Raw genomic sequence first — 70,938 nt, forward strand, 5'->3', positions numbered from 1 at the left:
TTCCCTCTCTCTCTGTGTCTCCCTCTGTCAAATAAATAAATTAAATCTTTTTTTAAAAAAATGATCATTAAGGAAGAACCAATTTGAGAAAGACTGGGAGCAAGGGGACATGGTGATGACAGTGCAGAGCAGACTTCATAGAATGGCACTCAGCCATGTGAGCCAGTGTTCCTCCCCCAGCTCAGGCACTGCTTCTGTCATGCCAGGTGACCAACCACTGAAAATCGTAATAAAATGACTGTCACAGTGAAGATTCCTAGGTTTGTTGAGATGGTGGTCACAGCATGACCAAATAGGTGACACTTTCCATTCCCTCCAAATCATCAAAAGAGCTATTGTATTGTCTGATAAAATTCATCTCAGCAAATATTGAGTACTTGCTATTGTGTGCTGTTCTGTACTAAGCTTGGGGTTAAGGACATGGGGAGCAGGAAGAAGGAGAGAACACGTCCAATTTGTGATATTAGGGAAGACTTCTGGAGGACAGAGCATTTGAGATGGACCTTGAATAATACCTAGGAGAGTGGTTCTCAAAAGTGTGGTTCCTGGACTATTAGTATCTGTCACACCAGGAAACTTGTTAGAAATGCAAATTCTTAAGCTCTACTCCAGCTTTATCAAATCGTAAGTTCTGGGGTCAGGAAGCATGGCATCTGTTTTAATAAGTCATCCAAGGTGATTCTGATGCACAGTCAAGTTTGAGAACCACAGTGCTAGGATCTGACAGCAAGAGATGATAGTTTCAGAAAAAAGGATTCAACCCAGCACATACACCAGACCATCCATTGTCACTTCCTACTAATCTTCCTGGATTTATCTTGACCTACATGCTCTTAAGTCTGCTTTTAATTATTATCCTTCACACATTCCCCTCCTTTGATGGTTCTTATTCACTGCATTCCTCTCAGATCCCTAATCCCACTGTCCTCCACTTTTACTGAATTTTACTAGCACTTAAGCACCTGTGTTTCAGGCCCCTACATGTTTCTCCCAAACTTACCTCCCTTCCCAGCTCTGTTCCTCGATCCCCGTCTGCTCCTCTTAATTCTCCTCAGCACATCTCCAGTCCCCATTTACCACTCACTCTGCCTTTGCACAGGGTTGCCAGGTAATCCACATCATTGGGATCCACATCACTGCCTTTTCCTCTCTTCTTAATCAGCTCCCAAGAACGTATTCCGCTGCTCTCTTCCCTACTGCCTCTTAATCTCTTCCTTACATTGTCATATATGTTTTGACGGTGCCAAATATCTAGTTTGTGCATTGTATGTGACTTTGTTTTTTATAACACATTTATAACATTTATGTGTTCGTTCTTTCATAGGCTTTGCTTCTCAAACCTAGACTAGGACATGTTTGTGTACTCTTTGTTACAGGTGATCAAACCAAAACTAAGAATCAAGCATTGTCCCAGAAGGAAGATATGCCCAAGGACACAGAATTCCTTGGGAAGATAAATGACAGACTTAACAAAGACATTTCTCAACATCCTGAATCCAGAAATGCTACTGAAAGTGAGGGCAGATTAGAGTGGCAGCAGAGGGAAAGAAGACGCTATGCATGTGAGGACTGTGGGAAAAGTTTCAGTCACAGCTCAGACCTTAGTAAGCACAGAAGGACTCACACTGGAGAAAAGCCCTACAAATGCGATGAATGTGGAAAAGCCTTCATTCAACGCTCCCATCTCATTGGACACCACAGAGTGCACACTGGAGTGAAACCCTATAAATGTGAAGAATGTGGGAAAGATTTTAGTGGGCGCACAGGTCTTATTCAGCATCAGAGAATCCACACAGGTGAAAAACCCTATGAATGTGATGAGTGTGGGAGGCCCTTCCGTGTAAGTTCAGCCCTGATCAGACATCAAAGAATTCATACAGCACATAAGCTCTACTAAGATGGTGAAGTAACAGAAATTCTTTAGCTACTCAGGTCTCCTTAGTTACCAGAGAATCTGCCTTAGGGACTGAGTATCCTGAATGCAGGCAAAGCTTCAGTCATCATGGAACATTTCTCTGGCACCAGAGAATCTATCTGAGAAGATTTCCTTTTCTTTCTAAATTAGTTCAGTTTCTTAGGAAGCATTTAAAGTTATTTCAGAAACCCTTGTCTGTTGACAAGACTGCTCACTTGCAGCCCAAAATAACAATGTTTCTTGGTTGAAAGATAGTGAATTCTGCTTCTCAGTTTTCTTTTTTACTTGACTATTCTGTGTATGACATTAGGCAAAGCATTCGCATTTTCCTCTGCCCTCATTTCCCCCTGTCGAAGACACAGTAGAGGTCTGTTGTATTAAGTTAAAGCTGCTTCTCAAACAGTACTATATATTTGTTTCCCATCACTACTGATACAATAGCCTAAAACAGGGCGTGTAATCGTTTTGTGGAATTTGTTTGCCAATGCTAAAAAAGAGGAAACCATCAGAAAAGAAGCAGAGTAAGGAAAACATTCAAGTGGAAAGGAAAGCAGTGAGTGATGCGTAGAAGCTGCTGGGAAGGGAGATGACCGTAATGAGGATAAATCACTCCTCTTCTGAGTCTCAGGTCCCTGTAAACTGAGAGACATGGGGAGGGATTCGTCCAAAACTGCACTGTCCAGTTTGGTAGCCAGTGCCCACACATGGCTGTGGGGCAAATTTAAAATTAAATTCACTCAAAGTAGAGAATTCTGTTCCTTATCACAAGCAGGTAGCAGCTACTAAACTGGACAGCACAGACACAGATCATTTTTATCATTGCAGAGAGTTCTAAAGGACGCTGCTGTCTAACCAATCACCAGTAACATGTCTTCCAGCTTACATATTGTGTGATTCTGAGTTCAGGAAGGTAGTAAAAGAGAAGCCTAAGGAGACTATAGTAGCAACAGGAGATAAAATACACTCTAAAAAAGGACTTAATAATAACTTTATGGCACTTTTCCAGCCTTAAAAAAGGAGTGTATTATAACTGAATGACTGAAGATTATTAAAGTAAATATAATAACCAAATAATCTAAATTGAAAGTTAAGTTACTACCTCATCTCTAAAACAGAGTGTAACTACCTTTACAAAGTAGCATCCCATCAGATACCTATGCTGATAAGAAACTGAGATTCTCAGGAGTTTAATAAACAATCCAATTTTTTTGTTTGGCTTGGAAATGTATTAGCAGTTCATATACTTGCAACAGTTTTACATCCCTAGTTTGAAAATACTATAAAATGACATAAATTGTGAGCAGAGGCCCAGCACATTCAAATGTACACCACCACGGAACCGTGAATCACTGGTTCTAGGAACAGCCATCCCCAGAACAAGCAGGAAGGGATCTAATCTCTTCCTGAGAACAAGAATTACACACACTTGCTTCTGCCCGAGGAGTTAAACCACCACAGTCATTTCTCTGTCTTTACTACTATTGGAAGATGAATCTTAAATAACTTCTTGAGAACCAACACCATAAACTGAACTTTTACGTATTTTGAATGTAATGCTGCTTTAAAAGAAAAATGTAAGTTTATTCTGAATGTCTAGATCAACTGGTAGAAAATTTTAAAACATCAAGTTTCATACTCCTACTTGTTTTTATGACTTATAATTATCTGAGCCATATTTCAAAGCATTTGAAACAAAAGATTTTTTAATGGTGATGAAGACAAAAGTATTAAATCTTTAATATTAGAAACATCCTTATTTTAAAAATAAAGCTCAGTGCTGAGTGATAGCGTTTCCCCCTTTACTTTTTGTCTTGCTGAGAAGCATAGAAGCTGTTCATAGTCTCTGTAAAAGAAAAGCTCCTATTTATGATATGATCCCTTCTTAAATTTAGAGATGCTTCTGCAATGGTAAGAAAGATCATTTTGGCTACCAAAAGATTAGGTTTCCTAAGATTGATAAAGACATGACCTACTGATTTTCCTTTACCCTCTATATGCTAGAACATTCTACTCAGATAGTTTTGAATACTGTTCTAGTCTTCAAGTTGTATACCTTCAAAGGCTAGTGAAGATTAGTTTGGAGCACTGAGACAGACCGTGCTACCCTTTTTTAGGTTTGGTGTTGATTCCAAATTGCCACCACGGTGTCCACCATCTGATAACAGAGGCAGGAACAGAAATATATGGGGCCAGACACAGCCTGGAGTGCTGCAGGCGAGAGAAACCTGGGATAAAAGCAGGTACAGGCAAGGAGGCATGAGGTTAAAGATCTGAGTTGTTGCTGGTACCAAAAGCGGCAGGTGGTGTCCTGTAAGTGTGTAGAAGCCCAAAGGAAAGACTTGGGGAGGGCGCTCAAACAGCCACGATTACCAGAAGAGAAGCTGCAATACGGTAGACACGGCAGCTACAGCCGCGTGGGTCTAGCAGAGAGCCTTCCTCAGCACACAGCACCCGCTCTAGAAGAACCCAGTTTCTCAAACAGTTGTGTCAGAAGCATATGCGTTGCTCCTTCCATCTTTTTGGAAAGATTAGGGTTTGGTTTTGTTTTGTTTTGAAGGAGGCAAGAAGTTGTAGTTTGAAGTTTTGTGAACTAGTGCAGCTGTGATTGTAAGAGGCACCTAAAGGGTGTACGGGGCCCGTCTCTTAGACACAGATGGGGATGCTGGTGAAGTGGTGATTCTGAATGAGGAGCTAACAGCTCTGAAGGGAGAAAACAGTAAGTGCTGGGGGAGGGGGGGCTATAGGAGGTATTTGTGGGCATTGGTGAATAAGATCAGGGAAAGGGAGAAAATAAAATGAACAAGGATACAGGGAAAAGAACAAAGATAAATTGAGATGGTGATAGGGAGAGAGAAGAGAGTAACAATCTAATAATGGCATCAATCATACTTGAGCCTAGATCACAGGATACAAGCCATACAAAGGAGAACAGATGAGCTCCTTATCCCAAGGTACACTGAATCTTATGAGCACAGCGCGTATCTATCTTTATCCAACAGGTCATTCTCATCCTGAGCATGACATTATTTGTTTACAACCAAAAAGTCCATTAACAGTGAAAACACAAGTAGAAATCTTGACATCAACAAAACAAGCTGTTCTCCCCTGACTGACCCCACAAGTGAGTCATGTTGAGGTTATGAAGGATCAGCTTGCTCAGTCTTTCTTCCTCGAATCATATAAAGCAAGGTTTCTCCATCTTGCTTCTGTTAACATTTTTAGCCAGACATTTCTTTGAGTGCCCTGTCCCCTGCAGGGCAGGGCATTTAGGGGTATTCCCAGCTTCCAGCCTCTGGATGCTACCACACCTCCTACTTGTGACAAGCATTTTTTAAATGGGAGAGTAAGTGCCCCCTTGAGGGGCAGAATCACTCCTAGTTGAGAACTAGTCTGTAGGAAAATAATCTGATTTCCGTAACTGTTCCTCACCATATGCAGTAAGAGTCTATATAGAGATGGTGCTTATAACCAGCACTGCTAGACCCTTCTACCGCAAAAAATGATTCCCAGAGTACCTAAGCTCTAAATGATAATCATGCTGAAGAATCCGTCTGCTTTAGGAAGCCACACCTCACTATTGAAGACCAGAGTTGCTCTTGGGGCCCCCCGTCCGTAAGCTCTCAGATGAGCTTACACTGCATTTTTTAAGACTTTCCTCTTCCCCCCGCCCCCCATACTTGTGGTGCTACCCACTCCTTTGCCCCGACCCAACCATGAACAGAGACTTTTTGATCAAGATTTGCACTGTCCAGTACAGTAGTCATCAGGTATATATGGCTTTGCAACTAAGAAACTACTATTTTTTTTTAAGATTTTTATTTATTTGACAGAGAGGGGGAAGCAGGCTCCTCACTGAGCAGAGAGCCAGATGTGGGGCTCGATCCCAGGACCCTGAGATCATGACCTGAACCAAAGGCAGAGGCTTAACCCACTGAGCCACCCAGGTGCCCCATAAGAAACTACATATTTTATTTCATTTAATTTTAATTAAATTTTAAAACATAATTCAGTTATTGGAAAACCTTTATGTTTGGTGTAATTTGGGTATGTGAGCTTACTTTTAACATTTTAAATTTTGTATAATCTCAATAATTAAGTATTTTCAATGAAAACTGAATTGAAATTTACAATAACTAGAAAAAAATCCACTTTTAAAGATTTAGTATAAAATATGAATATAAGATATTTCATTTTTATATTGATTAGATGTTAATATTTTGGATATACTAGTTTAAATAAAATATGCTATTAAAATTAGTTTCACCTGTCTTTTTACTTTTTTAATGTGGCAATTAGAAAACTTTACATAGGTAGATCACATTATATTCCTATTTATTGAACAGCCTAATCAAGGTCTCACCTCAGGGTACATCCAGTTCTCTGTGTTTCAAACCACTTTTTTTTTCTTTTTCTTTTTTTTGGTCAGAGAGAGTGCACACAAGCAGGGGGGGTGTGGGAGGCAGAGGAGAAGCAGGCTCCCTGCCAAACAAGGGGGCCTGAGCAAGGAAACTGATGTTGCAAGACTAGATCCCAAGACCAAGAATCATGACCTGAGCCAAAGGCAGACACTTAACTGAGCCATCCAGGCATCCCTCAAACGACTTTAATTCTGTGAGACTAAGTTCTATAATACTAAGGACTTTTTCCCTATTTCTTCTTATCGATTTGTTCAACAAGTACTTACTGAGCACAATGCTATGTGCTACAGAGACAAGGGCAGGCTGCTCCAAAATGGACCACGATGGTAGACTGATTATTTTAAATAAAAGTTACTTAAGACAGATGGTGCAAGGACACTGAGACCTCCTTTGTGTCCCCCTGAAAGCAGGAAATTAATCTCCCGTGTGAAAGGTACCTTCCCAGTACCAGGAGGTAAGGAGACATCCTTATCACCAGAGATAGGAAATTTAGACCCCATGTTACTGTTTACTAATCTACCACCCCAGCCCAAGTTCTGTTTAGAATTCCTTACTAACTGAAGCTCACAAAGTTGTTTTCTTTGTCCTGTCAAATCCTCAGATTTATCATCTCTTTGTCTGAAAAGTTTAAAAACTGCCTGCTTTGGTCATTTCCTTAGGTCTTGAGTTCATTATTGGGCTTCCATCTGGTCTTTTCTACTGTTAATCTGTTTCCATTAAATTTAATTCTTAGTCCAACTGGGAGACCACAAAGGGTACAGGAAGAATTTTTTCTTCCCCTTTAGTGCCAAGCCCCTATTCTAGGTACTGAGGACACAGTGCAGAATGAGATAAGATCTCTGCCCTTATAAGCCTATGTTACTGTAAAGGGAGATACCCTGATAGCAGTTAGAATAGCTATTATCAAAAAGACAAGAAATAACAAGTGTTGACAAGGACGTGAAGAAAAGGAAGCCCTCATGCACTGCTGGTGGGAAAGTAAAGTGGTGCCACTGTGGAAATCTGTATGAAGTTCCTCAAAAAACTAAAAATAGAAGTATACGATCCTGCAATTTTATTCGGGGTATTTATTCAAGGAAAAAAAAAAACACTGGTAAAGATATATGTGCCCCCATGTTCACTGCAGCATTATTTATGACAGCCAAGACAAGGAAACGACCTAAGTGTCCATGGATGGATGCATGTATAAAGAAATGGAATGTTACTCAGCTCTTTTTTAAAAAATGAAATCTCGCCATTTGTGACAATGAGGCTGAACTTGAGTGCATTATGCTAAGCCAAATCAGTCAGAGAAAGACAAATACTATAACATTTCTCTTGGGGTGCCTGGCTGTCTCAAAGGAGCCTGCAAATCTTCATCTCTGGGTCATGAGTTCCAACCCCTCGTTGGCTGTAAAGATTACTTAAAACACAAGCAAACGAAAAAAACTACATGGTCTCTCTCTTATATGTGGACTCTGAAAAAAAAAAATAATAATAATAACCATGTAGATGTAGAACATGGGCAGGCATGGGTTGGAGGAGGTCAAAAACCTAAAGAAGCCAACCACACAGGTGCTCACAGAGACACATACATATTGAAGAGATCTCATGAGTCAGTATTTAACAGGAACAGTCACCCAGTGGAGTATGTTCTTCTTTAACTCCAACTAGTACACCCGAGACACCTGGGCAGGAAACCAGGGCCAGGCTGACTGTTCCAGCATCATTTCAGGGGCAGAAATCGAGATTCCCAGGCGCTGAGGGTGGTGCCTGGAAACGCGTTCAACAACAAAGACGACGTCTGTTCTTCCAAGCCCGTCCTACAGTCGAGGGCTCGCAGAGCGAACAGGAATGGAAAAGACACCGAGGCACCGGTGAGCAGCACTCCCGGCCGTCGGCGCTCCTGGGGAGGGCCATGCCCGCGGCCAGCCCCGGTCCAGCCCGGGTCAGCCCCGCAGCACGAGACCCCGCCGGGCACCAGGAACCCCGCCGGGTGGTGTCCCCCAAAGAGACTCAGGAGCCTGGAAGAAGCGTGTCGTGCCCCGCCCCGGCTGAGCGCCCTGCGGGTAACCGGCGCCACCGCGGGGTCCCGGCCCGCACTCTGCGCTCAGAGCCGCGTCCATCAGCTCAGGGGCATCCCATCTCCACGGCTTCGCGGCGTCGTGGCCGCTCTGCGTGCTCCACGGCCGCCCTCCACCCTCGCTGCTCCCCGCACACCTCCGCACGTCCCCACCTGGCCGCAGCGGCCGCCCAGCCACGGAGACCGCCCCCGCCCCGCCCCTCCACTCACCGCCAGCCCCTCTCTCCCTCTCTCCCACCCGGCGCCCGCCCTCCCAGCCAGCTGCTCCGGAACCGGTAACGACCGGCAACAGGAAGTGCCTCCAGTCGCGAGAGCGCCTGGCAAGGGGTCCGGTCTTCCGCGAAGCCCAAAACATGGGGTTCCCGCCTGAAAGAGGCCGGGAGCCCCAAGAGCAAGCGGGGGAGGCGGGTTTGGGGGCCCCCGGAGGTTCTCTCAGGGGGCAGGGCTCCCGTCAAGCCCCTCCACCGCGGGGCTGGGCAAACCTCCAGGAGTCCGCAGGACGCCCGAGAGTGACTGTAAGGACAGGCCTCTGGGCCCCGCAACCTCTCATCCGGAACAAACGTGAAGGGGAGCAAAATATACCGCCCCAAGTGCGCCTCTTTGATGTAAGGATAGTTTGGGCTGGTGGTTTTGTTTCGTTTTGTTTTTTAACAAACGGGACAGGAGCTCTGAAAACCATGTAAAAGTTACCCCCCCCCTTTTTTTTTAAATTTATTTGACAGAGAGAGATCACAAGTAGGCAGAGAGGCAGGCAGAGAGAGAGAGAGGGAAACAGGCTCCCCGCTGAGCAGAGAGCCGGATGCGGGACTCGATCCCAGGACCCTGAGATCATGACCTGAGCCGAAGGCAGCGGCTTAACCCACTGAGCCATCCAGGCGCCCCCAGTTACCCCTTTTAAGAAACATTTAGGTTTGCAAGGAAAATCTCCATTTGTAGCGGTGCCGCCCGGGAAGAGGACGAAGGACTGCACACTCCCGAAGCTCCTGGTCGGTGAGACGGTAACAACAAATGTGCACAGCAACGTCCTCGTTCGTTACCGTGCTTCACCTGACAACCCCCACGCCCGCCGGCGGGGCTCCCCAAACTCAAAGATCTTCATTTGCTGATAGGCTGACATTGTATTTCAGGTGGTGGCTTGGGCCATTCAAGGATCTCCCCATGTGTACAGGAGGTACACCTGTCATTAAACTGTTTTTCTCGTTAACCTTTTTATTGGGTGTTGGGGGGGAGGGGTCGCAGCCAAAAACCTAGAAGGGTAGAGGGGAAGTTATTTTGTCTCCCTCATAAGAGTAAAGTGGAGGACTGGGAGACAAAGCATGAAGAAAGGAAACGGTTGTGGTCATTGTGAGCTTCGTACAGGTGCGCATCTCAGCGCTCTCCCTGAACTCGGCACCTGGCGCAGGTAGGCTCTTGAACAGTAGTTACTTGGATGAATAAGGACAGATCTCAGTGGAAAGTGTTAATAGAAAAGGAAGGGGAAAGTGAATCAGATCGACTAAATTTCGCTAATTGACAAAACAAACCATTTTTTTCCTGTCTGAAATATATGACACGTCTGCATATTTTAAAGGCCACTACATAATGGAAGTGGAAGAGAGATCGCAGAATAAATATTAGATGAAGAAGTTTACACTCTATTTAAAGAGCAAATGCAATAATAGTAAATAATAAAACAATGCAGTAGGTAGATTGATAAAATCCTGAGAAGAGAGACACGTTATTCAAATAACAGACCAGTATCTAAAATGATTAGGAAAGAGTGAGACAAATCCTTGACTTCAGAGTACTGGGGAAATGTTACAGTGATTATGGGGTAGGGACAGGGACATTCTACAGGGCAGTAAACACAGACAGGATTGCTAATGTTAGAAAGGAAAAAATCTGCATATCTATAAATAGGGGAATAATTACATATGTTGTATCATATTATACCATTCAGAGGTTGCCTGAGTGGCTCAGTCAGTTAATTGTTTGCCTTGGGCGCAAGTCATGAACCAGGGGTCCTGGAGGTCCTGGGGGTCCTGGGATTGAGCCCTGTGTCAGGATCCTTTCCCTGACTCTCCCTCTCCATCTCTTCCTCCCCCTGCTCAAGCTCTCTCGCACTCTCACTGTCTCTCAAATAGGTAAAATCTTTTTTTTAATAAAATAAAACATTACTCAGCATTTAAAATGACAAATTATCATTGGAAAAAAGTGTCAGAACAAAACGTATTCCATATTTCCTGGAAGAAAACTATGTGTGTATATATATGTAATTATGTGCTGTGCTTGTGAACCTAAAAGAAAAGGATGGACTCCAACCTGAACAGTAATTCCCTCATGTTAAGAATTGTAGAAACTCTGCAGTATTTGCAAGCTAACAATTTCATGTGCCAGATTCATGGATCCTGGTAGAAATCACTAGACTCCTGTGACAGAAACAAAGGATTTTATTTAATGACACAAACTCAGGCCCTTTGTGTTTCCCTTGTGTTCAGCCCACAGGGGGGACGTGGAGGGCCCAGGTGCTGCTCACACATTGGGTTTGCATCCTGCAGAGGAACCCCAAGCTTGAGAAAACCCAGTCATTGCCCAATCTTGTCCTAGAATGAGGCATTCTCTTTATTATCCTGGTCGGGAAGTAGGTCTGATCCAAAAGGAGTTACAACTTTGAAAAGATAATCTAAACGAAAATTGGTCAGAAGAATTCCTTGAAGAATTGTCTCCCAACATTCTCAGTAATGACATTTGGGGGTACAGATGTCAGCATTTTTTTTTTATTTCATATACATGTAGATTCTAATTTTTATCATATTTTGTTACTTAAATATTTCAAAATATAATTTAAAAAAACAAAAGACAAAGAAGTTTAAAGTTGTTTTAGTGAGAGATAAGGAGCCACTCATGGTCAGGGATTGGGGGAATGATAATGATACTGAAGGAACATGAATCTATGACCATATCTGAGATGGACTAGAGGTATGAAGACTATCTCAGGGTTGCAGTCATTTAGGTCTGAGAGAACTAGAACTGAGAATGATGATTATGGTCATGGAAAAGAGCAAACTTTCAAAGGAGAAATCTGCTGGCTCTGAAGATTTTTACTTTATACTCTGTATTTCGTCTGGGTAAATCAAGGAAGCCTCTCAAGATGGCATATATTGGGAGCATCTGGGTGGCTCAGTGGGTTAAAGCCTCTGCCTTCAGTTCAGGTCAAGATCCCAGGACTCTATTTAAAAAAAAATTCTCTTTAAGAAAATTCTCTTTGGGCACCTGGGTGGCTCAGTGGGTTAAGCCGCTGCCTTTGGCTCAGGTCATGATCTCAGAGTCCTGGGATCGATTCCCGCATCGGGCTCTCTGCTCAGCGGGGAGCCTGCTTCCCTCTCTCTCTCTCTGCCTGCCTCTCTGTCTACTTGTGATCTCTCTCTGTCAAATAAATAAATAAAATCTTTAAAAAGAAAATTCTCTTTAAAAAAAAAATTCCCAGTTGTTCAAACTAGCATACCATTTTACATTCACACTAGCCGTGAATAAGAGTTCTTGTTGCTTCATATACTCACCAGCACTTGGTGCTGTCCGTCATTTTAACTTAATTTAATTTATTTTTTAAAAAGATTTTATTTACCTATTTGACAGAGATCACAAGTAGGCAGAGAGGCAGGCAGAGAGAGAGGAGGAAGCAGGCTCCCTGCTGAGCAGAATGCCAGATGTGGGGCTCCATTCCAGGACCCTGGGATCATGACCCAAGCTGAAGGCAGAGGCTTTAATGGAGCCACCATTAAAGTGGTGATGGAGCCACCCAGGGGCACCATCAGTCATTTTAATTTTAGTCATTCTAATGGATATGTAGTGGTTTTATTGTCTTATTGTGATTTTAATGTTATATTTCCTTATATGATATTGAATACTTTTTCATGTGTTTTTTATGGCCATCAATGGCCATTCAAATATCTTCTTTTGGAAAGTATGTGCTCACATCTTCTGCCTACTTATGTTAGTTTACCTTCTTATGATTGAATTGTGAGTGTTCTTTACATATTCTATATACCTGTAATCAGAAATATGTATTCCATATATTTTCCAGTCTGTAGCTTCTCTTTTCACTTTCTTAAAGGTGTTTTTTATTGAGCAGATTTAAATCTTGATGAAGTCAAATTTAGCAATTTTATATGTTATCACTAGTGCCTTTTGAGAAATCTTTCCTTGGTCATGCTATTTTACTTTTAAACTACCTATGTGTATAACTTTGTTTTTTTTTTTTCAAAGATTTTATTTATTTATTTGACAGATAGAGATCACAAGTAGGCAGAGAGGCAGGCAGGCAGAGAGAGAGGAGGAAGCAGGCTCCCCGAGGACCCTGGGATCATGACCTGAGCCAAAGGCAGAGGCAGCCACCCAGGCGCCCCTATAACTTTGTTGTTGTTGTTGTTGTTGTTTTAATTATTCTTTTTAATTAAAAAAAAAAAAAACTGAGGGCAGATTTCTAATCTGTTACCAGCTACATCCAGTTACCATCCCATCTGGGAAACAAGAATTATAAAATAAGGAGCAAAAATAAGTGTTTTGAGAGAGTCTAGAAACACTGTAACTTCTCAGTGTTTAGTGTTATTTGTTTCATTGTAATGACTGGATTTAAAAATCTAAAAGCAGATCAAAACTACTGAGATTTGGTCCTGATGGGTGAACAAAATATTTTTGAGTTTGGGTTGGGAACTAGATAGAAGCACTATTGATGTGAAAATGTTGGGGTTTGGGAATGAAGAGTCAATAAAGAATTCTTGAAATGTCTCTGGTCATGAGGTCATAAGGTCCCGAGGAGTGACCCATTATATACTTTCAAGTTGGAAGGGAACCGGTTAGGGATAGCGTAAGTCTCTAAGGAATTTTGTTTTGTTTTGTTTTTTAAGATTTTATTTATTTATTAGAGGGACGGCTAGGTGGCTCAGTCATTAAGCATCTGCCGTCTGCTCAGGTCATGATCCCAGGGTCCTGGGATAGAGCCCCACTTCGGGCTCTCTCCTCAGTGGAAAACCTGCTTCTACCTCTCTCATTCCCCATGCTTGTGTTCCCTCTCTCACTGTCTCTGTCAAATAAATAAAATATTTTTTTTAAAAGATTTTATTTAAAAATCTTTTAAAAAATTTTAAAAAATCTTTTTTTAAAAAGATAGATTTATTTATTTATTTATTTAAAAGAGAGAGAGAGAGAGAGAGAGAGTGAGTGAGAGAGAGAGAGAGAGCGTTAGCTGGGGGAAGGGGAAAAGCAGACTCCCCTGCTGGGCAGGGATCCAGAAGTGGAACTTGATCCCAGGACCCCGGATCACGACCTGAGCCAAAGGCAGACCCTTTACCAATGAGCCACCCAGGTGCCCCTCTGAGGAATTTTGGAATAAGGTTTCCAGGACCTGGAGGTGTTTGCTATTGTTAGGGAAGGTCATTCATTACTGTCTATCTAAATCCTTAGTCATGAGACCCTTCAGATGTATATCAGTGGCCCCTATGCTTGGGGTATGATTGCTGACATATATTTTAGGGGATAGAGAGGAAAGAAGTTTCCAAAAGATTTTTTATAGGCTCCTAGAAGTCAGGCTAATGTCAAGCTAAAGCTGTCTTTTGCTGCTAGCCAAGTATTAACATTGTGGCAGCTAAGCTCCTAGAGGAGGGTCACTCTACCCATCTCAGGCACTTGTCAATGGGCTATAAGTTGTAAGGAAGTTTAATTTTTTTTCTTTTGCTTTTGTTCCCCACATCAGCTATCAGCAGGAACAGATAAAGAGGGGAAATTAAGGTGAAGATTGGAAGGGCATCTGAGAAAATAAGTGGGTGGCTAGGAAAGGTGGTGAAGGAATAAACATGGAGGAGGGGGCGCAAAACAGCACAAATAAGACATCTTCTTCAATCCCCACCACCAAATCCTATTTAGTCTGAAAAGTTAAAACTTTAAACGGATATACGAAGCCTGCACTAACACTGCAGCAGGACTGTCAGCCTTGTGATCATCTCCAGTGACCTCAAGGAGATCCCCAAACAGGAAGAACGGGAAAACCAGTAACGCACAGGCCTGCGGGCGCTAGTTTTGAACAATCAAATATGCTAGAAGCATCATGCATCGTTAAGGTCGGCGTAGGCTCGGGTCCTGCAAACCCTTAGAGACCTGCCAGTTGCTTGAGGAATTCCTGACGTGTACATTAAGATTTATGTCTCTGTGGAAATCAGTCAATCTTAACTTTTACAACCGAACAGATTATACATTGTGAGTCAAGAATTTAGAGTCAAGAATTTCCGGTGTTTGCACAAAATCCCCTGCCAGGGAACCAGCTGGGGAGCAGTCCTCGGAGCGGCCTGCACCACTGTCTCCCTGGCCGTAGTCCCCAGTAAGCTGCTGAGACGCGCTTCCTTCAGGCAACAAAAGAATGAACGCAGGTGTGAACGTAGATGTTTCCCTCTTTGTGGTGTGAAAACTAGTCCACTAGCGAAGCGTCCCTCCCAAACTGAGCATTTCACATGCTCAACTGCGAAGCAGGTTTTGGGAGATTTCGGTTCAGCCAGCCAGGAAAGGGCTGAACGCCTGTAAACATTCGTGGGGCATTTACACTCAATCACCATGATTTTTTTAACATGACACTGTAAGTTGTACTCGGTGCCAAAGGGGAACCCAAAGGCTATGGACTGTGGCGGGCAGGAATTCCTCAAGCAACTGGCAGGTCTCTAAGGGTTCGCAGGTCGCGAGCCTACGCCGACCCTCACCCCCGCACCCGCGGATCCAGCGCCGCGCAGGCGCAGGCGAGCCGAAGCCCTCCGCGCCGGCCGACCATAGAGCTTCCAGACCTCCCGGGTTCCTAGAGAGCTTCCGGAAGTGCCTCGAGACAAGATGCGCGTTGGTCGATGTCGTGCCTCAGCGGGTTTGGAAGTTACGGGCCCGAGGGCCCTGGTCCGGTTGCAGCTTTCTCTCGGGTTCCTCCCCGCCGCTCCTCCGGGTCCGTGGTCCTCTGCAGCCCGCCTTCCCCACCCCGGGCCGCCCCTGTTGCTCGCGGTGAGTAACGGTTCGGGCTCCGGGTGGAGGAGGGGAGCGCTCTGTGGCCAGGCTAGGCCGCCGCTGGGGACGCACCTGAGGGTCTGGAGAGCGGCCTGGACGCGGGGGGCGCCCGGGGCTGCAGGGGCTCGGGGGCTGATGCCCAGCGGGCGCAAGCCTCGGCCGCGGCCCCAGACTCTCTGACAGGGGCCCTGTCCTGGGGGGTCGCTTCCTTCATCCCGCCCCTCTTTTTGTGATGTTGTCTGTCTTGAAACGGGGAGCCGCCCGCACCTTATCTTTTACCCGGGCGCGTCCACCGTCTGAACTGGTTTTACTTCGCAGTTTTTTGCATTTCCTCACAGTACGACCCCCACCCCACCCCCTTTTTTTTGCCTCAATATTTTGCTTTTTGGAAACCGTAATTATCCTTGGACACCTATTTTTGCTGTTCCTCTGCTCTTTGTGGTGTATTCAGGAAATGGTGGTGTGTTGCCTGGGTCACTGTACAGAAGACACGTTTTTCACACCTGGAATTCAGCCTTACTGGAAACACGTAGCTCGTTTGTCGAGGGTCGCTGAAGTAGACGCCCGGGAGCTCGTTTGTCGAGGGTCGCTGAAGTAGACGCCCGGGAGCTCTTCTGGAGGAGCCCCGTCGGCTCACGGGTCATTCTGTCAGGCAGCGTGAAGACTGCCGCTTCCGTTCTGAGAACAATCCCGATTTCGGTCTTTGGGTTCAGTTAAGAGTATTTATGCAGTAACCATTGACTTAACAGATGCCTAGTTGTTTTGAATAACCGGCTTCTGCGGTTGGAGATCACTCTTTTTTTTTTTTTATAATTTTTTTTTTTTTTAGATTTTATTTATTTGACAGAGATCACAAGTAGGCAGAGAGAGCGGAGGAAGCAGGCTCCCCGCCTAGCAGAGAGCCGGATGTGGGGCTCGATCCCACATCCCTGGGATCATGACCTGAGCGGAAGGCAGAGGCTTTAACCCACTGAGCCACCCAGGGGCCCCTGGAGATAACTCTTAAGAACAGTTTTTGCCCCACTTATTTTTTCTTGACCTTTAAAGCCTGAAAAATCTCTTTCTTGTTTTGTTTTATTTTATTTTCAGTTCCCAAACTTCCCAAAGTAGACTGAGTCTGAAGGAAGGAAATATTCCTTCTCACCTCTTAAAAGAATAATGCTTTAAAATCTGAGTTCTGGGGCACCTGGGTGGCTCAGTAGGGTAAGCTCCAGACTTCTTTTTTTTTTTTTTTAAGATTTAATTAGTTTGTCAGAGAGAGAGAGCCCACAAGTAGGGGGAGCAGCAGGCTCCCCACTGAGCAGGGAGCTGAAGGCAGGTCTGGATCCCAGCACCCTGGGATCATGACCTGAGCTGAAGGCAGACGTTTAACTGACTGAGCCACCCAGGTGTCCCAAGCTTCTGACTCTTGATTTGGGCTCAGGTCATCTCAGGGTCCTGAGATGGAGCCCCACGATTGAGTTCAGCAGGGAGACTGCTTGAGATTCTCTCCCTCTGCCCCTGCTTTCTCTCTCTCTGAAGTAACTAAATCTTCTCCACCCCCCCCCCCCAAATGCTGACAAAATGTTTAAAAAAATAATAAATAAAATCTGAGTTGTACCTTTCACAGTTGACAGGAGTATAGCATTTGAGATTAGAAGAGTCTTTATAGATTGACTAGTTTAACTTCCTAAATAAACAAACTTGACTAGGTATTTTTAAAAAGAGATTTGTTTATTTATACAGATTTTATTTATTTATTTATTTATTTGAGAGAGAGTGTGCATGTGCTCGCATACAAGCAGGGGGGAGGGACAGAGGGAGAGAGAGAAGGGGACTCCTGCGATCACAGGATCCTGGGACCATGACCTGAGCTGAAGGCAAATGTTTAACTGACTGGGCCACCCAGGTGCCCTGTTTATTTATTTGAGAGAGAGAGAGCGAGCTCAGGGAGGAGGGACAGAGGGAGAGAATCTCAGGCAGACTCCATTTTGGGTGCAGAGCCCTCCCCAGGCTCCATCTCACCAACCAGAGTTTAAGACCTGAGCCAAAACCAAGAGTCCCATGCTTAACTGACTGAGCCACCCAGCCGCCCCTTGACCCGGTATTCTTAAAAGAGGATGTAAGAGGGGCACCTGGGTGTCTCAGTGAGTTAAGCCTCTGCCTTCAGCTTGGGTCATGATCCCAGGGTCTCGGGATCAAGCCCCGCATTGGGCTCTCTGCTCAGCAGGAAGCCTGCTTCCCCACCCCCCACCCCCGCCTGCCTCTCTGGCTACTTGTGATCTCTCTCTCTCTGTCAAATAAATAAATAAAATCTTAAGAAAAAAAGAAAGCCACATTTGGAAAAAGCTATGTGAAGGTAAGCTTATAGCAGGTAAAGGTAGGCAGGTATACATACCATAAAGGGCCTTGGGTATTGGGCTGAAGAGTTGGGTTCTTTGTTGAAAGATTTTTTTTTTTAAAGATTTTATTTATTTATTTGACAGAGAGAAATCACAAGTAGTCGGAGAGGCAGGCAGAGAGAGAGAGAGAGAGAGGGAAGCAGGCTCCCTGCTGAGCAGAGAGCCCGATGCGGGACTCGATCCCAGGACCCTGAGATCATGACCTGAGCCGAAGGCAGCGGCTTAACCCACTGAGCCACCCAGGCGCCCCTCTTTGTTGAAAGATTTTAAAGTCATGACATGTATTACATATTTGTTAAAACAGTCTCTCTAGCACATTATTAATTTCATAGGGTGACATAACTATAACAAAGTATCACAAGTTGGGTGGCTTAACACAGCAGAAATCTATTCTCTCACAGTTATGGATGCCAAAAGTCCAAAGTCAAGGGGTTGGTAGGGCTATGCTCTTCTAGCTTCTGGTTGTTACTGGCATTCCTTGGCTTGTGGCTGCCTAACTCCTGATCTCTGCCTCTGTAGTCACATAGTTTTCTTCTGTGTCTGTGTTCACATGGCCCTGTCTTCATATGTCTCAATCTCTGTGTCTCTTCTCTTAAAAGTATACCAGTCAGACTGTCTAAAGCCCTTCTCTACTCTAGTATAACCTCACAGTTCAACTTGCAGCAGGCAGCAGTGTGGAGCACAAATGGGATAAAAGAATAACCAAAAGGCAGGAAGACCACTTACCCACTTTAAGTGCCAGTGAGAGGTGATGTCTGTTACCAAAGATAAAGGCCATAGGACATATCCCACAAAGAAATAGGACCCTATTAGTGAACTCTTTGGACCTCCAGGTTCGTATCCAAACCTTGCTTTTCAGCAAATATAGATATATTCTGTGTTAGGTATTATAAATAATGGCTTTTGCATATTCTTCAATTCGATCAATAAAATAAAAGATATAGATCTGTACTCATTGGGAATATACAATTTCTTGCAACTAATATATAACTACAAGAAAAGTAAAAAAAAAGTTAAAAAAAAAAACAGGTTATGGGACACCTGGGTGGCTCAGGGTTAAAGCCTCTACCTTTGGCTCAGGTCATGATCCCAGGGTCCTGGGATTGAGCCCTGCATTGGGCTCTCTTCTCAGCAGGGAGCCTGCTTCCTCTTCTCTCTCTGCCTGCCTCTCTGCCTACTTGTGATCTCTCTCTGTCAAATAAATAAATAAAACCTTAAAAACAACAAGTTATGCATCTTTTCTATGAATATGATGAGTGAAAGAATACATTTTCCAATTTTGTATTAGCATATTCCTAAAATAAAAATCACTTGACCATCACAAATAAAGTAAAATAATAAACATTTATGCAACAAGTATAAGGAAGAGGGCAATCACTTCCAAGTGGAGTCATCAAGAAAGGATTTTACTTGATTTTTTTTTTTTTTTTTAAAGTAAGCTCTACGCCCAATGTGGTGCATGAACTCACGGACCTGACATCAAGAGTCACATGCTCTTCCAACTGAGCCAGCCAGGCACTCCAGGAAAGGATTTTAAAGGAGAAAACATTTTATTTTGTCCTTTAAGAATATGTAGTTTGGACACTAACAAAAGCAATCAGGGAAGACTTAAATAAATGGAGAGACAGACTGTGTTTACAGAATGGAGATTAAAATGTCAGTGAGCTATAGATTCAGCGCAAATCCTAGTCCAGGATTTCTTTTTGTAGGAATTTATATCAGAAGTCAATGGAATTAGAAAAATTAAAACAGGGCGCCTGGGTGGCTCAGTCGTTGTGTGGCTGCCTTTAGCTCGGGTCATCACCCCAGGATCCTGGGATCTAACCCAGAGTTGGGCTCTCTTCTCAGTGAGAGGCCTGCTTCTCTCTCTCCTACTCCCCCTCCTTGTGTTCCGTCTCTAGCCATGTCTCTCTCTGTGTCAAATAAACAAAATCTTAAAAAAAATTTTTTTAAACAATTTTTAAAATTCACAATAAAGTTGCAGAACTTTAGTACTTGATTTCAAGATTTTGAAAGCCACAGTAATCAAGACAGCTTGGTTTGGTGAAAGGATAAAGGTGTAGGTCAGTGGAACAGAACAGAGATTCCAGAAATAGATCCACGCATACATGGCCAATTGATTTTAGACAAAGACGAGCAAAGATAATTCAGTGGGTAAGAGTAATCTTTTCTGCAAATGGCGCTGGAACAATTTGGTATCTGTGTGCTGTTCACCCTTCAAACTCTGTCTATGTAAGAATTAACTCAGAATTTGGGGCGCCTGCCTGGCTCATACTCTTCAGGTGGAGTGTACAACTCTTGATCTTGGGATCGTGAGTTTGAGCCTCAGGCTGGGTGTAGATTTTACTTAAAAAAGCAAACCTCCCCCAGAACCCCTCAAAATGGATCATAGACCTAAGGTAAAACTTAAACTATAAAACTTTTAGAAGGAAACAGGAGGAAATCTTTGTGACCGTGGATTAAGCAAAGGTTTCTTAGATATGACCCCAAAAGCACAATCCCTAAAAGAAAAAAAAGTTGACCAGTTTGACTTCAAAAAGTTACGATTTCTGTTCTTCGAAAGGCACTGTTGAAGGTATGAAAAGGAGGAAATACTTGCAAGTCATATATCTTATAAAGGCCTTGTATCCAGAATATATAAGGAATCCTCAAACTCAAAAGAGAACTAATTTTGAAAACAGATAAGTTTTTGAGCAGACACTTCACCAAAGATCTACGGATGGCAAATAAGTATGTGAAAGGATGCTTGACATTATTGGTCAGAAGGAAAATGCAAATCATAGTGAGATACCATTACACACTCAGATATCTAAAATTAAAAATAAAACAATATCAATTGTTTGTCAGGATATGAAGCAATAGCTGTTCTCACATACTGATGGTGAATTGCAAAGTGTTACAGTCACTTTAGAAAACAGTTTTGCAGTTTCTTATAAAGTTATACATATGCCTACTATATAACCCAGCGGTTTTACTTTTAGATATTAACCCAGGTGAAATGAAAACATGTTCACACAAAAACCCATAGTAGATACTCATAGTGGCTTTGCTTGTAATCATCAAAAATTGAAAATGCCTTGAGATTATCTCTCAATTCAGAATGGATAAACATACATCCATATAAGGAATAAACTGCTGGTACATTCTATAGCATTGATGACCTCATATGTATTATGCTAAGTGAAAGATGTCAGACTCAAAAGACTACCTACTGTGTGCTTTTATTTATAAAAGGTCATTAGTGTGTGGGACTAGACTTGGGTCACAGGTGTGTTAGGGCATTTAGGTTCCTTGGAGAGGCAGGACCAGTGCTCCAAAGAGAGTTGTAGAGGGAGATAAGGTCCCCAGCGGAAGTGGTTAGCCTTGAGACGGGGGGAGGATGGAGAGCACAGTAGGATAATGACTCCGGTGGAGAAGAGCCTATGGTGTTAGGACGGTTCTAGACAATACCCTGAGCTAGATTATACAGAGATTCATCTATTGAGTGTGAGGGCTAAGTTGAGAGCTGAAATGGGTAGAAATGGTATTGCTGGGGTAGCAAATGCTGAAAGTTCATCAGCATCACTTGAGGACCAGCTGAGGTTAAGTGCAGATCTTCAGTTAGACCCAGTCTGCATGGTTTCCTGACTTTGCTGTATACCACATCCCCAGAGAGAGGAAGCAGAAGGAAGGGAATATTGCCCTGATGGGTGTTCAGTGTGGCAGGAAGCTAAGGAGGTAGGGAGTTACTTCCGGAACGGTGGAGAGGATCACTTAAATGACTGAGCCACGAGGGACATGCTGTGGTAAGAAGCTGGTTAAGGTGTCTTAGTAAACTTGTCTTGCTTTAATATTGTTTGGCAGTTTCTCTACCCCAAGTATTGCCCTGACTGAAGAGCTCCTTGAAAGGTTCTTGAGAAGATAAAGAAGGTAGTGGGGAAGAGCCTCCGGAGCTGCTCCAGCCCTAAATGGCAGCAGAATCAAGAAAGTTGTTAGCCCCGTCCCCATCTGACCAAGCTCCTGAGGGAGACCTTGTCATCGTCAAGGTAGAGGAAGATCATGGCTGGGACCAGGAATCCAGTCTGCATGAAAATAACCCTCCCGGCCAAGAGCTGTTCCGCCTGCGCTTCAGGAAGTTATGCTACCAGGAGACGTTAGGGCCCCGAGAAGCTCTGATCCAACTCCGCGCACTTTGCCATCAGTGGCTAAGGCCGGATTTGAACACCAAGGAGCAGATCTTGGAGCTGCTGGTGCTGGAGCAGTTCCTGACCATCCTGCCCGAGGAGCTGCAGACGCTGGTGAAGGAACATCAGCTGGAGAATGGAGAGGAGGTGGTGACCCTGCTGGAGGACTTGGAAAGGCAGATTGACATACTAGGGCGGCCGGTAAGCAGAAGGAGGTGTGCGCGCTGGGACTGGGAGGTCTGGAAGCGGCCTGGAGGGACATGAGCTCTGCAGCAGGAGAATAAATGCCAGTCGTCCCGTTTCTGTTGTAGGAGGATGGACACAGCTCTAGCTCAGCGTGGCTTGTATCTGTAGAGTTTTTTTTATTTTTGCGAAGGCTGTGTGTACATTTTTTATCCTCATAACACCCTTGCGACTATGATTGTTCCTGTTTGCCAGGTGGGAAACTGCTACACAGAGGGCCTCAGTTACTTGAATTTCTCTGGGCGCTCAGAAAGGCAGATCTTAGACCAGAACTCAGGTTTCGTTGGTGTTACCAAAAGTTTTTTCTGTCTAATAGCCCTGCTTTAAGTGTCCGTTTATCACTCTTCCCATGCCTTGCAAGTGCAAAAAGCAGGAAGGACGTCAGCAGAAATGATGCCTTTCGGTGCTAATTGATATGTTTGTTTGTGTTCTCACTGCCCTTAGGAAGTAGATGAAATTCTTCTCCTTTTAACAAGCACATAGCCCTATTGTTGTGCTCTTGGTCCTCGTAATGTTGTTCGCTTCCTTGCATGAAGGAATTTCTTGTAATGCAGCTGTCCCATTGTCCTCAGGTCCCAGCCCGTGCACATGGACATGGACTCTGGGAGGAGGTGGTGCATTCAGAATCTGCACCAGAACTTCCAGATGCTCCGCTCCGATCTGTGACAACCCAGCACAAATCTCCAGTGCCCCAAGGGCCGCAAGAGAGAGGTGAGGGGCCAGATTTCATTGACAAGGAGAGAGTAGAAAAGAAAGTGCCTGTTGAGTTCCTAGAAAACCAGGAAGTGGAATTTTTGTTTACAGACCAGTCCTAGGATCTGGGTTTGAATGTTTATCTAGGCTTCAAAGACAGACTGTCGGTCCCGTTGGTAAATTCATGAACAAATGAAAGAACTCGGGGATTTTTATATCTTCACACATTTCTTTATCCCAGTGTAGTAACAACAGAGGTGTTTTGGGGGTTTTGCTGGAATCATGCCACTTTCCTTGTAACTGTTTCAGTCTATAACTCCTCACACTAAAACATTGTCTTGGATAGCCACAATAAACGCATCACAGTTAGGAGATGTCATGCTGATCCAGTACTAACAGCTCATATTTCTGTTGCCAGTTGTCCCAGTAATGTTCTCTGGAGTCCAGGCCAAGAGTACCCTTTGCAGGCAGTTACCGTGTCTCTTTAGACTCCTTTAATTTGGAATAGTTCCTCAGCCTTTCTTTGCCTTTCATGACTTTGACATTCTTGATGAATACAGGTCGGTTATTTCACAGAGTGGCTGCAGTTTGGGTTTGTGTGACGTTTCCTTAACACATAAATTCCAGTTGTATGTGTGTGGCTGGAGCACCCCGGCAGGGCCGTTGCCTCCTTTGCCTCCTTTGCCGCCGCACCACAGGAATTTGTCCTGTTACTCGTGTTGGCATCTTTGATGACTTGGTTAAAATTATTCTTGCTAGGTTAATCACTGTAAAGTTACTATTTTTCCCTTTGTAATTAGTAAGTAATTTGTGGAGAGATACTCTTGAGTGTGTTTAAGTATCTGGTCCTCATCAAACTTTTATTACTAAAACATGAGTTTAATTTTCATTGATGCTGCTTGAATGAATCAGTGATGACTAAGACTTACCAGATGATGATTTTCTGTGTCATGCCTTCTACATTTATGTGTTGTGATAGAGAGTGTTCCCTCCTCCCTATTTTATTTTATTTGTTAGTATGGACTCATAAGGTCTTATTTTATTCCAGAAATAAAATACCTATATGTGTCTTTATTTAGTCACAGTCTTTATTTTGATGCATAAATTGTCTCAGATTTGGTCAGAGGAGGCCCCTTCAGTCTGGCTCCTCCAACCTTTTGGATTTCCCCATCATTTTTTGAGAACTTCTTACCTTCTTGCAGAACAAGATGTTCTAGTCTCCTCTCATACTTGCTCCACATTCCTTTTTTTTTTCATTTATGTGATTTATAGTAGTTTGTTCCATGTAAACTGATTTTTAATATTTGAGTTAGTAATATGGCTGTTGTCTAAAGTTCTAAAGCCTATTGCCCAAGATGCAGTAGTCTGTTAATTTTGGTATTGCAATGTCTGACATTTGGTATTGCAATGTCTGACATTTGGTATTGCAATGTCTGATATCTGGAAGCAGATAGTGGCAGTCATGGTAGACATTTCAGAGAGGTAATAGAGTTAACAGAGATAAATTGGTTCTCATATTCCATTTGCCAATGAGATGAGGACTTAAAAGAAACACCATACAGAGGCACAAGGATAGAAAGTAGCTTTGGTGAGAAAGAAGAACTGTAAAGCAGTTCCTATTAGGAAACCAGTAGTCAGGGTCACCTGGGCAGCTCAGTCATTTAAGCATCTGCCTTCAGCTCAGGTCAGGTCATGATCTCAGGGTCCTGGGATTGGCTCTCTGTTCAGCAGGGAGTCTGCTTCTCCCTCTTCCCCCTGCTCTTGCTCTCTGCCTCTCACAAAATAAATTTTAAAAATAATAAAAATCTTAAAAAGTAAATCAGTACTCTATTTTTGACATGTAACTTCAGGCTGAGTAGGACATCAAAGTGCTGTCTTCTATGCAGCCATAAGTATAGACCCAGAGCCCAAGATATAAGCATTCTATTTTATACTTTTTATTTTTTAAAGATTTTTTTTTTTTTTAAAGTTTATTTAAGGAACCTCTGTACCTAGCGTGGGATTTCAACTTACGACCCTGAGATGCAGACCTGCATGTTCCTACTGAGCCAGCCCGGGGTCCATCAGCATTTTATGTGCAAAATCTGTGGCAAGCACATGTTCTGAAATACAAGCATCTTTAGAATGGGTTAGCGCTGGCTGCTGCAGCTGTGGGACAGCACTGGTCTCACTCAGCTCCTTTCTCCTCTCTTAGCCATCTCTACTTCTCAGAGTCCTATCCCTTCCCAGAAGGGAAGTCCTGGAGACCAGGAGATGACAGCAACACTTCTCACAGCAGGGTTCCAGGTGAGTTGTACCCCTCCTCCCTGAAACCCGGTAGCTCCGCTTGACAGCGTGGGTGGCATCTACCTTCTGTCTGCACTCTGTACCCGTACTGACCAGGAATTGTCCCAGATTCTTTTTGCTTGTTTCTTGATTTTCCCTAACCCCAGTAAATCTGGTGCATTTCTCTCCTCTTCCAAGCTTCTTGAGATCGCTTTACACAGTACGTCCCACCTCTTGATCCTCTCCAAGCCTGGCGGACCTCCGATGCTCTGGGCTGGGGCTATGGAACATTGCCAGTCCCTCATGGGGATTTTGTTTTCTTTCAGACTTTAGAGAAGATTGAAGACATGGCTGTGTCCCTAATTCGAGAGGAGTGGCTTCTTGATCCATCGCAGAAGGATCCCAGTAGAGATAATAGGCCAGAGAATTACCGAAACATGTTCTCCCTGGGTAAGGAGAGCTCTGGTTATTGTTATCAGTTAAGGTGTTTTGTTTCGTTGTTATGTGATGGTAGCTGTGAGCTTTCTGAAAGACATTGTTGAATTCAAACTTAGTTCCTGAGGAACTAACAGAGAGAAACAGTGCTATAAAGTGGACTTCAGCTCTCCAAGCCAGGATGTACCTTGGCTACTGTTATGTGCCGTGGGACTCATTTTTTCTGCTCCCAGTCCCATGAAATCTTTACCTGGATTTTACCCTGTTAAGCTCGTTGTGCTCCACCCTTTCAGTGACTGTGGCTTTTTTCCATTTCTGCCCCCCCACCTCACAAACCCCACTTCGTTCCTGGCACTTCTTCCCCATTTGGCCTGTGGTACTTGTGTTTGACCCTGCTTTCTTCTCCTTCTGTATTGTGACAGCATTTGGAGGCAGGTGGCAGCTTTGTGTGTCCTGCCAGTTTTCCATGTATATTTCCCTGATGTTCGATTCCTTTTTAACATAGAGAATAGAAAGTGACATTGGCTTGATGTTTGCCCCATTTTAATTTCAGGTGGTGAGACCAGGAATGAGAACAGGGAATTATCTTCGAAACAGGTAATATCTACTGGACTCCAACCACATGGAGAGACAGCTGCCAAATGCAACGGGGATGTTATCGGGGGTCTTGAGCATGGAGAAGCCCGAGATCTTCTGGGCAGATTAGAGAGGCAGCGGGGAAATCCCACCCAGGAGAGACGACATAAATGTGATGAATGTGGGAAGAGCTTTGCTCAGAGCTCGGGCCTTGTTCGCCACTGGAGAATCCACACTGGGGAGAAACCCTATCAGTGTAATGTGTGTGGTAAAGCCTTCAGTTACAGGTCAGCCCTTCTTTCCCATCAGGATATCCACAACAAAGTAAAGCGCTATCACTGTAAGGAGTGTGGTAAAGCCTTCAGTCAAAACACAGGCCTGATCCTGCACCAGAGAATTCATACTGGGGAGAAGCCGTATCAGTGCAATCAGTGTGGGAAGGCTTTCAGTCAGAGTGCGGGCCTTATTCTGCACCAGAGAATCCACAGTGGGGAGAGACCCTATGAATGTAATGAGTGTGGGAAGGCTTTCAGTCATAGCTCTCACCTCATTGGACATCAGAGAATCCACACCGGGGAGAAGCCCTATGAGTGTGATGAGTGTGGGAAAACCTTCAGGCGGAGCTCACATCTTATTGGCCATCAGAGAAGCCACACTGGGGAAAAACCCTACAAATGCAATGAGTGTGGGAGGGCCTTCAGTCAGAAGTCAGGCCTTATTGAACATCAGAGAATCCACACTGGAGAAAGACCCTATAAATGTAAAGAATGTGGGAAAGCTTTCAATGGGAACACGGGCCTCATACAGCATCTGAGAATTCACACAGGGGAGAAGCCCTATCAATGTAATGAGTGTGGGAAAGCCTTTATTCAGAGGTCAAGTCTCATTCGGCATCAGAGAATCCACAGTGGAGAAAAATCTGAATCCATAGGAGTTTAGGAACAAAGCACAGTCCTAGTTTGGGCATTATTCCACATTAGAGAAACCACATGCTGGTGAGGGCTCTTTCAGTGTAGTAAAAAGAAAGTGTGTCATCACTGCAACCTCACCAGAGTCAGAACGGATCGTGGTGGCGGATTAGAGTAGCTCTTCAGTAGTCTGGGCCAGTGCCTTGGTGAGGTGAGTTAGCTTGACTGTCCGGGGAGGTGTCTGAGGGAGTGGAGCTCCTGATGGCCTGATGTATCCTTTAGAAACAAAATAGCATTAGAGCAAGTTGCTTGTCATGGAGGCACTTAATTCTGTCTTTTGAGGAGTAGTTGTAGGTTTTGAGAGAGGCTACTCCTGGTTCCTCTGCTTCCTCCCGTCTCCTGTGATCCCCTTCCCCCGTTTACCTCCCTGAGGTGCACTTGTGCTGCAAATCTGATCTGAGAAGCCACTTTAGAGTTTGAAGCAGCCTCTGTGTGAAGTTTATTTTGTACTTAGCTTCCTAAGAACCTAGTTCTAGGGAAAATTTTTACAGACACTTAATGTATTTTTTGCTTAAGTGTGCGTTTTGTTTTATTCTGATGTTCCTGATAGTCAGTGGAAACCCATATTCCCACGCAAACTCAGAATGCTATATTTTTAACAGCACTGCAGCATTTTTCTTCATATCTCACCTTCCCTGACTCCAATGAGTCACTGAGCGTCCATACGTATCCTTCACCACCCCCAGCCCCCGTACGTGTGTCCGCAAAGGAGGTGATGGTTGTGGGAATGAAGCAGAGAAAGAGGTGAGTGGAGACTCAGCCTGGCTGCTCTTGAGCTCGGGTGGTTGTACCTTGTGGTAACTTGTGGCTCTCCTTTCCACCTTCCCACGGTACACTGTGGTGCACAGAGGTGGTAACACTGTCCTAGTTACTGCATCACATGGGAGAAAGGGGAGACAGAGGTGCTTGAAGAAGACCTAAAAATCCTTACAAAGAATGTACACACAGCTCGCCTGGCGCATTACAGCACTGCCCTCTCAGGTTCTTACCAGTCTGCACAAACCCCTGACAGGACGGTCTGTCACTCCTGTCGTCCCCCTGCTCCCACCTCGTCAGATGGCCTTAGCGCCTCACCCTTCATTCTCCATCTGTTTCTTGCCATTAGCTCTGTGTGTCTCCGTGGCAATCTGTCGAATACTTCCCTCACAGCTCCTCATCTTCTAAATTCTGTTGTACTCCATGATGTAATCCAGCAGACACAGTATCTTAACTCATCATCACCAGGCACTATCTTTCTTGGAGGCTTTCAGTGTACCAAAGGATATTCGGTAAAGTGACAAGGTTGGGTTAAATAACATACCAGACTCTGCATCCAAACATGGTTTGTCCTTTAAATTTGGCACTTGATCCATCTTTATGACTTGGACCTCTGAGTAACATCTCATTTTTGACCACTGCCCACTTGTTCATCACATTTGGACTGGAGTTACTTTTGGCTCTTTTCCAAAATCAGCTTTCAGAATTGGAATTGATTCCACTAATCCTATTCAGGAGACTAGGATGCACGCCAGGAGAAGTTACACAACTTCACACTGACTGTACTCAACAGGAAGAACACTTACTAACATGTATTGATGTTTTTCAAAAGGTCATAAAATCTTTCATCATAAAGGTCTGCCTTTTGGGTCATGAATTCCTTCTCTATAAAATCCCCTCTCTGACCCACTGTGGTCCACCCTGATCACTAACAACATCACCCCTGTTTCACTGAGTGAGTGATACCCGTCTGTCATTTGTCATCGTGGCTTCCTTGGTTAACTTTCTCAGAACAGTGCTTTCCATTATCCTTTGTTTTCTTATCCTATTTTTTTTTCTTTTGGCCTATAGGTTCCCTTGCACTTGAAGGGAATTCCATTCCTCATTCCCTTGTACTTGAAAATTCAAGAAACCAGAAATAAATCTGGTAGTTTCTAGATCCTTGCTCTCTGCTTCAGTTGTGCCTTTACCCTCTGTAAGATACCAGTTCTGCCAGTGCTGCCTGTGTGCAGATACTGTTTAGGACGGGTACACCGTCAGAGGGATAATATGTGCACACATCCACACAGTCCTCCCACGTAGTTCTGAGGAGCACTTGTCTTCTATTCTGGTAAAAGCTCTCAGAACAACATACTGAAATGCCTGTAAGAGTACCAGCTAACATCTCTCTACTCACAGTAATGTGTAGTCATGCTACTTAAATCTATAATTACTAAGCATCTGGCAGGAATTCAGAGAAAATAAAATATGCCTAGAAAGATTAGTGTGATGCTGGGAAGAATAAGGAAAGACTGTGACAGGCACCTGGGTGGCTCAATGGATTAAGCCTCTGCCTTAGGCTCAGGTCCTGATCTCAGGGTCCTGGGATCGAACCCCATGTCAGGCTCTCTGCTCAGCGGGGAGCCTGCTTCCCCCCCTCTCTCTGCCTGCCTCTCTGCCTACTTGTGATCCCTCTCTCTTTCTCTTTGTCAAATAAATAAATCTTTAAAAAATAAAAAAAAGGAAAGACTGTGATTTGAAGGAACTATCAAGGTTGGTTTAGCCCACATACAAAAATGGCCGCATAGTGTAAGAAGGTAGAAAAGGCTGTTGTTTCTTTGGGGGCACATGTAGAAGTCCATTCTTGGTCTCCACTTCTCACTCTTTGTACTAGAATGTTGTTGGTCCATCTTTATGACCTTATCTTGATCTCCTGACTAAGTGATATGTGCTAAGTTCCTTTATATCCTGCAGATTCTATTTTTATGCTCTTCATCTGAGATGAGCTATTCACCAATACTTTCTTCTCCCATCATGATCTCATTTTAGGGCCTATCATGATAAAGTGGTTCTTCTGTAACTCTGCGGCCATTCAACTTAGTCCTAGAAGACGTGTCTTAGGTTTCAAAGATTTCTGCCATTGAGCAAGATGGATGGCATCACTAGAATGTGGTGGGTGATTCCCATACAGAGCAGTTAGCTTTACTCTCAGTCCTGAGCCTCTAAATACTAATAGCTGACATTTATTAAGCACTTACTGTGTGCCAAGCCATATGCTAAGCATTTCTCATGGTTCTGATAAATAATATATCCCACATTTTACAGATGATGAAATAGGCTTTAGAAGGGTGAGTGAAAAAGGCTTACAAGATTATAGAGCTGGGAAGTGACAGAGCAGGGACTCTGCCCTACAGTGCCAGGTTCTCAAGCCTGTGCTGTTGCCCACTGTGCTACCATGTCTGTAATGAACACCCTGACCCTGGCCAGCCATCTGAAAATTTGGTATCCCTGGACATAAGAGCTACTGGGGAAGGGAACGTAGAGTATCATATAGTACAGATCCATTGCAATTACTGGAAAATTGGTTGAAAAATGTTGTTTTGATAGATACTTTTGATGTTTGTAGTACTAGAAAGTTAAGTGGTACACATAAAACATGTTTAAAAGAGTAACTTAAAAAAAAAAGTAACTCAGAGGATTAAGCAGTAATGTACAGATTCAAGTATATTTCTCCCTAAACTGCCCCAGGGAACTAGAATTGTGGAGGGAAATGTGATATCCATGTGCCATGCCAGGCCAGGCATATGGTCATTTGGGATGACAGTAAAATTTACCTACAGCATGAAGGGTAGAAAACCTTCCACTTCACTGCCATGTCCAACTGCCATTCTCTTTTTCTTCTATCACTCACAGTTTTTCAAATGTACCATCCATCACTCAACCCCATTTTCTCATTACTATACTCTTAAAACTTCTTACTGGCATTTGCACACAGTATTCCACTTAAGTGTCCTGTGGATAAATCTCAATGCCTTTTCTGAGTTCTTGTCCTTCTCGATCTATATTTCACACTCCTGAGTTTACCCTGCAACCCAGGAATTCTCTTCTTTGGCTTGTGGGGTCCTTCTTGATCATTTTCTCCAATTTCTAGCTTTTCTTTATTGGTCTTGTTTCTCCTCTCCACAGGAAATAACCCTCATGTCTTGATTTTATCCAGTATTTTTCTGTATTTACTTGTACTTACCTATTTCGATTGTTTACACTTAATCTTGTGTATTTCATTTCAGTAACTTAATATTTCCCACCCTGTGGATCAGATACCCACAGAACTTGGTATTTGAAAACAGACCTCCTCATGCTTATCCCCCAGCTCCCATTTTCCTTTTAAATAGGCATTATTGCTTATCTTCTTTATCCTGAATAGACTTACTGCCCTTCATGTATGTTTGTTTGTTCTTTTTAAGTGGGCTCCATACCCAGTGTGGGGCTCAAACTCATGACTGCGATATTGAGTCCTGTGCTCTACTGACTGAGCCAGCCAGGTGCCCTGTCTTTCCTATTTCTTATCGCCATCTCAGTGTTGTCTTTGTCTTTTTCTGCTCTCCACTCTACATTCCAGTTCTTAGTTTTCTCCATGAGGCTGGATCTTTCACATTTCTCCCATCCCCTTTTAGCCTTCTGCAGATCCATATATTCTGATGCCCAGGTGATTGTAATCTCATTCTTCCAAGATTTCAAGAAATTTCAAGATTTCATTGCTTTCAGGATCCCTCTCCCCATACTTCTAAGGTGATTCTCTTCAGAATCCATTTTTAGTCCAGAACACTTGGCAGATAATTCTTATCAGAGCACTAGTGTTCCAAGTTCTACCATTATTTTGCCCTTCATGCTTAATCTGCCTCTGCCTCATTTTCTGGCATATTCAGCTCAACTCCTCTTGTTCACACTGTTGTCTTACAAGCCCTTGCCTCTGTGCCTTTCTCATGCAGTGTCTTTTGTTGAGATTGTTTTTGGCCCCAGTTCTTGTTCATCACTCCCTTCAAGCCTAGCTTCTTTGTATCTTCTGAGTGAGCGTTCCCTGACTTCTCACACTAAGACCTCCCTTGTTCGGTGCTGCCTCAGCACTTATCCTTTGAGTTTGTACTGTGGTCCATGCACTACTAATATGTTGCTTTGTAATTATTTTCTAGCACTCTGTATTGTAGTTCACATTTGTATTTATTTCCAAAATTAAATTGTAAGCTCCTTGAGGGCAGGAATGATGAATTTTACATTTGTATCTCTGCACCCCCCAGTGCCTAGTACAGTGCTGAGCACACAGTAGGTGTTTAATAAATGCTTGTCAAATCATTGTGTGGATTATTTATAGAGTTCTCTACAGAAATTTTTAAGCTGTTTTCAAGGTTATATGTCTCTCTTACCACTTTGCGCATATATCTATAACTGCCTATTCCTCAGACTAAGATTAAAAAATCCAACTTCCGGGGCACCTGGGTGGCTCAGTTGGTTAAATATCTGACTTTGGCCCAGATCATGATCTCCGCGTCCATGGGATCAAGCTCCACATCCATTGCAGCATCATCAGTGCTCTTCGCTCAGTGGGGAGTCTGCGTCTCCCTTTCCCTCTCCTTTTTGCCCCTCCCCTGCCTCAGGCTCTCTCCCACCAATAAATAAAACCTTTAAAAAAAAAATCTCAGCTTTAGGAGAGTATATGCAAAAACTGAAATATGAAGCTCTCCATTTGTTTAGCCAAACTTATTTGTTTATTGAGGGAGAAAATAATAAGAAACTAGAGATTTCTGTGTTAAAGCTATCATTGCAAAAGTGCCTGAGAATAGGCTTTTATATCTGAGGTTATATCCAGTGGTTCTCAAGTGGAGAAAATTGGCAATGTCTGGAGATATTTTGGGTTGTACCATCAGTGGACAGTTGTGATGCTACTGGCATCCAGCAGATAGAGGCTAGGGATACTACTTAACATCCTGCATGCCCAAACAGCCCCCACAACAAAAGAAGTGACCTAGCTGTGTATGTTTAATAGTGCCATGAGAAGCCCTGGTCTAGATATATTTAAGATATATAGGAGAAAGAAGAGATGAATACCAGCACTGCAGTTAGAAAAATTAACTATGGCAAGCTTTAAAAGAATCTTATGTAGATATTTCATAGTATGTAAGATTAGAAAAGAAAAAACTTTAAATGATGGGAGTTCACAGCATTATACATGTTGGGGTGATGGTAAACCATAAAATGATTGAGGATGGTGTTCCAAGGTTGCTTTCAGCATCAGATCTGCATCCATCATTCTACCAAATAGGTGTTCTAGGACTACAAATCTAGTGCTAGCCTTCCCTATCTTGGCTCATTATGTAGAATCAAAGATAAAACTTCGGCAGGGGGCCTCTAACTTATAACCGACTTAGCTTTGGGGACAACACATAATCTTCAACGGTCCCTCTGGCAATCCCTCTAAACAGAATTAACTACAAGGAAGCTGCAAGCCAGAATGTTAAAGAGTTTGCCACGTAAAACACATACCCACTTGTATAAAGTTTTTAACAGACCATCTTACATAGGAAGGCAGATACTAAGGAGAAAATGGGATTTCCTATAGTTAAAAGTGGTTTTTTTTTTTTTTTAAAGATTTTATTTATTGGGCGCCTGGGTGGCTCAGTGGGTTAAGCCGCTGCCTTCGGCTCAGGTCATGATCTCAGGGTCCTGGGATCGAGTCCCGCATCGGGCTCTCTGCTCAGCAGGGAGCCTGCTTCTCTCTCTCTCTCTCTGCCTGCCTCTCCATCTACTTGTGATTTCTCTCTATCAAATAAATAAATAAAATCTTTTAAAAAAAAAAAGATTTTATTTATTTATTTGACAGACAGAGATCACAAGTAGGCAGAGAGGCAGGCAGAGAGAGAGAGAGGGAAGCAGGCTTCCTGCGGAGCAGGGAGCCCAATGCGGGGCTCGATCCCAGGACCCTGAGACATGACCCGAGCCGAAGGCAGCAGCCCAAACCACTGAGCCACCCAGGCACCCCTAAAAGTGGTTTTTTGACAGAGATCACAAGTAGGCAGAGAGGGAGAAGCAGGCTCTCTGCCTAGAAGAGAGCCTGATGTGGGGCTCGATCCCAGGACCCTGGGTTCATGACCTGAGCAGAAGGCAGATGCTTTAACCCACTGAGCCACCCAGACACCCCTAAAAAGGTTTTTTAAAGAACATTAATCTTTTGCAGCCCTTTGGCACCTAAACAGATTTGAAAAGGATCAGCTTAAGTTAGACAATTGGTTTCAGTGTGTAAACACACCGAAAAAATGACTGCATTTCTCTGGTGTTTAATTATTCAAAGTCCGTAGAATGCTAGTCTGGGAAGTGATGTTCGAGATCATTTTCTAACCCATTCTGTAAGTGGAGGTCCAGAGGGGCCATGTGGTTTGCATTGGGTCAACCGTTAAAGTTGGTGGTACAGGTAGAAAGAGATCTGCTACTTTGCCCATTTCTTTTCCAGCTGGTTATACCTTCAAGTCTGAACCTTGCAGTATGTTCTTAGTTTGTACTCTGCCATGGGATGGATTCATATTTAGTACCTACAACTGTAATGTTTCACTTTAGGAACTCCTTTTATCAGCTTGTATGTCCATACAAGTATACCGACTGGTGTCTTGAGTTAAATTCTTACGGAAATAGTTTGAGGGCGTTTGCTGTATTATCACAGTCAAGTTTCAAAAGGCCTGCTCTCCTGGACCTGGTCCCTAATTTAAAACAACAGAGAATCTGCAGCTCTGGTTTTCCGAGCTCCTACAGTCCCGCGTGTCGGTTTTAGGGATCCTGTAGGGCCCACCTGGAGATGTTTCAAAATTCAAGAGTCGTCCGTGCTATACTTTCAAAATCAGGAGCAGAAAGCACCTTCGCGAGAAGTGCGGCACAGGCGCTCCAGGTCTCTAAAGGGCCCGCCGGAGTTTTCGGGGGGGGGGGGGGCGGAAGTGCCGGGACTTCCGGTCCGCGTGCGGCGAAATGGCGGACGTTGCTCGGCGGCACCTGCAGGTGTAGCCTACCTCTCCCGGGCGGAGTCAGCTGGGGCCAGAACGTCTGTCCCTCCGGCCACGAGGCGACGCCCAGGTGCGGCCTGGCCAGAGGGGTTTTCTCGCGTTTCGGGGCTGCTCCCTCTTGGGGTAAGCCTGGGCTTTCCTATGACCTCCCGAGGTTTATTGAGTCCCAACACCGTGCCCTCTTTGTAGACCCTCAGCTCGCCTTTCTAAAGGAAAGGGGGACACGGCGGACGACTCGAAAGGAGTTTTTAAGAGAGGCTTCGCTTGCCACTTCTTCTGCCAGGACGTTTCTCTTGAAAGCAGAGCACACCTCTACTTTGGCTTGGCGGGAGATAATCGCCCGTGCCCGAAAGCAGCCACTTTTCCATCCACTCCCGCGCAGAACCGCCTCGCAGCCACCGTGCTGCTGTTCTCTCCGGGCCCGGGAGTGCTCTGCGACGACGGCGGGGGAAGAGTCCGTGGCACAGGCCACGCGGGCTACCCCAGCAGGCGATGTGACAGCCTTTCTTTGCCAATTAGCCTCCTATTTGCGTTCTTTCCTCCCATCCCCTCGGTAGTTAGTGTAGCAGCTATGGCAGTCTTTGCTTTTTCTGTGAGTAAAATAGTGTTTCTTTTACAGAAGAAGGGCCTAAGAGGAATCTTACCAGGGGCATCTGAGTGGCTGGCTGAGATGGTTAAGCTTCTGCCTTTGGCCCACGTCATGATCCCATCGTCCTGGGATCGAGCCCACAAGGGAGCTCCCTCTGCCCAGTGGGGAGCCTGCTTCTTCCTCTCCCTCTGCCGCTCCCGCGCCCCGCCCCACTTGTGCTCTCCTATTCTGTCAAATAAATAAAATCGTAAATTTAAAAAAAAAAGAGAGAGAGGACTATTACCAAATTGCAGACTCCAAAATTGTGTGGCGTAAGTAGAGTTGTTTTTGCTGGTTTCAAGAATTCTGTTACCAAAAAACTCTTGTCTCAGAGCTGGTTCCAGCAGCTTGGTTGACAGTGGCTGAAGCCAGTTTCTGACCATCCTCAGGACTGAGGAGTGCCAGGCCGGTCTGGGACAGGAACCAGCAGAAGGGCAAAGGGTGGTTGGGAAAGTGGCTGTATTGGATGAACCCAGACAGCAGCAGGGGAAGGGAGAGGTATTCATTAAGTCCTCATAAAACTCTTAGTCTCTGAGGCATGTCTTTTTTATTTTTCTTCTATGTTTGAGCATGTAGGTCTAAACGCATGATTGTGGCCAAACCACTTAATCTCTCTGTGCCTCCATTTGCTCAAATGTAAATGAGGATGATAAAAGCACCTGCCTAGAATTGTTATCAAGATTATAGGGACAGAAGTAGTATCTAGATATTGGTTGTCATTATTTTTCTCTGTAACTCCCTGGGATGAGCCTGCTCTCTTGATTCAATTGTTTATATAATGATTCATTCAAATTTCTTGTGTTTAATTTTTTTCCAGGTCCCAGGTCTTGCACACATTTAAGAAGTAATGTTGCAAGAAATACCAGCTCTAGGAGCAAAGGAAGAATCACTGTCTCTTGAGCTCCTTCCCAAGAATACGCCATTGAAATATCAACCATAGGGACCCTTTACCCCACAGGAGAGTTGTAAGTGTTAAAAGTTTGACATTCTGTGGTCTTCTGAAGGCTCTGGAAGTGAGGGACCTGGGGAGATTTTTTTTTAACTTATTTAACAAGATCAGGATAAGTGTATTGTTATGAATTCTCAGCAGAATCTGATTCAAAGTGAAGGTGGAGCGAGAAGTAGGACACCCAGCTCACAGCTGCCATTTCCACAGTATGTTACTGTTCAAGAGTTCCATGTTTGCTGCCTGTTGTCTGAGCCATAAGTTGTATATATGTTTCCCATTTTTTACTTATTTTTCTTTGAGTCTGCTTAAGGTGGTTTTGTTTCTTTTACCTTGCAGAAATTTTGGTTCTCTGTATGGAAGAGATATATACCAGGTGCCCCATTTTCCTATGGTACTTTTTATAGTTTACATTTGTAACACAACTTCAATTTATTTGGAATATTTACCTATGTATAGACCAAGGAAGGAATCCAGTTTAACATATTTCCAGTTGATTACATTGTTCTTACCATACATTTATTGAGGATTCTACTCATTTTTTCTTACTGATTTAGTACTTTTGTTCAGTGCTAAATTTCTGCCTCTGATTCCGCCTATTTCTGGACTTTCTATTCTGTGCCATTTGTCTCACTCGCCAGTATGACACTCTCCCACTGAGGCTTTATCATCTGTTTAAGATAATTTAGAATAAGTGTTCCTTCATTGCCCTTTTTTTTTTTTTAAGATTTTATTTATTTACTTGACAGACAGAGATCACAAGTCGGTAGAGAGGCAGGCAGAGGGAGAGGAGGAAGCAGGCTCCCCACAGAGTAAAGATCCGGATGTGAGGCTCAATTCCAGGACCCTGGGATCCTGACATGAGGCGAAGGCAGAGGCTTTAACCCACTGAGCCACCCAGGCACCCCCATTGCCCTCCTTTTTCACAGTTTCTCCAGGGAGTCTTGCTTACTTACTTATCTATGTGAACGTTAAAATCTACTTCTAAAAAAGTTGGTATTTTTATCGGAATAGTGTTTATAATTTAAGAAGTAGTTTCTGAGTGCTAAGTGGAAGGATTTGGGACTGCCGTGGATATGGGTTCAAATTTCATCTCTGCTGTTTGATTAGTTGTCCAACCTCAAAAAATCTGTCTGCTTCTAACTTTTCTTATATGAGAGAAAGACTGTAACATCATCTTTGTGGAATTAAAGGAGATAAGAAGTGTGTACTAGGGAGCTGTTACTTAGAGGAACATGATACAACAGTGTCAGTGAGAGATGGTTCAGCTCCTAAGCCATGAAGGGTAGTGTCCACGTGACAACAAACCTGTGTCAGACTTGTGTGGAAACCTCCATAACCCACTGCACAACAGGAGCAAGGCAGCCAGATACTTTAAAAAATACACATTTGGGGGCACCTGGGTGGCTCAGTTGTTGAGCGTCTGCCTTCACCTCAGGTCATGATCCCAGGGTCCGGGGATGGAGCCCCAAATTGGACTCCCTGATCAGTAGGGAGTCCCTCTCCCGCTCCCCCTTCTTGTGTTCCCTCTCTCTCTGTGTCTCTCTCTGTCAAATAAATAAATAAATAAAATCTTTTTAAAAAATACATGTTTATATAAAGAAACATTCAAAGTCACAACAAACTAATAAAAATGCTTACTTCTTGGGTGGTAAACTGAGGAGGATCGTGGTGGAAACAAGACTTTCTAATTGTCTTTTTAGAGCATTTTGACTTTTCACCGGGTATATTAGCCTATTCAAAAACACTCATTTTTAAAATTTTTATCTTTTTTAATTCCAGCTAGTTAACCTACAGTATTATACTCGTTTCAGGTGTATAAGAGTGAATCCTCGATTCTGTACACCGTCAGGTGCTCATCATGGCAAATGTACTCTTTGATCCCCATCACCTGTTTAACCCATCTCCCCACCCCCTCCTCCGGTAGCCATCATTGTGTTCTCTGTGATAAAGAGTCTGTTTCTCGATTTGTCTCTTTCTCTTATCTTCCCTTTGTTTTATATTTCTTAACTTCCACATATGAGTAAAATCATGCTGTATTTGTCTTTCTCTCCACTTAGAATAGTATACTCTCTAGTTCCATCCATGAAGTTGCAATTGGCGAGGTTTTGTTCATCTTCTGGCTGAGTAATATTCCATTGTGTATATATACAGACATTTCTTCTTTACCCATTCATCAGTCAGTGGCCATTTGGGCTCCATACTCTGGCTGTTGGAGACGATGCTGCTGTAAACATTGGGGTGCCTGTATCTCTTTGACTCAGTGTTTTTGTATTCTCCAGGTAAATACCCAGCAGTGCGATTGCTGGGTTGTAGGGGAGCTCTGTTTTCTACTTTGTGAGGAACCTCCATACTGTTTTCCAGAGTGGCTGCACCAGCTTGCATTCCCACCAGTAGTGTAGGAGGGTTCCCCTTTCTCTGTTTCCTCATTAACCTTTGTTGTTTCCTGACTTGTTAGTTTTAGCCGTTCTGATTGGTATGAGGTAGTATCTCATTGTGGTTTTGATTTGCGTTTCCCTGATGATGAGTGATGTTGAGCATCTTTTTTTTTCTTTTTTAAGATTTATTTGTTTATTTTAGAATGAGAGCACAAGGAGGAGGGGGCAGCAGGAGAGAGAATCTCAAGCAAAATCCACACTGAGCAGGGCTCAATATTATGACACTGAGATCAGGACCTGAATCAAAACCAAGAGTCAGACCCTTAACTGACTGCGCCACCCCAGAGCCCTTGAGCATCTTTTCATGTGTCTGTTGGCCACATATGTATCTTTTTTTTTTCAGTTCTAATTTTTTTTTTTTTTTAAGATTTTATGTATTCAAGGGAGACAGCAGGAACTGGGCAGGGGAGGCAAAGGGAGAGGGAGAAGGTGACTTCCCACTGAGCAGGGGGCCCGATGCAGGGCTTAACCCCAGGACCCTGAGATCATGACCTGAGCCAAAGGCAGATGCTTAACCCACTGAGCCACCCAAGCACCCCAAGGCCACATGCATATCTTTGGACAAATGTCTGTTCATGTCTTCTGTCCAATTTTTAATTGGATTATTTTGTTGCTGTTGTGTAAATTCTCTAAAGATTGTGGTTACTAGGATCGAGTCCCGCATCGGGCTCTCTGCTCCGCAGGGAGCCTGCTTCCCTCTCTCTCTCTCTGCCTGCCTCTCCATCTACTTGTGATTTCTCTCTGTCAAATACATAAATAAAATCTAAAAAAAAAAAAAAAAAAAAAGATTGTGGTTACTAGCTGTTTATCTGATACAGCATTTGCAAATATATTCTCCTATTCCATAGCTTGCCTTTTAGCTTTGTAGATTGCTTCCTTTGCTGTGCAGAAGCTTTTTGTTGTGATGTAGTCCCAATAGTTCATTTTTGCTTTTGTTTCCCTTGCCTCAGGAGACATATCAAGTAAGAAGTTGTTACCGCCAATGTCAAAGAAGTTACTGCCTGTGTTCTCCTGTAGGCTTTTGACGGTTTTCTATCTCACATTTAGGGCTTTCGTCCACTTTGAATTTATTTTTGTGTGCAGTGTAAGAAAGTGGTCCAGTTTTATTCTTTTGCATGTGGCTATCCAATTTTCCCAACATCATTTGTTAAAGAGATTGTCTTTTTCCTACTGGATATTCTTTCCTGCTGTGTCAAAGATTAGTTGTCCATATAGGTATGGGTCCATTTCTGGGTTTTCTGTTCTGTTTCATTGACTGTGTGTCTATTTTCTTGATGACTACAGCTCTGTGATATAACTTGAAGCCTGGAATTGTGATGCTTCCCGCTTTGCTTTTCTTTTCAAGATTGCTTTTAATGTTGGGGGTCTTTTGTGCTCCCATACAAACTTAAGAATAGTTTGTTCTATTTCTGTGGAAATGCTGTTGGTTTTTTGATAGGGATTGCATTAAATGTGTAGATTGGGGGCGCCCGGGTGGCTCAGTGGGTTAAGCCTCTGTCTTCGGCTCAGGTCATGATCCCAGGGTTCTGGGATCGAGCCCCATATCGGGCTCTCTGCTCAGCAGGGAGCCTGCTTCCCCCCATCCCACCCCCTTGCCTGTCTCCCTGCCTACTTGTGAGCTCTCTCTGTCAAATAAATAGATACTTTAAAAAAAAAAAAAAAGTGTAGATTGCTTTGGGCAGTATAGACGTGTGTTGTTGTTTTTTTTTAAGATTTTATTTATTTGACAGAAAGAGCCAGAGAACACAAGCGGGGGGTGGGGTGGCAGGGCGGGTAGGTAATGGCAGAGGGAGAGGGAGAAGCAGGCTGCCCTCCAAACAGGGAGCCCGATGTGGGGCTCAGTTCCAGGCCCCTGGTATCATGACCTGAGCCAGAGGCAGATGCTTAACCGACTGAGCTACCCAGGCGCCCCTGTAGTCTAGACATTTTACAATATTTGTTCTTCTAATCTGTGGACAGGGAATATCTTTCCATTTCTTTGTGTTGCATAGACAATTTTTTAAAAAGATTTTATTTATTTATTTGACAGAGAGAAAGAGAGAGGGAGACAGCAAGCACAAACAGGAGGAGCTGCAGGCAGGGGAGAAGCAGTTTCCCTGTAGAACAAGGAGCCTGATAGGGGGCTGAATCCCAGGACTCTGAGATCATGACCTGAGCCAAAGGCAGATACTAGTGACTGGATCCAGGTGCCCCATAGACAAATATATTTTAAATTTAATTTAATTTTTTTCATTGTTCCAAGATTCATTGTTTATGCACCACACCCAGTGCTCCATGCAATCCGTGCCCTCCTTAATACCCACCACCAGGCTCACCCATCCCCCACTCCCCTCCCCTCCAAAACCCTCGGTTTGTTTCTCAGAGTCCACAGTCTCTTGTGGTTCATTTCCACTCTGATTTCCCCTAGTTCACTTATCCTTTCCTTCTCCTAATGTCCTCCGTGTTATTCCTTATGCATAGACAAATTTTTTGAAGTTTATTTTTATTTTTTTAAAGATTTTACTTATTTGAGAGAGATAGAAAGAGAGAGCACAAGCAGGGGGCAGAGGGAGAAGCAGACTCCCCGCTGGGCAGGGACCTGATGCATGACTCAATCCTGGGACCCTGAGATCATGACCCAACCCAAAGGCAGATGCTTAACCCACTTAGCCACTCAGGTGCCCCTTAAGGTTATTTATTTATTTTAAGTAATCTCTACACTCAACATGACCCCAAGATCAAGTCTCATGCTCTTGTGACTGAGCCAACCAGGCTCCTGGCATAGACAGATTTTAAATAAAATTTTAAGAATAGTTTCTGGATACTCTAGACATTTTAGACTTACAGAAAGATTGTGAAGATAGTACAGAGAGTTCCTATATACACCACACTCAGTTTCCCCTATTATTAATGCTTTACATTAATAATAGGGGAAATATTGAACCATTGTTGATTATTATTAAAATCCATACTTTATTCACATTTTAGTCATTTTTTACCTACTGTCCTTTTTATGTTCCAGGATCCCATGTAGGATCTATATTATTTCTAATTGTCACATCTCACATCTCCTCAGGCTCTGCTTGGGTGTGACAGTTTCTCAGACTTGACTTGTCTTTGAGGATCTTGACAGTTTTGAGGAGTCCACTTTTTTTGTAGAATGCCACTCATTTGGGGTTTGACTGGTGTTTCTCATTATTTTACTGATGTTAGAGGTTTGGGAGAGGACGACCCCAAAGATGAAGTGCCATTCTCATCATATCAAGGGTATCTGCTGTCCACTTACTACTGTTGAGACGTAAAACAATTTGTAAAATGGAAAGGAGCAAAGAGGATATAGTATGTGTAATTTGAGTTTGCGGCAAAACTTCTACCAAGTTTGGAGACAGAATTGGGTTTGGTCCCAGGGGATAAGAGAATGGTGACAATCCACCAGGCTTCCACACCTTGGTCTGAGCTGTCAAGATGGAAGGGGCTGAAGGAGCCCCATTCTGGGGAGAGATGAGGGGTCTGTTCTGTCACAATTCCATGGGAGACGGAGCATCCCTGGTGCCAGGTGCTGTCCCAGCAGCAGCAGCCACAGCAGTAGCGTAGCAAGAGGCAGAGCTGCTTTTATCCCGTGTTTCTCTTACAGCCCGAATCACGTGGACTTCGTGAATGGTAAAAACACAGCTGTCAGTGATGGTACTGTCACTTTCCCAGACTTACTATCAGTTGAATTTCTGCTTCTTTTGCCTTCTCTGTTTGAATACTTCTTCATCTGCTCTACTGTCCACAAATCTCTTCAATTCCTGTCCTGTGTCCCAATTTAGTTAAATATGATAGAAAGTCTCTGTAAGTAGGAACTATGTATTATTTTTATATTCACTTATATTCCAGATTCTGTGCTTTAGGTACCTTTATAAAGGATAGAATTTAAATAGGTGTTTGAGTCAGATGTTCATTCTGTTAGTTTTGTAATATGTTACGACGTACAGACTAAATAAAACATCTGACCTGACTGTAATACAAGTGGTGTGTCCTGGGTTTATCAAACATGTTTGAGAGTTCTAGGTAAGTCTGTATCCTGTCTTACTGCTTAGCAGCAGGGAATAAATACAATTTGAAAGTCTGTTTGTTATTATTTCAGGAATCAAGGCCAGTAGTATGAATAAGGTGGCAATTCTGAAGGGAAGATTTTTGTAAGAATGGACCCACACCAGCAGATCGCCAGCATATATAATAGGGATACATTACGGATTCCCAAGTATGAAAAAACTTCCCAGTGTACGAACCAGGTACAAAAGCATGAGGATAGGCCCACAGAAGGAAGACGGCACACATGTAGTGAATGTGGAAAGAAGTTTGCTCAGAGCTCAGGCCTTGTTCGACATCGGAGAATCCACACTGGAGAGAAACCCTATGAGTGTGATCACTGCGGAAAAGCTTTCAGTGTGCGCTCAACCCTCACAGTGCATGAAAGAACCCACACTGGCGAGAAGCCCTATACTTGTAACGAGTGCAGGAAAGGCTTCAGCGTGAGGGCATACCTGATCATCCACCAGAGAATCCACAATGGGGAGAAACCCTATGAGTGTAATGAGTGCGGCAAAGCCTTTAGTGTGAGCTCAGACCTTATCAAGCATCAGAGAATACACTCTGGTGAAAAGCCCTATGAGTGCGTCGAGTGTGGGAAAGCCTTCAGCGTGAGCTCAGCCCTCATCAAACATCAGAGAATCCACACAGGAGAAAAGCCGTATGAGTGTAAGGAGTGTGGGAAGGCCTTCTACGTGAACTCCGCCCTTATCAATCATCAGAGGATTCACTCTGGAGAAAAGCCCTATGAGTGTGGAGAATGCAGGAAAGCCTTCAGCCAAATCTCCACCCTCATCCATCACCAGAGAATCCACACTGGAGAGAAGCCGTATGAGTGTGAGGAGTGTGGGAAAGCCTTCCGTGGGAGTTCTAATCTTACTAAACACCAGAAAATACATGCCAAAGGAAAGTGTCCTGGAGAAGTGAGAAGTCAGTGGAAATAACTCCAGAATGGTAACTAAAGTTCTAAAATCACATCTACTTCTGAGATTGCCACTTTGCAATAAGGTAAAGCCATTTAAACATATACCATAATGTAGTTTACCTCGGCTTAGTAAGAGCAGACATCAGTAATTCAACCACTGTCTTTGTTTTTCTCATGTACAAGCCTTTGTTATTGTTGCTACTGGTATCATGGGTAAAACTGATTAAGTTTTGAAATTGGAAGTTGTGTTGATTGGTGAGACAGGAACCACATATTCTCGTTGTATCTGGAAATACTAACCAATTGATTTTCCTTCCTTTGCCTTGGATGTATCTCTGATCTCAGGAGTAATTAGATAGGTGTGTTAGTAACTTCCTCGGCAGAAGATAAGACTGCCTCTTTTTAGGTAGGAATCCAGTCGATAATTCTTCAGGGTCATTCTTTCTTCACCAACGAAGTCCCAGGCCTTTCGACTTACTGATCCGATAAGCCCCCTAAACTTGACAGAGCTTCCTGAACCAAAACAAACAAAACAAAAACAAAAAGCTTCTAGAAGCATCAGGTGCTCCACACCCTTATATTTGGTGTTTCTCAGAGTACGGTATGGCATCTGCAGATTCAGGAGGTGTGAGGATGGACAGACTCGGGAACTGTTGTTGAGCCAAGTTGGCATTGGTTGTAGGATGACTTTCAAGGGTCTGTTTGAGTGACTCCTTGAAGCTTGATGCCTGCTAACAACACGGAGTATGGTGGACTCGAGAAGTGGTAGGAAGTGATTTCTAACTCCTGGGTAACAGGCCTGAAATTCTTTTGATCCTTGAAGCTAAATCATGTGTGGTTGAAGATGAACACCAAATTAATAGAAGTTGCAGGTTGCTTTGGTCCACAGTGTAGACAGGCAGAAGGAAACATTCTCTGGGAAGGTGAAATGGTGTTCACTCCTCAGAGTAGGCTGATTGTGCTGTACAGGAATGCGCAGTTTCCAGAATTTCTCATCGGCACTTCTGACCAGTCAGCCCATAGACACACTGGGTTCCATGAAGCTTTGTACCAGCTTGTGCCGCCAAGCACTGAAGTCCGAGATGCATATGGAAAAGCATGTCACAGAGTCTCTGATACTGAGGTAGTGCTTACCCCTCTGCTCAGGTAGCTGTAGGCATGGACACGGGGGCTGAACACAGAGAAGGTTGTTGTTCTGGTGCTCAAACTGAGGAGACAGGACCTCACCTGGGGCATGGGGCACACAAGAGGGAGTAAGGTACTTACTTAGAGGCAGAAATTGAGGGCCTCGGCAAAACCCTAGGAAATTGTCTTTGCTATGATTGAGAGTGTGAATTCCTCTGCCCTTCTTCTTGCTGCCTTTTTTTTTTTTTAAAGATTTTATTTATTTATTTATTTGAGAGAGAGGCAGTGAGAGAGAATATGAGAGGCGAGAAGGTCAGAGGGAGAAACAGACTCCCCATGGAGCTGGAAGCCCGATGCGGGACTCGATCCCGGGACTCCAGAACTGTGACCTGAGCCGAAGGCGGTTGCTCAACCAACTGAGCCACCCAGGCGCCCTTCTTGCTGCCTTTTGACAGTTGAAGGAGACTGGTTGCTCCTTGCTGTGCTCTAGAGAGAGTTCCCTGCCACCCTATTTCTGTATTGTTATCCGTGTTTTTAGTGTTTACCTCTTTGGCCCCAGCTGTCTTGGTTTGTCCCTAGGATGGAGCTTTGCAGGCAGACTCTTCTTCTGGGATCAGCACTGAAGAGATGCCATATCCCATCCCAAACCAGCACAGCTGAATCCCAAGCACTAAGTGGTGAGTATTCTGAAGACTTTGAAGGGGCAGACATTCTGGAGGGGGAAAAAAATTGTTTTACTGACGAGCATAGTGTTAGGAGATCAGGATTCATGTAACATGGTTACTTCTTATGAGCTCAAATTAAGGTATTAATGATCATCTCTTGTGGGCTGGGCCTTTTGCCAGGCACTAGGAATACAAAGATAAATGAAGAAAGCTCCCTACCCTCCTGGGGCTTAAAGTCTGATTGGGGACAGGGAGAAGAGAGTGGATGAAAACAGCAATTGCAGTGATAAAGCCACTAGGTTTGTACAAAGGGCTTGGCACTGAAGATGTAACAGCCACTTGTGGAAGGGCTGGTAAGGTCTCAGAGAAGGAAGAAATGTTGGAGGAAGAGTGAGTTCTTCAGCCACAGGAAAAGGGATGAAGGAAGGTATACTGGGAATCACATGCTAAAAGGTATGTGTCTGGGGGTGCCTGAGTGGCTCAGTACATTGAGCATCTGCCTTCAGCTCAGGTCGTGATCCTGGGGCCCTGGGACCAAGTCCCCCGCGTCGGTCTCCCTGATCAACAGGGAGTCTGCTTCTCCCTCTCCCTCTGCTCCTCCCCCACTCATATGCTCTCTCTCTCTCTCTCAAATAAATAAATATAATCTTTAAAAAAAAGAAAAAGTATGTGTCTGGGAGAAATGAGGGAGGTTTTCCCTGGTTATAGAATACCATAGGGAAATAGTGACAGATCACACTGGAGACAGCTGGGGGCCAGACCATGAGATTCCTTGTTATGTATGCTTGAAAGTGTGAAACAGCCTCTCTGGGCTAGTGTTGAAATATAGTGAGAAGTGCATTTTACCTTGTAACTCTGCCGTTGTTGAGAGAGAGCCCTCATTGGGCCTCTCGCACTCCTGCATGTCCTGCTCTACCCGGGCCACACTCTGATGCAGGCCACTTGTTTGTGTTGTTTATGCCCCTGAAAGTCTTGGGAGATGAGGTCCCATCTCTTGGACACAGAATAGACAAGCTCACTGTGTGCTGTTGGTTGTTTGGGGTTCTTTATGGAAAGTTCATGTATAGATTACTGCACATGTTGTAGGAATTATTTACATATTGTTAATATGAGTCCCTTTCACAGAAAATGCAAATACCCTATCCAACTCTATGGCTTGCCTTTCAGTTTTCTTAATAATCATGCCTTTTGATGAGCATTAGTTTCTTAAATTAAGAATAGTCCCGTTTACCTTTTTCTTTGTGTCTTTTTGTTTGGTATGTCTTTTGAAGAATTCTTTTCTCTGCCTTGAGTTCATGAGGTTAATCTATATTTATGCCTTTTTTTTTTTAAGATTTTATTTTATTTATTTGACAGAGAGAGATCACAAGTAGGCAGAAAGTCAGGCAGAGAGAGGGGGAAGCAGGCTCCCTGCCGAGCAGAGAGCCCGATGCGGGGCCCGATCCCAGGACCCCGAGATCATGACCCAAGCCGAGGGCAGAGGCTTAACCCACTAAGCTACCCAGTACCCCTACTCTTTAAAAGTCTTACAGTTTGGGGGCACCTGGGTGGCTCAGCCAAATAAGCGCCTGCCTTTGCCTTAGGTCATGATCTCAGGGTCCTGGGATGTGCTCCCTGGTCAGTGGGGAGTCTGCTTCTTCCTCTGCCCCTCCCCCCAACTTGTGCTCTCTCTCTCTTGCTCTCTTCCCCTCAAATAAATAAAATCTTTTTTTTTTAAAAAGTCATACAGGGCGCCAGGATGGCTCAGTGGGTTAAGCCTCAGTGGCTCAGGTCATGATCTCAGGGTCCTGGGTCCGAGGCCCACATCAGGCTCTCTGCTCAGCAGGGAAATGCTTCCCCCTCTCTCTCTGCCTGCCTCTCTGTCTGCTTGTGATCTCTCTCTCTGTGTCAAATAAATAAATAAAATTTTTTTAGAAAGCCATACAGTTTTGCCTTTCCATTTATATCTTTAATCCATTTAAAATTGATTTTTAAAAATTTTAATCACATTGTATTTAACATACAGTGTTATATTTGTTCCAGGTATAAAGCATAGTGATTCAGCCGAAATTGATTTTATGTATGAATGAGGTAGTTAAATTTTATTCTTTTCCCATGTGACTATCCGGTTTATCTTGCATCACTTATAGGAAAGACTGTCTTTTCCCCATTGTTGTACAGTGCTCATTTGTCATCTATCAATAGTCTGTATACACATAGATCTGTTTCTGGTTCTCTGTTATGTTCCATTGGTTTATTTGCCTTTCCTTGCATGAGTACCACTTTTTCCTAATTACTGTACCTTTACATTATGCTTAGGTATTCGGTGGAACCAATCATCTTACCTGAGGAGTCTGGCTCCATTTCTGTGTGTGATTTTTTTAGACCTCATTATAGGCGATTAGAAATGCTTTGCCCCTCTTAGGGGTAAGCCACCGTCTTATGCTAGACTCAGAGGCACAGCTCGTGCATGCAGTCTGAGTTGCACGCAAGGATTCAAGACTGCCTGGACAGTGGTGCTTTTAGGCATCTCTGTCCTGTTAGCCCAGGCAGCTCCATCAGGCCCGTCCCTGGGGCCTTGCCCAAGCAGCTCTGCCAAGACTCCCTTCTTGGGGTAGAAGGAACTTGAAGACACTTTCCCAGCTCTAACTCAGTACTCAGTACTTTTTCAATCCCAGCCTTTCCCCCTCTTCTTCTCCTGGCCACCAGATCCATAAAATGACTGGACCCTTTTGTTTAGTGCTCTCTTGGCAATCACAGGTCCCACACATGTGCTGATCCACCTGACCTTCACCTAGCACTGTTGGTGGGTAGACGGGAACACTGCAGCCACCGGCACTTTCTCTTGTCGAACATCTTGCTGACGCCAGTGTATAAGCGATGAAAGGCTTAGCTGTTACGTTCCTGTTTGCCTGTGTTAACGGACCACGCCCACACCTGGTGGCTGGCACGCTGAAGGGCTGTGAGATTGTAAAAGTTGGCTTGGCCTACTTACGACCAACTCGATTTGTTTTATGTAACCAACACCGCCTCCCTCCCCTGCCCTGCTCTGCTACTGCCCCAAATCTTGGTTACTTACAGTACGAAACTTACTCTTGTTTATGTTACACGTCAGCTGTGGGTCAGTGGCAGCTCCGCGATACATTCTCTCCACTTCAGGATCCAGGCTTGAGGATGAAAAGAAAAGCAATAGTAGGGCCACACAACGGCTTCTACAGCATATACTCAGGAGGAGGGTATGTGGTTTCCACTTAGAGTTCATTAGCCAAAGCGGGTCAGATGACCAGCCTTCTTAACTATATGGTGGGGAGAAACTCCTTACAAAGATGGCAATGAGTAACTAAGAAGAAATTAATGTAATTTACCTGGAAATAGGATATCCACCATGATGGCCAATATGAGTGCTTTATGTATATTTTTTCCTCAACAAAAAACAATGATATGAGATACATACTACTATACTCCCGTTTTACAGCTGAAGAAATTGAGGAACAGAGACATTAAAAAACTTGGTCATTCAGCTAGGAAATGATAAAACCAGGAATTGAAACCAGAAGTCTAACCTGACAATCTGTTCTCTTAACAGCTAACTGTAATATGAGCTTTAATATGAAGGTGTTTATGTATCACAGTGGCCTCTAAGAGCCAGTGTAGTACACTGGTAAAATCTTTAAAGGTGAGATCCAAGAGCCCCATGAGATCCAGGAGCTCTTGGTTTCAACCTGTTTTTAGCCTCTGAGTAACTCTATTAGACGAGACTCATACCACCTAGCTGGGCCTCAGTGTCTGCATCCTTAAAAATAAAGGAGACAGGCCAAATATTCTCCAATACTCCTTGCAGCTTTGAGACTTTTATAATCTCTCCAGAGAGAGAGTAAAATGCTTCGTAGATGTGATGGCCCCTTTAATCTGTTTTACATGTTATGTTCACAGGAGATCTTGAATAAATATGTCTCCTTCGCAGTACCTTCCTCCTATTCTACTTCTCCTGCATTACACAAGTGATGTACTCCTAGTAGTAGCTTCTGTTTATTGAGACCTAGTCTGTGCCAGATGCTTTTTCAAGTTCCTTAGATTAATTATTTTATTTAAAAATACAGATGCCAGGGCGCCTGGGTGGCTCAGTGGGTTAAAGCCTTTGCCTTCGGCTCAGGTCATGATCCCAGGGTTCTGGGATCGAGCCCCACATCGGGCTCTCTGCTCAGCAGGGAGCCTGCTTCCTCCTCTCTCTCTCTGTGCCTGCTTCTCAGCCTACTTGTAATCTCTGTCTATCAAATAAATAAAATCTTTAAAAAAAAATACAGATACAGTTGGACGCCTGGGTGGCTCAGTTGGTTAAGCAACGGCCTTTGGCTCAGATCATCATCCTGGAGTCCCAGGATCAAGTCCCGCATCAGGCTCCCAGCTCCACGGGGAGTCTGCTTCTCCCTCTGATCTTCTCCCCTCTCATGCTCTCTCTCACTGTCTCTCTCTCTCAAATAAATAAATAAAATCTTTTTAAAAAATACAGATGCTGGGGTGCCTAGGTGGCTCAGTTGTTGGTTGTCTGCCTTCAGCTCAGATCATAATCCCAGGGTCCTGGGATCGAGCCCCACATCTGGCTCCCTGCTCAGCGGGAGGCCTGCTTCTCCCTCTCCCACTCCCCCTGTTTGTGTTCACTCTCTCGATGTGTCTCTCTCTGTCAAGTAAATAAAATCTTTTTTAAAAAAATGCAGATGCTACAGAAAAGAAGAAAAGCTGAAGAAAATGTTCTAAACATCCATTTTTGAGAGCTTTTAAACATGGAAAAAAGGACTTCTAACCTCCAGAACTATGAGAGAATAACTATCTTTTGTTGGAAGCCAAAAACAAACAAAACTCGGGAAAAGGAGCTCCTGGTGCCTCAGAGGAGCATGTGACCCTTGATCTTGGAGCCCCATCTTGGGTGTACAGATTACTTTTTTTTTTTTTAAGATTTTATTTATTTATTTGACAGACAGAGATCACAAGTAGGCAGAGAGAGAAGGAAGCAGGCTCCCTGCTGAGCAGAGAGCCCGATGCAGGGCTCTATCCCAGGACTCTGGGATTATGACCTGAGCCGAAGGCAGAGGCTTTAACCCACTGACTTTAAAAAATAAAACACACACAGGAAAATAACCCAAAGGAAAAAGAAGAAAATACTTAAGAGCAGAAATTAATGAAAAAGCAAGTATATATCCTTACTTAGAACTTCCACATATAAAAAGCCATGTTTTAGGTGATTTCTCTCTGTAGGCTACTCTCATTTGTTTTGTTTGACTTCTTTCTGCCTCTAGGAGAAAAGATGCTAATTTCATGATCAACCTGTTCTTTCAGATGGTGACTCCTGGCTGTAAACAAGGTTCCATTTCAAAGCAGAGTTTTGCAGAAGTTCTTCATCAAGTGAGGGAGGAGCCTCTTTGAAGATTCACAGCTTATATTGCTTCAAGCCAAGCAGAGACTCTCTCTGAGAAAGAGACCTAAGGCACTTGGGAGAACTTGCCCTGAAGTTCACTTCTGTCCCTGCTCTGGGAGTGGGAAATTCTCCCTTCACCTTGCGCACAGTTTCAACGTGTAATAAACTAATAAGAGAAGCAGCTGCTCCGTAAAATGAGTGATCTCAAATGTCTTTCCCTAATAGTACAAACCCTGGAACACCAGCAGTCTGCATGCAAGCACCAGTGTATCCAGATCTGAGGAGACCCAACAAGTCATCACAGTCTGGAAGGACCTTCAGTGTAAAGCCAAATCCCATTTCCCTACACAACAGAGAAGCCATCCTGGAGAAGAGTCCCAGCGGAGTAAAGAGTGTGGCAAACACCTCACGTACCGGACTGGTCTTGTCAGATGCCAGAGAACTGTTGGGAATACCTTCAGTTTGTAAACGTTCCATGTGAGCTCAAGTCTCATTAAATATAAGTTGACTTTGGACAGGAGCGAGTAGGGAGGTCTTCATTTGGAAAGAGTGCTTGTTACCACAAAACCCATAAATATAAAAATGTGGGAAGGCCTTCACTAAAAGCAGTCTTCTGTATTGGTAACCAGAGCAAAATCCTGATGTACGACTGCTCTGGGGACACTTTAGCATTAGCTCAATTCTTAAAGTGTATCAAAGATGCCACACAGAGAAAAGTTCTGTGAGTGTAAGTGATACGGAAAAGCCTTCATAGTTCGGATCTTAACCAAACACTGGTCTGCATTAGAGAGGAGCCTTATGTGTGGGACAAGTGTGGGAAAACCTTTCAATGAACTTGTCTCTTACCAGACATCAGAGAATACAAAACAAATACAAACATCAATTATGAAATAATGTGGTAAAGGCCCAGGATTTTTTTAAACATAAAACATCACCATTAAGAAAAAACCCAACTGGGGCACCTGGCTGGCTCAGTTGGAAGAGCGTTTGACTCTTGATCTCAGGGTTGTGAGTTCAAGTCCCACATTGGGTGTAGAGATCACTTAAAAAAAAAGAGAGAGAGAGAATTGACCCAATTGCATCAGTCACTTTAGCAGTATTTTATGGAATTGAAGACAAGTGTTATTAGAGACTTTGTCAGGTCACTGCATGGGCAAAGTTGAACTGATACAAATCTATGGCAGATCTCCATGGGTATTTAACTCTTTTGGGCACAGTTAGCTTTCATTTTCTGTAGTAAAGGTAGAGAATGAGGAGAAGTCTTTATAACTATTCACAATTTTGGTGATTGAATCATTTATTACATTTTTTAGTTTGGAATTCATGATGCTGATTAAAATAGTTTTTCTACGAGTGATTTTGACATTGATTCTTCTGATGCAACAAGTATACCATTTCTACCATACTTACTCCGGTTTTTTTTTTTTTTTTTTTTTTTTTTTATAGTGTTGATAGATCTGGGAAATGCTGCAAATACCTGTGGTTAGGTAAATCATTTCACAGAATTTTCTGTCCCTTTGGGAAGAGAAAACTAGAAGTGTCGGTGGGCCATGTGAACTTGTGATTTGCTAAACGACATATTTACCTTATTTGCTTTTATGTGTCTGATATGTTGAATAATGACTGATAGAAGGCTTGGAACGGATTCTCATTGGAGGACTGCTTCAAGGCTTCTGTGTGTGGGTTGTTATCAAGTCAGCCTGAAGAGGGAGCTCTAATAGTTTGTCCCAGGATGTGCCCCCTTCTCAGGCCTGGTCCACAAATAAGCTTGGGTACTCAGTGTGGATTTGTTATGAACTCAGTTCATGGTGCATCATAATCATTGGTCTGTGTGTGGCCTTGCTTTTGTTTTTATACATTTTACTTTTATCTCTACCCCCATCCCAATCTCCTGCAGGCACACTTACTTTAAAAACTGGTGTGTTCTATCTCATTTTATGCCATTCTGCTTTTTGAAATCACTTAATTATGAATCCATTAATATATGTAGGTTCAATCCTTTAACTGCTTAGTGCTTACTTAGTCATTTGTTCATCCTTTTAATGAAAGCTATTTAGGGTTTTAACCAACTTTTGCTTTGAACACCTTTTGGGAGTGTTTTTCTGGGGAACATAGGAGCAAAATTGCTGGGCCACAGGTTATGCACAGTGTAAATCTCACTAGCATGTAATGGTTCCTGTTCCTTATGAACTAAGGGACCTATCGGCATCTTTATTTATTTATTTATTTAAGATTTTATTTATTTGACAGACACAGCGAGAGAGGGAACACAAGGAGGGTGAGTGGGAGAGGGAGAAGCAGGCTTCCCACAGAGCAGGGAGCCTAATGTGGGACTCGATCTCAGGACCCTGGGATCATGATCTGAGCCAAAGGTAGATGCTTAATGCCTGAGCCACCGAGGTGCCCCCCTACCTGGCATCTTAATCTGATTGTGATGTCACCTTTTCCACATGGGTTTTCAAGAGCTGCAGACTTCCAAACTAGGTAGGCACCTTCTTCTTCTTCTTTTTTTTAAAAATATTTTATTTATTTATTTGTCAGAGAGAGAGAGAAATTGAGCATGCTAGCACAGACAGAGTGGTAGGCAGAGGCAGAGGGAGAAGCAGGCTCCCTGCCGAGCAAGGAGCCTGATGTGGGACTCGATCCCAGGACGCTAGGATCATGACCTGAGCCAAAGGCAGCCGCTTAACCAACTGAGCCACCCAGGTGCCCCAGGTAGGCACCTTCTTATCTGGTGACAGCTTAGGGTGAACAGAGCTCTAAGATAGGAGTAAAATGAAACTTCAACTTCAAAAATAAGACTTGACTTACCAGGATCTGGTGGTGCAAAACTTGATTCTGCTGCTTAAAATGCAGTGTAATCATAAGAGCTACATACTAGACCATGCTATGGGTAAAGGGGAAATAAAATATTTTCTAAGAACATCCCAGAAAGGGAGTGTAGCAGATGCAAAGGTGCTGACATTGGAGGAACAGCTCAGCCGATGAGAAAGAACAGGAGACAAGGGCAGAGATGAAGGGAGATGCCTATGGCAATGAGCTTGTAGGCCAATTCAGAGACCTTGGTTTTTACCCTGAGTGAAATGGAAAGCTTATTGCAAGATTTTGGCAAAGATGTGGCATGATCTGTCTTAGGCTTTGAAAGGATTCTTCCAGCTGCCTTGTGAAGAGTATACAGGGACAAGAGTGGAAATTGGAGCAGTTAGGAGCTATCAAGGTAATCTAGGCAGAAACTTACAGTGACTTGGACAAAGGTGATAAGCAGAGGTGATGAGAAGTGATGGGTCCTGGTTACACATTGAAGGCCACGCCAATGGCCTTCAATGAGAAAACGAATGAAATCAAGGGAAAAGGAAAAGGCAAGAATGAGAAATGGCGTTGAATAGCTGGAAGAATGGAGTGGCCTTAGTAGTGAGTAATTAATTACCAATTAATTTTTGAACAAGTTAAACTTGGGGTATATATTAGTACCTCCTAGAAATCTTGATGTTTGAGAAAAGAAGAGGAACATTCTCGGCACAGTCTGCCTCTCAGCCTAGAGCATCCTTCAGCCACACCTGGCTGAGCCCCAGATGAAGGCCTTTTATGATAGGCAGTTCCCCTCTCCCTCCACCCAGATACTCCTAAAGAGCAAGGACTTAAAGCAGTACCCACATTTTAGGAAAGATGTAGATTTAAATTGCTGAATGACATGCTGAAGTTGTCTGACTTCAACCTACAGCATGAGATAAACTACCAGCCTCTGAGAATTATGACAGATCAGTTCTAACCTCCAAGTCCATGGTTTCTTAGGAAACAGTACCTGCGGTATATTCTCATCTTTTTGAAGAACATTTAATCAAATCAGTTATATGTAAATCTCCTCTTAAGTTAGAATGTTAAAATAGGAGTTGGAACAGAAATCACCTAATAACTATTCACCCTGCAAAAACATGCATCCAGAATTCTGCTTCCAATAATGGCAACAAAGTAATATAGACCTATTCTCCCACTAAGAAGTGGGAATTCTGGGCAAACACCAAAGAACTAATTCAAGAGTAAAATTATGGGCAAGAAGAAAATGTGTATTGAAGGAGATTATCTCTTCTTTGGTCATCTTTTGATTCTGGAAGGGGTACCTAAGAGGGTGAGTCGTAATTTTGATAGGTTCACAGAGGGAAAAAAAAAATGGATTCTGGAGACTGCCAAGGTAGGAGTTAGTGCTGGTAAATGTGCTCACTCTTGTGTGCGGGACCCCAGATACTGCACTTAAATTATAACCACACACGGGGCTGCTGCTCTGCTCTGCTCTGAATCTTAATCTGTACGGAGTGATTCCACAGTGCCAGTGGCCTCAGGTACCAGAAAATCCTCTCTAAAAGGACATGATACTCTCTTAGCTCTCAAATTATTTTTACAAGCAATTTTTAAAAACCGATTTTAAAACTAGGTAAATGAGAAAACAAATGACACAAAGAAAATCCAAGAGAAGCAATTGCTAGTAGAAATACATCGGGGGCCGCTTGGGTGGCTCAGTTGGTTAAGCATCTGCCTTCGGCTCAGGTCAGGATCCCAGGGTCCGGGACAGAGTCCTGCATTGGGCTCCCTGCTCAGCGGGAAGCCTGCTTCTCCCTCTCCTGCTGCTGCTCCTGCATGTGATTTCTCTCTCTGTCAAATAAATAAATAAAAATTAAAAAAAAAAAAATATATATATATACAGAGAGAGAGAGAGAGATGCCCAGATCTACCACAGATTTACTCCAATGGATCCTACTATTATTTTTTTTTAAGATTTTATTTATTAATTTGACAGAGAGAAATCACAAGTAGATGGAGAGGCAGCCAGAGAGAGAGAGAGAGGGAAGCAGGCTCTCTGCTGAGCAGAGAGCCCGATGCGGGACTCGATCCCAGGACTCTGAGATCATGACCTGAGCTGAAGGCAGCGGCTTAACCCACTGAGCCACCCAGGCGCCCCCTACTATTATATTTTTAAATTAGTTATTAAAAGTGCTATTATTATAGAACAATACTAGTAGTTTATATTTACAAAAAATTCTATTAATAGAGAAGAACATAAAATGAAAATAAAAGTTCCATTTCCATGAGTTAACCACTGTTAACACTCTTTAATATATACTTTTTTTTTTAAAGATTTTTATTTATTTGACAGAGATCACAAGTAGGCAGAGATGGGGGGTGGGGGAAACAGGCTCCCCCCACCTAGCAGAGAGCCTGATGGTTCTTGATTATTTACCCTAATCTTCTATCAAAACCCTTATACGGGGCATGTGGCATTTAAGTAATTGACTTGCTCTTCCAGCAGGAGGTAAAACCAGGACTATATGACTAGGGAATCAGCTCCAAAGCGGATTTCTGCAGAAATGAATCCACTGGGTGTTTTCCAGGATGCAAGGTGTGGAGAAACTTTTCAATATGAGGATAAATCAGCACAGCAAAAGGTCAACCCCACAAGAGTAAAACAACACAAATGTAAGGAGTATGGGACGACCTTTGGTCAGAGCTCAGGGTTTGTTCAATACTGGAGAATGCACACTGGGAAGAAATCTTATCAATGTAATCCATGTGGGAAAGCTGTGAGTTATAAATCAGCCCTTCTTTCACACCAGGAAATTCACAGTGAAATACGCTATCGACGTATCGACGTAACAAATGTGAGAAAGCCTTCCGTCAAAACATAGGCCTGGTTTTTCATCAGAGAATTCATACTGGGAAGAGACCCTATGGGTGTAAAGAGTGCGGTAAGTCCCTTAGCCAAAGCTCACACCCTATTGGACTCGTGAGGATCCACACTGGGGAGAAGCCCTCCAAGTGTAATGTGTGTGGGAGGGCCTTCAGTCAGAGGTCAGGACTCATGGAATGTCAGAGAAGCCACACTGGGGAGAAGCATGGAAGGAATTTGAGAAGGCTTTCTGAGCGAGCCAGCCTTACTCAGCACCTGAGGATCCACACTGGGGAGAAGCCCCACCAGTGTGAGGAGTGTGGACGAACCTTCATTCAGAGGTCAAGCCTTGTCATTGGAGAATCCACAGAGGGCAGAAGTCTGTGTGTGTATCCTAATTGTAACAGAGCCTTTAATCATAAATCAGGGCTCACAGAACACTTTAGAGATCTGTGAGGAATACAGACCCTATCACTCTGTAGTAAATTCAAGAAATCAGGAATGTGGTAAATCCATTCCATTCTTATTCTAGTCAGTCATCGCAATAGAGTGATATCATATCATTGTGATATCATTGAAAGAAGTTGATAACATCACGGGGAGCAGACTGCTGCATCGTGCTGGTGTCTGCTATGAATGCTTCTCTTTCTCCTGGTCTTCCAGGCTCCTCCTCTGTGGTCCCTGGGCTCTTCTCCAAGTCGCTGTCTGTAAGGGCCTAATTGGCCAGAGGGAGCCATTTTGTTGCAGTAAACGTAGATTGACCCTATCCAGTGAACTTAGATTGACCCTGCCCCTCCCAGAGGAACTTACTTGCAAAGCCTAGATACAAGGGTGGGTCAGGCCAGGTGAAGACATCCAATCAGTGGGGCGCACATATATTTACTGAGGTGAGTTTAAATCCCATTGGCCACCTGTGTGTGGGCGGGGCTCAACCACCCCTATAAAGGTTAGTTTGCTAGGGTGAGCAGGCGTAGGAGAGCCGTCAGAGCCGCCAGAGCCGCCAGAGCTCTAAGAACTGTTAGAGTCGTAGGAGCAGCCAGAGCCGCCAGAGCCGCCAGAGCCGCCAGAGCGGCCAGAGCCGCCAGAGCCGCCAGGGCCACCAGAGCTGTAAGAGCTCTCAGAGCCGTCAGAGCCGACCGCGCTCTGTCAGAGCCGTGAGAGCCGCCAGCAGCCTCGCCACCACCGAGCCGCAGCCCCGCTGTGAACGGCCTTGCCGCCCCGAGCCGCGAGCAGCCTCGCCACCCTGAGCCGCCAGCCCCGCCCTGAGGGGCCTTGCAGCCCCAAGCCTCGGCCCGTCTCTAGCAGCCTCGCCGCCCAGAACCGTGGCCCTGCCGCGAGGGACTTCGCAGGAGCGGAGCGGCGTCATTCCAGGGAGCGGCCTCGTGGGCGTGCGGCCTCGTCGTTGAGTGGCCTCGTCAGGAGCAGCCTCATCCAGAGCGGCCTCCTCCAGGGAGCGGCCTCCTTGGTGAGCGGCCACGTCTGGAATGGTGGCCTCTGGGGAGCAGCCTTGTCAGAGTGGCATCATGGGGAGCAGAGTCTGTGTCATCAGGGTTGTCCTCCTTGTCATCGTCGCTGTCGTCATCGCCTCTTTGTCGTTGGGAGCGGCCTCCTCTGGGGAGCAGCCTTGTCCAGAATGGCCTCTTGGGAGCGATCCTGACCGGGGAGCAGCTCCTGTTCAGGGCGTGGCCCTGTCTGGGAAGCGACCTGGTCAGCGGCCTTGTCCTGGGTGCGGCCTCATCCAGAGTGGCCTCTTGGGAGCGGCTCCAACCAGGGAGTGGCCTCATCTGCAGAGCGGCCTCCTCTGGAGTGGCCGCCTCTGCAGAGCAGCCTCGTCCAGACTGGCCTCATCTGGAGCGGCCTTCTTGGGAGTGACCTTGTCGGGGTCATCATCGTCCTCTCTTGGTAAGAGATGGCCACTACCAGTCAGTTTGATTTTTGAAGCTGGGCATGAAATAAAGCTTTGTTTGATTTTTGCTTTGTGTCGGTCTCGTTCCTTTGATCACAGACCCTAACACTGTCTCACGCTGAGTATCTTGATACAGTGGCTCCCATGATTTGGACAGAGGACCACTGAGACCGTTGGTACGCATGCTCTGCAAAGGAGAACTTAGCAGGATGAGTGGGGCATGTGATGTTTATAAAGTCTTGTAAGTAAGGGTTAGGTAGGAAGCTAGTTTTTTTGTTTTTTGTTTTTGTTTAGTTTTTATTAAAGCACTCTCTAAACCCAACATGAGACTCAAACTCCTGATCCTAAATCAAGAGTTGCCTATTCTGACTGAGCCAGCCATGTGCCCCAGGAATAGGTTTTTAAATGACTATTGGGCAGCTCAGTTGGTTATCATTGGACTCTTAATTTTGGCGCAGGTCGTGATCTCGGGGTTGTGGGACTGAGCCCCATGTTGGACTTTGCTCACCACACAGTCCGCTTGTCCCTCTCCCTCTGCTCCTTCCCCCACATGTGCTTTCCCTTTCTCTAAAATAAAATCTTTAAAAATAATTACAAAACAAAATGACTATAGCTTGCCCTTTTTGTTTGTCTCTCCTTCACCCTAGTGATGAGGGGGATAGCTCACCCCAGTACTCTGACGATGGCCAAACAAGGATACCTGACCACTGGAGAGATGGGCTTGACAGCGGTTTATCAATCACACTCACAGCCCAGGGCAGGAGGACAGCACACCATATGGGGGCCACTTGGGAGCCCAGTGAACGAACAGGGGCTTTCGGATTCAGGGTTTGTAGAAACAAGAAGATGAGGTGACCCCTGGTCTTGGGAGGATGTCGTTTGAATGATTTTCTGTGCAGGTAAGGAGATGAAATCTCTTGGGTTGAGGACGGGGTGGGTTACAGCTACTCTAGTTGATGTGGAACTAGTCAGGTGGAGGGAGCACTTCCTGCTGGGTGGGCACACCTAGCAAGTGCAGGAGAACCCATGGTTAAGCCTTTGGGTCCCCACAAGGCTTGAAGATATCAAAGCAGTACACACAATTGTAGTCCTTGCTGTGCACTTTGTCAGCTTAGGAGAAAGGCCCAGGTTTTGGCAAAGAGTTATGTATATTTGTATCCTCAACTCTATTTTATTCATGTGTCCTCTTTCTGTCTTTTTAAATCTCAGTGATACATATTTCTCCTCTAGTTTATCTCTGGGGAGAAAAAAAAAATCCCAGAATTACCTTTGGCCACCCAGCACTCCAGCTGGAGAGGATCACTAGTAGTGGGATTGAAGAGGCATCAGGTGCCACAATCTGTAATGCTTCTCCTGCATCCCTGTGACTTTCTTATGCTAAAAACCAACAGATGTTTCAAGCTCAGCTCCTGCGCTCTCCACTCCAATCATCTGGATGCTTATGTCCTCATTATGCTTTAGTTTGTCTCTTTAGCCTTGGATAAACAGTCTGAGAAGCATTGCTGTTGTCTTCTACTTTGAATGAAATATGCTTATCACTATTAGGACTTGAGAAATTAGAAAGCTTATAAATTAGAAAATATATAAGAATTGGGTATTTCTCTATATTCCTATTGGGGGGGATGGTGTGAATAAATACCAAACAAGGAAACTCTGGAGGTGCTAATTGTTCATACTTACTGCCATCAGAGTACTTTCTTTTCTTTTCTTTTCTTTTTTCATCAGAATACTTTCATTGTTAAGCTCTGTTTCCAGGCTGAGATAGGAAATACTTAGGAGGTGGAAGTCTATAGACCAGAGAGAAGTTGATAAATACGATAAATATAAGACAGAAGTGGATAAATCTCCGGGAAGTTAGGCACTTTGAAATTTAAAATATAGGCTTTCACAGAAGACCTGTATATTTGAGGAATTTTCAACCAACTGGAGGAATTCTCCCATGAAATGTGCTGATGCACTAACTTTCTGGCGGTACGAATTTTATGCCAGAGATGAAACCTGGCAGTCAAAAGTTGATACGTTTTGTGGACAGTTGTGTAGCTCATTCATTGTTTTTAAGAATTGAATTAGTTGCCAACTTAAAAAATCTAGAAATTTTTAATGTAAAAAATGGGACTTCCATTTTATTTTGAAAAATGAAGATCTGGCATCATTGGGGCAGACCTCATTGGCATCATCACCCTCCAGCTCATTATGTGACTGGGCCCTGGAGATGTGAATTTGCTTATCTGGAGAGTGACTACTTCAGAAGAGGTTTATGTTTAATGGCAGAGAAAATAGAGACAAGAAGAAGTCAACTTTTACTTTTTTAAAAAAGATTTGAGAGAGAGAACCAGTGCACACGTTACGGAGGGGCAGAGGGAGAGAATCTTTGGCTGAGTGTGGATCCCATTGTGGGGCTGCATCTCACTACCAATGGGATCGCGACCTGAGCAGAAACCAAGAGTCAGAGGCTTGAGCCGTCGCTGCCTGTAACCCTGACTCCTGTCGTTTGAACTCCCCGGGAAAGAAAAGGTTTGCACGTAGGGAAACTGGAAGAGAAGAACATGTTTGGGAGCAGTCTACACTGGGAATGTGCCTCCTCTCCGGAATCTCTCTCACTAACATTTCAGGCGGTTCTGCTACCAGGAGGACCCCACGAATTTCTAGGCAGGCCCCAGGATCATTGCCGTCAGTGGCTGAAGCCAGATGTGCACACAAAGGAGCAGATCCCGGAGCTGCTGATGACGCACCATCGTCCCCACCCAGGGCGAATTGGAGGGCTGTGAAGGGAAGGCACGGGGAAAGGGAGGGGTTGCACGTGGGAGAAGCAGGTGTCCACGCTGTTACTCTTATGTGGACCCGACCCTGAACAGGCTGGCTGCTCTCTAATGCAGTCAGGCCTTGCCTTCTGGGAAAGCCTGGCCCTTCGCTGCTCAAGGCCAGCGGTCTGCACATCCCAAGAAAGCAGGTTGTTTCTGCCAGGGAGGAGTGCATAAGTGGAAGCAAGCTAACCCCCGCAGAGTGCATCAGCTGATGAGAAGCTCTCTCCACGTGGCGAGGCCAGGCTTTTGTTCCTGGACAAGCTTGTAAGTTTTGCGTTGGGCTGGGACCTCACTGGTGTAGTTACTGCGGGACTTGCGGGCTTCTCCCACGCGGCTGGTGTCCTCTGCCCACCCTGCCTCCGTTGTTGCCCACCGGCAACAACGTAGCACCCCCTGACCTCGCACGTGCTGGTCACCCTTGTGTCTGCCGATCGCCCAAGTGCAGCGGACGTTCCAGCATGGCAGGGTCTGCTTTGGGCACGAGCACCTAGAACAGTTTCTGCACAAGGGAGGCCTCTGTTAATAAATATTTGTGGATTTAATGAATGGAAAAAATTAGTCACTCTGGTTACGGGTCTTCCTTCTTGTGGAGTTCTTCACAGCTTTTGCCATTTATCCCCTTTAATTCTGTTCCCTAGAATGCTCTCAGAAGCCTCCAGTTGGCAGTCCAGCAGAAGCCAGGCAGGATGGCGCTATGCACAAGAAAGGCCGCTGGCTGGTTATTCCAAGCCAGATGGGGTTGGCTGGGGCGTGCGATGGTGAAGATGGAATTGGAGGACTACCCCATGGGTCAGGCTGTCAGCTTTCCAGAGAACCAACCCCTGCTTGGGAGATCTTCAGGCAACAGTTCAGACACTTCTGCTAAGGGGGTTCCCTTGTACCCAGTCTGGCCCTGGAGCTGCTGGTGCTGGAGCAGTTTCTGACCTGCGGGAGGCGCTGCAGGCCCGGGTGCTCGAGCAGCCGCCGGAGAGCGGGAAGCAGGCGGTCACCATGCTGGAGGACCTGGAAAGAGAAATGCACAAGCAGGAAGACGCTGGTCTAATGTGGTTTTGAGAAGCTGGGAACAAAACTTTCTCTATTGTGGAATTCAGAGAACACTGGGAAAACCCAGTGTCGGCAGGGAAGCGAGCTTCTTGCTAAGCCAGCCCGGTAAAGAGCAGAGGGGGAACAGCAGATTCTGGGATGGTGAGCAGATACTGAAGGCATTTTGTGTTTCAGATAGAACGGGCAGCATCATGCTCCTTACGTTACAGGTCACTCAACTCTCACAGCAACAGAGAAGTAGGTGAAATTATTCCCAATTTGCATACATGGAAAACTAAGTTCAGAGAGGTTGGGTAGACTGGCGACACACATAGTGAAATTACAGAAACAAGACCTGATCAGACTTTGCTTAGTTTACCTTTCTGGCTGCTTCTCAGTGCCCCAGACGGGAAATAAGGCCCTGGTTTCTCACTTCTTTTTCTTTTCTTTCTTTTTTTTTTTAAGATTTTATTTATTTATTTGAGAGAGAAGACAGTGAGAGAGAGCATGAGCTACAAGAAGGTCAGAGAGCGAAGCAGACTCCCCATGGAGCTGGGAGCCTGATGTGGGACTTGATCCCCGGGACTCCGGGATCATTACCTGAGCCGAAGGCAGTCGTCCAACCAACTGAGCCACCCAGGCATCCCTCTCACTTCTTTTTCATAGTCTCTGGGAGAATATTTCTTGTGCACTCCTCCAGAGGTGTAATCTCTGTTAAATGCTTGATATCCTTAAAGCTTAATGACTTGCTTGTCTTTAGGTTTCCGCCCATGCTCTGGAACAGGAAATCCTTTTGCACACAGTGACCCTTCAGATACTAGATGAAGAATCTTCATGCACATGGGTTAAGCCCCCAGCGATCCAGTTCAAGGGCATAGGACCTGAGCCCCAACCATCACAGAAAGGAGGTGAGGCAAGAATTTCTCTAGGGAATTTGGACTGAAATGAGTTGGATTTTGTTTTTTTGTGGAGTGTGACACGTTAATTCCTTGTGACAAGGGTTTTTAAAGAACATGACAAAGGTGACATTTGGGGTAATAATGATTAGAAGGTAATAAGTCATTTCAGAGCAGCCTCAGTAGTATGGTGGGTTTTAAATATCCATATTTGAATTTTCTACTTATGGTCTAGTAGCAAATGTTATTTCAAGTATTTTGATGCTTATATCCTTCAGTAGAAACACATAGAATATTAACACTATAATATAAAAACTATATAAAAATATAACATTATAATATATAAAACTATACTGACTTTTCTGAAAGTTACCTTTTAATATTGCCAGAGAAGTATATATGAATTGTACAAAGTTAGAAAATACAGAATAGCAACATAAAGTAAAGCATGATATTGTCACCCAGAGATTATAACTGATTTTTTATTCTATATCTGTGTATCTTTTTATGTACATATGTATTTACATGCATATGTGTGTACACACATGTACCTTTTACCAAAAAGAGATCATATTCTGTGCTGTTTTATAACCAGGTATTTTGTTGAGTTCATGATCTTTCCTCTATCAGTACATTTTCATGTTATCTAAATGCAGTCTAAGTTCGGATAGTCTCGTTTTTTCCCAAATCTTTTTTTTTAAGATTTTTATTTATTTATTTGACAGACAGAGATCACAAGTAGGCAGAGAGGCAGGCAGAGAGAGGAAGGGAGGCAGGCTCCCTGCGGAGCAGAGAGCCCAATGTGGGGCTCCATTCCAGGACCCTGGGATCATGACCCAAGCCAAAGGCAGAGGCTTTAACCCACTGAGCTACCCAGGTGCCCCTCAAAATCTATTTTTTAAAGATTTTATGTATTTGAAAGCACCAGTGGGGGTGCTGGGAGGCAGTACCAGTCAGGTGGGAAGATGGAGAAGCAGACTCCCGGCTGACCAAGGAGCAGGCTGGGGATCCCAGGACCTAAGATCATGACTTGAGCCAAAGGTCACTGACTGAGCCAGCCAGGTGCCCCTCTAAAATGTATTTAAAGCTTATTTGTTCAACTCAGGGAGGCATGATACATTGTCGTTATGCCTCTTAATTCTTTTTTACTGTAGAACAGTTTCCTTCTCCCATTTTTTCCCCAGAGTTTCTGATGAGCCCAAGCCAGTTTCCCACGCTCTGGAGTTTTCTGCTTGCTTCCACACTGTATCATTTACTTTGCTGTCCATGTGCCTTGTATTTCCTATGAACTGGAAATTAGATCTCCAGGCTTGAAGGATTCAAGTTAAACATTTTTGGCTAGGATTAGTGTTAGATCATAAGAGACATTAATACCTGGTGGCCCAGTATTAAATCACTGGTTTTGGGGGAAAAAAATCACTGGTTTGGCCCAATGACAGTGTGATCCCTTCACTGAACAGCTAATTTTTCCACTTGTAGCTAACTATGTGGTGTCACCTTGGCACTATGCAAATGGTTTCCCATCAACAAATGGCAGCTGTTTAGTAATCTTTGTGTGAGTCAACGATTTTATTAAGGGTTATGGGATGATTTTATAATTCTTTATTCCTTCTATGTAAGTAGCTGGCGTTCTTTGTACTAAAGCTTCCCTTCATCACATCTGTCTGTTGGCTCACTTCCTTCTAGGTAGTCATGATTGATGCTGTTTCCCCTTTATTTACCAATCTTCAAATTCAAGAAGCAGTTTATTAGTCATCTTAAATGGCAACTTGAGATTTTCAGACTTTTTCTGGGTTGGTATCATTATGGACGTAGGAATTTATTTTTATAAAGCTTTTATTTTTAGTCGAGTGAGAGAGCATGGGGGGGGAGGGCAAAGGAGAAGCAGACTCTCTGGTGAGTGGGGAGCCTGTCAGGGGGCTCCGTGCCAGGACCCCGGGATCATGACCTGAGCCGAAGGCAGATGCTTAACTGACTGAGCCACCCACCTCCCCGGTGCCCTGGACTTCAGTTTTTTACTGAGTCCGTGTATTTCAGCCCCCACATTAAAAATCCACCCTCATTCCACACGTCTTTGGCTTGTGTGGATGTCTTTGGTCTTGCTTCTAACTCTGTTTTGCTCTATTAATAATGGCTCTATTCATTTTGACTGCTTGCTTTTGCTTTTAGAACAAAATAACTTGTTTCAGGCTCACCTTGTATCTTCCCTGTACCCAGATCTGGGATCAACCATTCCTGAAGGAGCCTTGGATCTTGTTAACAGAGAATGCTATTGGAGAATAAAATCTGGGTGTTAGGGGTGTTCTTCATCACGTGGGTAACACTGTTTCTAGACATTTCATGGCCAGAGCTAGATAGACTTTTTTTCCTAACAAACATGAATTTATATTGATGTATTCGTTCTGCTTTACCATTATGTTCCATCACTACTTAATTGTAGTCAGTTTCTTCATTTTTTAACATTGCTTTCTTGAGTTCTCCTTTGTTGGTTGGTTGGTTTACTTCTGGTTTTAACATTTTGTAGCAAAGGTGATCCCAAAAAGCACAAGGAGTGGGAATTGAGACACTGAAGCGAGAAAAGCCAATAAGAGCATAAATGAGCAGGCGGTCTTTGTTTTGCTTTTTTGTGATTGTTTGTTTGTTTGTTTATTTTCCATAGGCTCCAGCGCCCACCCAGCATGGAGCCCATCGCTGGGTTTGCTCATGACCCTGAGATCAAAACCTCAGCTGAGATCAGGAGTCAGACTCTGCTTAACTAACTGAGTCACCCAGGCAACCCACTTTTCCCCTAACTTTTGAGCTGGGTTGATTTATATATTTTCATTCTCCTATTTACTAAAAAAGTATTTGATGCTGTGAATATTTCATTGAACACTGGTTTAGATGAATTCCAAATGTCCTCAAATGTAGTGTTTTCATTATTATTTTCCAGAAAATCTGAAATGTATGTCTACATTTTGTTTTTGAACTAGCAATTATTGGAGTTTAAAAATTGACAGATGAAAGAGCTTGTTTTCTGATGTTGTTTTTAATTTATTGCATTGTGATTATAGAGAGTTAGTGTGATTCCTATTTTTTTAAATTTACTATGGTTTTCTTGTGACCCAATAGTTTTCATTAATGTTCTTTTTTTTTAAGATTTTATTTTTTTGGCAGAGAGAGATCACAAGTAGGCAGAGAGGCAAGCAGAGAGAGAGAGAGAGGAGGAAGCAGGCTCCCTGCCGAGCAGAGAGCCCAATGTGGGACTCAAACCCAGGACCCTGAGATCATGACCTGAGCTGAAGGCAGAGGCTTAACCCACTGAGCCACCCAGGTGCCCCAGTTTTCATTAATGTTCATTGCACATCTGAAAGTTCTATTTTCAGGATCAGAATTTGACATACATGTGTATCTATAAGATTGAATTTATTGAGTTTGTTTTCTGAATATTCTTTATCAATATTTTTTATCCATTTGGCATTTTTCAGATATAGAAAGGACGACTAAAGTCTGTTCTTTGTTTTGTCTGTTTCTTTTTATATCACCTATACTTTTTGGTTCAGGAAAGTTGTCACTCTTTTGTTTTCTGCATAATTATTCATGTTTGTTACATCTGCATTGCAAATCGTGTTCTTTATTTTAGCACTTTTAAGTAGTCCTCTGTCTCATTTCATGCTTTTGGCCTGAATCTCCCCTTTCTCTGCCTTCTTTTTATTTGCCTTTACTTAACATATCCTTCTCCAACCTTTATCCATAATTTTTCTCAATCATTATGTTGCATATGTGTCTCCTGTAGATATGATAGAGCTGATTTTTGGTCTGTGATCAAACCTAAATTTTTTTTTAATGAGTTAATCCATTTGCATTTATCGATATGTCTGTTAGGACAATTATGTTTGATTTTAACATAATTTTTTTGTTTTTGTTGTACATGTCTTCTATATACATATGAATATATAAATACAAGTACAGGCATGCATATGTGTGTTGCTACATATATGAGTGTATTGTGTACACATATACAAATGTACACACATGACAGAACTGTGTCTCAGCTTGCCAAATACACTGGAGACAGTGAGCCTAATGGAAATTTGGAAATGCAGAATGGACATGCCACAGGTAAAAAAAATACACACATGTAAGGAATGTAGGAAAACCTTCACCTAGATAAGAGGCCTTCTCATGCATAGGAGGATCCACGCTGGGGAGAAACCAGACTCATGTATGGAATGTGGAAAGGCCTTCGTCAGACCTGCAGAACTTACCCAGCACCAAGGGCTTCACAGCAACAAAAAGCCTTATCACTGTAAAGGGTGGTGGCAAGGGTTTCAGTCAGAACGCAGGCCTCTTCCAACATCTCAAACTCCACACTGGAGAAAAGCCATTCAGTGTAGTAAATGTGGCCGGTGAATTAGTCGGAGATCGATTCTTACAAAGCATCAAAGACCCCCTACTAGAGAGAGACTTTTGCGTGTGCAGGCTGCGGGCAAGCCTTCTGCCATAGTTCAGACTTCACTGAACGTGAGCAATTCCACAGCAAAGAGAAACCTTATGAACCTAATGAGTGTGGGAAAAACCTGCAGGCAGTGCTCACACCTTACTGGGCATTGGCGAATTCAGTGAAAAAAAAACCCTATGAAAGTAGAGTGTGTGGAAGATCCTTCACTCAGGATGCAGGACTTAACCAACACCAGAGAATCCATACGGGAGAGAAACTTTAAATGTCCTGTGTGAGGACGAGCCTTTAGCCGGAGCTCAGAGTTCATGATCCATCACAGAATCCACTCGGGGGAAAGGCCCTATGAGCGCGCTGAGTGTGGGAAGCCTTTAGTGTGAGCTCAGCCCTGATCATACATCAAAGAAGTCACAGTGGAGAGAAGCCCTGTAAATGCGGTGAGTGTGGTGAAGACTTCAGTCAGTGCTCGGGTCTTCGTAAACACAGCTTAGGAGGGAAGCACAGGAACCACCTTGAGCCAAGAAAATGTTAAGTGTGACGAGTGTGGGAATTCCTTTACTCAGTCACCTGGCCTGCAGAACCATAAAAGAGTCCACACTGGGGATAAAACCTACCCGTGGTCTGAGTGTGGGAAGCCCTTCACAAGGAGAGAGCATCTTATCGAACACCAGGGGATTCACACCAAGGTGAAGTCCTATCAGTGTAAAGAGTGTAGCAAAGCCTTCAGTCGGAAGAAGGGTCTGAGTCACCGTCTCAGAATCCACACAGGAGAGAAACCTTTTGAGTGTTTGAAATGTGGGCGGGTCTTCAGTTGGAAATCAGAGCTCAATAAACTTAAGAGTCTGAGGGAACTCTGAGGAAAAACCCTGTCAATGTGAAGAGTGTGGGAAGCCTGGCAGGCAGTGAGCACAGCTCTCCAAGATCTGAGGGGCCACACTGTGCTAGGCCCTGGCGGCGGAGTAACGGAATAACGGTGTGGAGCCTGCCATGGGAACTCAGCCCTGATTCAGGACCAGAGGATTCAGGACACCTTGCCCAGGTGTTAGGTGACAACTTCAGGAAGAATCCAGAACTTTTAAAATCTGAAATAAAGTGTTTCTTGAACTTCATTATTTAAAGAAAATCAGAGATGCCACATCACAGAGTTGTTATAAAGGTCATAAATACTGGAAGAGTTGAGAATTTAAAAAAAGAAATATCAACAAGAAATTTACCTGTGATTACTTTTATTAACTACAATGAAGTATTAATTAGTATGGTGAAAAAATACACAAGGGCGGCTGTAATAAATTACATTTTTCTACTAAATTCATGAGGGTTTTTTTTATGTTTTATCAAAACTTTTTTTTTTAAGATTTTTTTTGAGACAGTGATAGCAAAAAGAGAGCATGAGCTCTCTTTTTGAGAAGGAGGAGAGGCAGCTCCCACTGAGCAGGGAGCCAGACATGGGGCTCAACCCGAGGACACTGGGATGATGGCCTGAGCCAAAGGCAGACACTTAACGACTGAGCCACCCAGGCACCCGGAACCACTTGGATTTCTAACCAGCTTTAGCCGTTCCCAGTATTGAAATTACTACTCTGAGTACCAGTCGAGGACACCAGAATATCCAAGTTTGGGACGTGTGAGATGACTTGCCCGTTTCCCTACCTCCCTAACCAAGCCTTTGACCAGAAGTGGGTGGTCTGCAGACGCCTCCTGATCCCCACCCCTAGCATTACCATTTCTGGGTGAATAGAAGATGTGTTACAGTCTTACTGATGGGGAGAACAGAAGGGTATTGGCCTCCAGTAGCTCAAAATTTAGTGGGGCCTTTAAGGCGAAAGCCCAGGGCAGATTTTTCTCCTTGTGAATATACTCCTTGAGTCCACAACTGAGAAGGACCAAAGGAAGGAGGGAAAAACCAAACCTTTCATTCTAGCATTTTACGGTCCTACAAATTATAAAACTGAAACCTCTTTTAGCTTCAACCCTCAGGCAATGACATGAGGGACTTCTTTGCTGAAGCTCATGGTGTTTTTCAAATAATGGAAGAGTATTTTCTCATTTTTTTGTGCTACCCACAGTGTAACTGAAAGATCCCCTTCCTCCTTGGTAAAGGCTTGTTTTAGCAACCTGATGTCCCCACAGCACCCCCTCTCCCCTTGCTGAAGGCTTGATTGTCCCCATAGCCGGATGGCAACACATACCAGGATGTCTATTGTTTGTGATCACCCGGTCTGTCAAGAGAAAAGACAAATGAGGAATAGAGTGTACCTGGGACTTTCCAGAGTGCTGAGCCAAGGCCCACCAGAACAAACCGTTGTGTCCTTGCCTTAAACCCAGTGCCTGACAATGCTTGATTTAAGTTAACCAATCAGATCCCTGTAACCAAGCATCTGCTTCTGTAAATTCGCTTCCCGCCACCCCAACCTTGCCCTATATAATCTGCTCCCCAACTTAGCCCGGTGCGCTCAGCCCACAAAGGCTGAAGCGTCTGCAGGCGCCTGTGTAATCAATAAACCTCTTGCAATTTGCATCCAGTGGAGGCGTGCTGTTTGATTCTTGGGTGCGGCTCCAGGGTCTTTCATAACAGCTATAGATCTGACATTTTTAAGTGTGATGTACATTACTAACATTGTCTGCAACACCTTGCGAAATCTAGACAGCCAGCAAAAGGATAATCCCTGCTTCTCCTTTCCTGGCATTGAGGTTTGCCTGATGTATCTTTTCCCGTCCTTTTACTTTCGGTTTACTTATATCATTAAATTTAAAGTGAGGTCCTTGTAGACAGCATATGCTTGGGTGACGTTTTTGAATTCAGACCCCCAATCTTTGTTTTTTAATTGGAGGATAGAAATGATTTCCATCTAATGAAATCATTGGTACTTTAAGGCTTACGTCTGCTATTTTTTTTATTCACTGTGTTGCATTTCTGAGGCTTCTCTTCCCTGCCTTCTTGTGGGTTACTTGAACGTGATTTTAGAAGTCCCATCTCGAGGGCCACCTGCGGGGGAGGGGATCAGTCGGTTAAGCAGCTGTTTTCAGCTCAAGTCATGATCCCAGAGTCCTGGGATCTACCCCCACATCAGGTTCCCTGATGGTGGAGAACCTGCTTCTCCCTCTCCCTCTGCCTGCTGCTCTGCCTGC

The 70,938-nt window shown here is 44.0% G+C and overlaps 3 protein-coding genes across 8 annotated transcripts in view; all 3 read left to right on the plus strand.

Annotated features, from left to right (window-relative positions):
- ZSCAN16 (zinc finger and SCAN domain containing 16) overlaps positions 1–2,169 on the plus strand; it is a 9,425-nt gene extending 7,256 nt beyond the window's left edge. Inside the window, exon 3 of one of the 2 annotated variants that reach the window (XM_059176214.1) lies at positions 1,377–2,169. In XM_059176214.1, coding sequence (XP_059032197.1) covers positions 1,377–1,897 — 521 coding nt within the window. In that variant the 3' untranslated portion in view covers positions 1,898–2,169. The other variant, XM_059176215.1, reaches the window with a different exon arrangement.
- Positions 2,170–15,216: 13,047 nt separating this feature from the next.
- On the plus strand, positions 15,217–32,218 carry ZKSCAN8 (zinc finger with KRAB and SCAN domains 8). The gene is made up of 6 exons (XM_059176181.1): positions 15,217–15,406; positions 21,634–22,154; positions 22,769–22,907; positions 25,084–25,175; positions 25,481–25,604; positions 26,143–32,218. The coding sequence occupies exons 2-6, from the start codon at positions 21,738–21,740 to the stop codon at positions 27,102–27,104; spliced, it is 1,734 nt and encodes a 577-aa protein (XP_059032164.1). The 5' UTR covers positions 15,217–15,406; positions 21,634–21,737; the 3' UTR covers positions 27,105–32,218.
- A 4,147-nt stretch (positions 32,219–36,365) lies between these two features.
- LOC131832989 (zinc finger protein 239-like) lies at positions 36,366–52,440 on the plus strand. Of its 5 annotated transcripts, none has more exons than XM_059176233.1 (5): positions 36,366–36,504; positions 43,032–43,984; positions 44,871–45,024; positions 45,606–45,703; positions 51,005–52,440. In XM_059176233.1, exon 2 carries the CDS (start codon positions 43,090–43,092, stop codon positions 43,918–43,920), a length of 831 nt encoding a protein of 276 aa, XP_059032216.1. In that variant the 5' UTR covers positions 36,366–36,504; positions 43,032–43,089; the 3' UTR covers positions 43,921–43,984; positions 44,871–45,024; positions 45,606–45,703; positions 51,005–52,440. The 5 variants fall into 5 exon arrangements, with proteins under 5 accessions (XP_059032216.1, XP_059032218.1, XP_059032217.1 ...); XM_059176235.1 differs by having other exon boundaries at positions 43,032–43,930; XM_059176234.1 differs by lacking the exon at positions 44,871–45,024.
- The last annotated feature ends 18,498 nt before the right edge of the window (positions 52,441–70,938 follow it).

Source organism: Mustela lutreola, chromosome 6 (genome assembly GCF_030435805.1).
Source record: "Mustela lutreola isolate mMusLut2 chromosome 6, mMusLut2.pri, whole genome shotgun sequence".
Classification (NCBI taxonomy): Eukaryota; Metazoa; Chordata; class Mammalia; order Carnivora; family Mustelidae; genus Mustela; species Mustela lutreola.

Excerpts from the sequence above, each read along its gene's own strand:
- LOC131832989 (XM_059176233.1), top strand. The coding sequence starts at position 43,090 with ATGGACCCACACCAGCAGATCGCCAGCATATATAATAGGGATACATTA.
- ZKSCAN8 (XM_059176181.1), top strand. The coding sequence starts at position 21,738 with ATGGCAGCAGAATCAAGAAAGTTGTTAGCCCCGTCCCCATCTGACCAA. Across the intron at positions 22,908-25,083 it reads CCAAGGGCCGCAAGAGAGAG|CCATCTCTACTTCTCAGAGT; the intron begins GTGAGGGGCCAG and ends CTCCTCTCTTAG. Across the intron at positions 25,605-26,142 it reads CCGAAACATGTTCTCCCTGG|GTGGTGAGACCAGGAATGAG; the intron begins GTAAGGAGAGCT and ends TTTTAATTTCAG.